The sequence below is a fragment of the Populus nigra genome, chromosome 7 (genome assembly GCF_951802175.1).
Source record: "Populus nigra chromosome 7, ddPopNigr1.1, whole genome shotgun sequence".
NCBI lineage: Eukaryota > Viridiplantae > Streptophyta > Magnoliopsida > Malpighiales > Salicaceae > Populus > Populus nigra.
The window spans coordinates 13,591,320-13,661,613 of NC_084858.1; the positions used below are offsets into that span (position 1 = coordinate 13,591,320).

Genomic DNA, 70,294 nt, shown 5'->3' on the forward strand with positions numbered 1-70,294 from the left:
GTCATTTCCAGCTTCCAAGCTCATCAATAGTGTGTCATAGCAAATTTAATAGACATGGCTTTGATTTCCATTACAGTTATTGCTGGTAAATACGATTAGGGCACGTTTATTAGACAAACAAACTAGTAATGAAGTCTGTACAGGCAATATTATCAGTATCATGATGCTAACATTTTTAGGTACAAAGAAGGCAGCTGGAAAAATATAATATGAAAACTAATATGACAGAGAAACGTAGTGCTCAATTATGATGACGATGGTTAACCAAAATAAAGGGCATTTACATCATGATTGTGATTTAATACTCAAACTTCACCTGTATTAAGGTTGGTAATGACAGAATTGATTGGAAAACGAAAAGGTTAGGAATTTCCAAAGCTACTATTCAATGTAGATAATGATGCTTCACCAAAGACAAAAGGTGTATTAACTTTGAACCAGCAAGAACTCTCAAACCTCAGCTCTAACAGCTGTTAAAACTAATAATTGGTCAACGTTCGATACATGTCCAGAAACATTATAAAAACAATTGCTGCTATATAGTATGCACGAAATGCGAAGTAACTTGTTTCACTTCACCATGAATTTTAATGACAATGAGTTTTCCAGAGGAAAGAACTCTCAGCACGGCACCTCCAAAAAGTTGCTCCTGCTAGCCTTCAGTCTAGTTTTCCTCACTATAATCCCTCTCTACCTGTTTTCAACTTCACATTCTCCACTTTCATCTCCTAAGATTGATGTCAGTGATTTGAGAAACATAGGAATGGTGAAGGAATGTGACATCTTTAGTGGAAAATGGATTCCTTATCCTAAAGGGCCTTACTACACTGATGCAACTTGTAGCCTAATCATCGACCAGCACAATTGCGTAAAGTCTGGGAGACCTGATACAGAGTTCATGAAATGGAGGTGGAGACCAGACGAATGTGAGCTACCGTTCTTTAATGCAAAGCTGTTCTTGGAACTTGTTAGAGGGAAGAAGATGGCCTTCGTCGGAGACTCCGTAGGTAGGAACCAAATGCAATCAATGCTGTGTCTCTTAGCCAGTGTAAGTGCTCAATCACTGCTCATAGCATATATCCATAGATAAGGATTGAATCACCAAGAAACTCGAGTTATAAACTCCATGTTGTAATAACTGACACCATTAAACTTAAATATCTTAAAATTAGACCAGAATTTGCTAGGATGTAGTTATTTTATTTACCAGACAATCAGTATCAAGAACTCTACAAGCCAAATTAGAGGCACAAAATTGAGCAGCTTTTCTAATATAAATTTGATTCTTATTCCTGATCTTCATCTTTCAGGTGACCCATCCCGAGGATATTTCTCATAGATATGCAGTAGACACGGCATATTTCAAACGCTGGTTCTACGCTGATTACAGGTTTACCCTGGCGACTCTTTGGTCTCCATTCCTGGTTAAGTCCCGTGATGCAGACCCCAGTGGTCATTCCCTCAACAGCCTGATGAGCCTTTACTTAGACCAAGCTGATGAGGCATGGGCAAGCGAGATTGAAAATTTCGACTATGTGATCATCTCAGCTGGACAATGGTTCTTCCGTCCTCTGATATACTACATGAATGGTCAGGTTGTGGGTTGTCATAACTGCTACATGGACAACATTACTGCTATTACAAAGTACTTCGGCTACAGAATGGCATTTCGAACTGCCTTTAAGACCCTTCAAAGCCTAAAGAACTACAAGGGCATTACATTCTTAAGGACGTTTTCTCCTTCACACTTCGAAAATGGAGCATGGAATGAAGGAGGGAATTGTATCAGGACAATGCCCTTTACAACCGAGGAAAAGAAGCTTGATGGTTATGAGTTGGAACTCTACCTGACACAAGTTGAAGAACTAAGGAAAGCACAGAAAAAAGGGAGGAAGAGGGGCTTGAAATTTGAGCTACTAGCTACAACAGAAGCAATGCTGCTGAGGCCAGATGGGCACCCAAACCATTATGGGCGCTCACCTCATAGCAATGTGACTGTAGCTGATTGTGTTCACTGGTGCTTGCCAGGCCCCATTGACACTTGGAATGAGTTCTTGCTTTATATGATGAGGAGGGAAGCTCGGGGGTCTTTCAATGAGAAGCTACAGAATAATATTTCACGAAAAATATGAATACAATGGTATATTATCAACACCATCCATTTATTATTCTTTGTAATCTTTGTTTCTGTAATTATTTATCATTTACAAGTAAATGAAGTGGTTAAGTTCCCTCACATTACTCAGAAGAATAGTCACACCTATCGGAAAAGCACCTGACCCTGTCAAATAACTGCATTTTGAGAAGCCATGGACCAGCATATTTTGCAAACAATTGAAAAACACAGGCTTCTAAACCTTTTGAGTTTGGTTTTTAACTTATACCCGCTTGTGCTTGTTTGCTGAAAAATAGTTTCATTTTAGAAAGTACATTATGAGAAAAGTGAATTTCTGAAAAGTATTTTTTGATATTTAGTAGTGTAATGGAAAATAAGTTGGAAAACATTTTCCATTGTTTGGTTATGTTATGAAAAATGAGTTGGAAAATAACTTATTAATGTTTTATTTTTTTCAAGTTTATTAAAATAATAAGGAACAAATCTTACAAATTAAAAAGTTGAATGGAAATAAAATTGAAAAAAAAATATAATTTTATAAATTATCTCAGATAAAATAAATAATAATCAAAATAATAGAGATCAAATAAAAAAAATTGAAAGATGAAGAAATTAAAATAATAATAATTAACATTTCATAAATTATTTCAAATAAAATAAATAATAATTAAAAGAATGGGGACCAAATTTGATAGATAAAAAATTTCAATAAAAAATGATAAGGAAAAAAAAATAGCAATTATAAAAATAAGGACCAAAGTTAATATAAAAATTAAATTTTAAGAGATGAATTAAAAAATAAATATTCAAAACAAAATATATATAGCAATCAAAAGTTTGAAGATCAAATTTGATATAATCAGCAAATAATAACATTTCTAAATTTTTCATAACTTCCGGAAAGTGTCTTCTGCCCAAATTTTCTAGGAAAACACTTTCTTGAAAACCAAACCAAATTTTTCTTTGACTGGAAAGTGTTTTCCGTTGATTAACTTTTCTAATGGCAAACAAATACATGAAAGTTTAGAAAGTGATTTCTCGAAAACCACTTTCTGGAAAACAAACACAGCCAAAAGAAAAAACACTTTCCTGAAAACTAAGTCAAATTTTTCTTTGACCGAAAAGTATTTTCTGTTGACTATTTTTTTAAATAACAAATAAATATAAAAGAATTTAAAAAATAATTTCCCATTCAGAAACAAAGATAATCTTAAGAACAGAGTACAAATGAGAAACTAATTTTGCTAGAATCAAGATCTTTATTCCTTGACCCGGACCCCGTTAATCTTCTTCTTCATGTTTTATCCACTGTACTTCACTGATTATGTCTCTACTTGAGATAATGATGAATGTTTTGGAATTGGATGACTGTCATGATTCATGAAGTTCACATCCAACAACGTTTTACATCTCGGAGGTCAATTTCAATTTGAGAACATCAAGAACTCTACGCATCGCAGCTATAATGTTGTTTCCTCCCTGTAATGCCATTATCTCATCCTTTTCCCTCAGTGTTCCACCCCCTGCTCATAACTTTCTTGTCTCTATCCAGGTGTGCTGTACCCTCTCTTTACTAGATAGTTTTATCTCTTGCCCTAACTTTTTTCAACAAGTATATTCCTTAGAGCCACTGACTTCAGCAATTAGCAGAATCATGAACTTGGGAAGTGGTAAACTTCATTGTGTCTATATATATATATATATTGAGTATTAGTCCATACAACCTACAGTATTATATTATTTGTTTCTTTACAAAATTATGATATATACAACGAAATTATCTCACGTTCACCAAAAAAGTTATTTTATGAAGACGACCAACAGTTTCTCTTGATGCTACTCAAAATGAAAGTTTGATTAAGACCACAATGTTCAAGAATAAGATGTACATAACAAAAGCTGACCGCAGAAGCATGAGTCTCTGTTGGTGCTCAGTTCGGCCACCAGTGGAATAAGGTAGCTTGTCAACCATATAGTCTGTAGAAGCAGAACCCTTCTCTGAGGTGCTTCTTCCAAACCGATTCCTGGCGGTATTACCCTCTACATTGCTACTCTCAATCTTCCTCCACAATCCTTTCAACCTTTCTAGCTCCATCTCTTTCAAATGAATTTCACCGACCAGGCCTTCTGCTTGTGCCTACAAACAAGACAGCATTTAGAAAAGTTGGTGTTTATGCGATGAGATATCCACTCCACATTGATCGAGAAGTCACAAGTAGCAGTCAATTTGTAATGAATTGTAAAATCCACCTGTTTTGCTGCTAGTTGCTCCATTAGACTATGAAGCTGTTTATCCAGTAACTTCTCTCTCTGAGCTGTGGCAAAATTACTTTCATGTCAAATTCCGTTGAGCAAGTGACTTCTTCAAGAGAGGGAATTTTTCAACTAAATACTGGTTATAAAGGTTTTCTTGTTACTGGTTACAACAAGGTATATGTTTAACCATTGAAAATTAACAAAACTCTGCTAGGAGAGTTATTGGAAGAAAGACCATTCAACAACCAACTCAAGAGCTCATCATGGAACATCTACTGTAGACAAATAATCTAACCCCACCAGCAGGGTGTAATCCTCCTTGCAGCCTCACATACATAACTCTTTCCCAAGTAACGTAATCCTATTCCAGTGAAAGCCTAGCCTTTAATATATGTTTTCAATGGCTGACACCTGAAAAACAAACTCAAGTTTGTCCCTTTGACAACCTTCCAGAAAGCAAGGAAAGAAATGTAAACTAAAATCTAATCTCAGTTCCCTCTTTACTTTGACCCACCCAAAAAACAAAAAGAAAAAGAAAAAAAATGAAGAAACTCAAACTTTATGAAGATTGATAATATTAGAAACCTGGAGTAGGCTGCTTCAGCTCATTCTCTTGAACTTGCACCCACCTTTTCTCTAAATCTTGAACAATTTCTTCCATTGAACTCTGAGAGAATTAGGCAGATTTTCAAGACCATATAATAAAAGGAGCCGGGTTGAGGAAGAAAGCTTGAAAGAGGCAAAGAAAAGCAAATCTACCAATTCTTTTTTCTTGTTATCCAACTTCTCTAATATAGCAGACTTCTCAGCTTCTGCATCTGGTCCAGCTTCAGCTGTCGTTTCAGATACAACAACTGATTCAACAGACTTTCCACTTTGCCTGGCATCCAATGCAGTTTCTGCATTTTCCAGCTCCTCCATCAAAGTTTGCTCAGTCTCATCCATTTCCTAACATTAATTCATAAAAACAAACATCAAATTGTACAGCGAATATAGGAAGAGATTATTGCTTACAGAAATATCCTAGGACTCCTATAAGATATGTGGTTATGACAGTGACTGAAGCAATGACAGGAAAAAAAAAACACGTTACTGATCAGAGTAGCATTAGATGTGGAAGTAAAGCCTGACCTGTAGCTTCTGAAGAAGTAAATCTGTTTCCTGCATTCGCTCCTGTAGTTTACTTTCACAATTTAATATAGCCTTTTCATATGCAGCATTTTCTTCCTGGAGGGTCACCTTTCTTAATTGGGCCTGTCACAAAAATAGATTTCAAGTACTGCTAGGTGAAAAGGAGATTCCAAGAACCAGTAGGTGAAAAGACAATCATCATATAATGTTAATTTAATAGAAATAAGATCAGCCTTCAGACCAGAACTCGTCCATGTTCCCAGAAATGAATTGGAAGTCACGGACTCACCATCACAAATTAACATTACACTAAAAAGGAAATTTCTTTTTTAAATTTTATATTGCTTCTACATAGATTGGTCTTGTCAAGTGGAAATCATAGAGGTAACAAATAGAATTGATAAAAGTTGCAAACTCTCTGTGTTTTTTTAGTCAAATCAAGTTTCGTCTAGGTAAATTTGATATGTTATGAGTTTACGCTAGTTGTTTAAAAAAAAACACTCCCAAGAATGATCCTGGCACCTCGAATCCATACCCGCATTGGAGAGCAGGAGAACAGAATTAGTGTGTCCCTATGTAGACTCCCCAACCCCCCAAACAAAGTACAAAGATCGATCACCTATTTCTTTACAAAGTAAATGTAACAAAATCTCTTTAAACTGTCGTATAAATCATAAATTCATATAATCCAAAACAACTATATCGAAAATCTTAGGCATATAAGATTCAAAACCTTCACTTGAAGAGATCGATAGCAATACATAAGCAAATATACAATAACCCCTAAGCATTGCAAATTGCAATACAATGAGAAACACCTGAGCATGATCATATTTGTACCACAAATTTCTATATCTATCAAAAGAACAATCCATAAAAACTAAAACCAATGTTAATATCCCAAATGAGAAAAACAAGTAAAAATCTAACCTAAGACGTAAAAGCAAGACAAAAACACCAACAGATAATTTTTGCAAACCATAATTCAAAAACCTCAGATATCAAAACCCATTGCTTCAACCATATCCAAAAACACAAAAGACCCAGATGCCAAAACCCAGAAACACAAACTAAAAACCACACAACTCAACAACAAACCCATCACAAACAACCAAAAAACAACAACAGCCCGGATACCAATAAACCCTAAATTACCCAAATGATTGCATCTTTACCTGCTCTTTAGTGGCAGAATGAGCATTCAACTGGAGAGCAAGAGCAGCATTGGAGGCAAGAGAATGAGCAAGAATGTGAGGTAGACGTTGAGAGATATCAGGTGAAGGCAATCTAAGCCGTAGACCCTGGATCGAACGGCTCAAAGATGAAGCCTTTGAATCTAATTCTTGAACATACTTTTGTTGATCTTCAGTTAACACAATTGGGATTCTATCTTCTGATAATTCATGGTTGTTTCCATGGGCTCCTACTACATCTGCTGCCCACGCCAGCAATCCCGCCATGTCTGTATTCCTGTATAAAAATCACTTAAAAACTGTAATGTCTCAGCAAAAAGAAAATACTGGAAATTGAAGAACAAGAAGGGAGGAGGAGATTGGCGTGGGCTGATTTTAGGTAGACAAAGCTAAATGGCTTATGAACCTAGATTTTCATTTTTTATGGGGATTTAGTAAAAACTGAGGAATAATTTGGCTCGACCCGATGATTTCATCCATCCATAATTAAGCTGAGCTTCAAAAAAAAAAAAAATAAGTTTAAAATTATCAAAAACCCGAGTTAATGCATGTTTCAGTTAGCTTAAGAAAAAACTAGTCAAAACACATTTATCATTTTTCTTTTTCTTTTAAATAGTATCATATTGATTTTTTTATAAAATAAAATAATTTGGTTAGCTTAGATTAACTCGAGTCAACCTACTCGATCCATAACCTGATCATTGTCTCTAATTGACTCTTTAGTAGGGCTTATAAACAATTGAAAAAACCTAGAAGACCTGATCTCAATAATTAAAATGTTGATTGATAAAATAAAAATAAAATAAAGGATAAAAAAATAGTAATTAAGAGAATAAAAACCTCATTTAAAAATAAAAATTGAGATAACAAAAAAAAATCTTGAATTGAAGGATAAAATTAAAAAAAAATCAAATTAACAAATGAATTTAAAAAAAAATAAAGAATACCAATTTTCCATGAACTCAATGATTTTGGATGAAATTTTTAAAAAAAATAATGAAAGATAACTGAAACCAACCCGATTCAACCCTTAGAATTGTATAACATGTATCATGAGACCGAATCACAACATAAAAGTCTAATCTGAAAAAATAGCAATATAAAATTCATAATCAACCAAAATATTTAGGGATAAACTTGAAAAAATAAATTAAAAAAATAAAGTGATTTAAAAAATGTAAATTTAAAAAGAAAAAGAACTAAATTTGACACAAAAATAAAATCATATCAAATCGTAAGGGATGAAATTGAAAAATAATGTCAATCTAGAAAAGAATAAGAATAACTAAAAATAATAATCCAAAAAATAAGGATCATATTTGATATAAAAATAAAATGTCAATGGATGAAATTCAAAGACAAATCAATTCAATAAAGAATTCAAGACCAAATACATCACAATTAAAAAAAAATAAAGGTCAAATCTAATATAAAAACCAAGTGCAAAGGGATGATTTTGAAAAAAAATAATTTGATAAATAATTCAAGACCAGATACACTACAATTAAAAAAAAAACAAATACCAAATAAGACATAAAAATCAATTGTGAAGGAATTAAATTGAAAAAAAAATTCAATAAATGATTCAAAGCCAAATATATTACAATCAAAAGAATGAGGATCTAATCTAACTTAACAAACAAAGAACCAGACTTTCTTTTCTTTTGCAACAGGCAGCATGATTTTTTAGAATGAGAGAGGGAGGGAAAACCCACTAGCCGGAGCTCCTCCGCATGCTGCCTAGGCACATGTGCCTCGCCACCATGCTTAGGGTGGCAAGTCGCTTCGAACGCTGCCCCGGAAGCGATGTTCGGTGTTATTTTGGCACCACACACGCCATCTCATTGATGCGGGTGACGCCCATTTGTTGGTTGTACCTAGCACACGCCAACCATTTTTTAATTTAAATAATAATTTATATACATAAAAATATTTAATTACCCTGATCCCACATAACATCTACAACAAAACCATGTTAAGATGATGAAAATACCTTTACATGTAGCCTTATTTTTTTCAAAATCCAAGGTTAATCTCGTATTTTCACTGTTTTATATATATATAAAAAAAAAGGATGGAGAAGCCTCTCAATACATGTATAGTTTTTTCTCTTCTAAAGACATGGTTGTAACTTCACTATTTAATTTTTTTTTTTAAAGACAAATCTCTCACCCAAAAGCTAAAAACTTTTACCCTGAAGGGCAAATTCGTATTTATATTGTAGCAAAAAAAAAATAAACAAACTATTTTGTTCTCAATCATTCTTTCAATGGCAAATATATTCCATGAAAAAGATAATTATACACCCAATTGCATGCTATGCTAGTTTTTTTAGCAAGGACAATTTAATCTTTACACTGTTTTAATCCACGATGATCTATGTCTTAGTAAATAGTGAAAGATAGAGTTGATTTAGTTTGTTTTTGTAATCTCTTCCTATATTTTATCAAAATTACTCTTTATTTTTCTTTTTTGCATCTCCATGCATAATAAGAAGTTTACATGAAATCTTCACGCTTACAATTAAATGATTCAACATCTTGTAATAGTGTCTACACATTATATTAGTTTAAAATAATTCAGAATTAGAATCAACAAATGTGTTAAAAAACAGCATACTACTATATTGTAATCAACACACGTGATAGCATGTTTAAATCCAGGAAAGAAGTTGTGTCAACAACACAGTATGATTCAGGAGCAGTTTTAACTAGAAAAAAAATCATGGTTTTGATGATTTTGTTAACCAGCCATTCCATGCTTTGATTGGCATTATGATCATTGAAACATGTTGATAAGTGTGTTGATTATAGGGTAAATTAATCCAATAAATCTTGGAAAATTCAACCAACTCCTGATTTAAGGTCCTAGCCTATTTAAACTGTGCCATCTTATGTGACACGACCAAAAAGGGTTCGAAGGCATACGAGCCATCAACGAATGCAGGCAGGGGTAGACCCGCAGATAGTACCCTCAAACCTAGAAATCCTAGTTTCGACCCTGCGTGCAGGTGTTAACTAACCTTATTCATGTTGGTGTAGTTTGTAAATGAATAAAGAAAAGATGTTTATCCCACATTGGAAAGAAACACTCCCCCCTAATGTTTCTAAGTGTGGGTTTCTATTGTGTAGTAAATTAAGTCATGGTGGACAAACTCTCCTATTTGGCTTCCTAATGTTATTATATGGATATTTATAATATCAAAAGATAGCATTTGGAACATGGAACTTGGAACTTAATATGAACAGTTATATTGTTTCATGAATAGTCATATTATTTGATGAACAATCATATTATTTCATCAACAATCATATTCTTTGAAGAACAACCATAGTGTTTCATCAATAGTCATATTGTTTGATGAACAGTCATACTGTTTCATCGTTATGTTTGAAGTCTATAAAAGCATGTTACTATACAGAAAAGAAATAACAACAAAAAGACATATTCTTTTCTTGGTCTTATCTTCTCATTCTTTTAGAAGTTTAGAGGGCTTAGTTGTATCCTGGAGGTGTTGTCTCTATGTGGGACAAATAAACACCTTAAAGATAGTGTTTTCACGCCTCTAAGCCAACTTCATATTTGTTTCCATCCTAAATTTTCCTAACAATTTTAAGGTGTTTACTTTGATGGAGACAAATATGAATTATAGCGTCAAAGTTGCTAAGGATGTCAAAATTCAACTAGATCGGTTTGATGGTATGAATTACATAAGATGGATGGACAAGATGATATTTATGCTTACTTTATTAAAGATTTACTACATTCTTGATCCGAATCTATCTACACTACCTGAACTACAAGAAGATGAATCTGCCATTATTAAGACTGCAAAAGTAAAACGTGAAGAAGATGAAGTGCTTTGTCGAGGGCATATACCGAATACTTTGGCCAGTCATCTTTATGACATCTTCTCCAAATTAAAGTCGCCAAAAGAAATTTGGGCTGCCTTGGAGACACACTACAAGCAGGAAAAATCATATTCTGATTGTTTTCTTACTTTAAAATTTTTTGAGTATGAGATTACTGATAATAAGCCAATCATGGATCAAGTCCATGAAATTCAAATGCTGATTTCAAAACTTAGTGATTTGGATATCAAAGTTTCTGATTCACTTCAAGTGGAGGTTGTTTTATCAAAACTTCCTCCATCCTAGAATGAATATAGGAAGAAGATGTTGCATTCTACAAACAATTATACCTTTGAACAGTTTCAAACACACTTGTAAATTGAGGTTCAATCTCGTATGCGTGAATTGCAAACAACAAATTCTAAAGTGAATTTGGTTACTGAAACTGGTTTGACAATGACTCAAAACAATCTGAAACAAATTCAAGAAGAAACAATATGCTAATAAGAAGCATAGAGTTTGTTTCCATTATGGAAATAAATTGCATTATATAAAAGAGTGTAGATTCAAGAATTTCAACAAGAAAGGTGGTTCTTTCAATGTGAATATGGTTGAAAAAGATGAATTCAAGGAGTTAGTTGCCATGGTTTCAAACATTCAAATTAGAATGATTACTGAATTAAATATGACAACTAATGTTGTAAAGACTTCAGATTAGTGGTTGAATTCTGGTGCAACAGTTCATGTTTGTAACAACAAAGCATGGTTCAAGACTTATGAAGAATTCAAAAACCTGAAGAGGTCTTAATGGGCAACCATAATTCTGCTAAAGTCTTGGGGAAATGAACTATTGAGTTGTACTTTACTTTTGGACAAAAATTGTCTTTACTCAATATGTTTCATGTTCCTGAAATTAGGAAAAACCTTGTATCTGCTAGTCTCTTGAGCAAGAAAGGGTTCAAGATTGTTTTGGAGTTTGATAAGGTTATTGTAACTAAGAGTGGGATGTTTGTGGGAAAGGGTTATTCCTGTGATGGCATGTTTAAGTTCAATCTTAATGAAATCAATGTTATTTCTGCTTGTATAGTTGAATATACTTCTCCTCTTTGGCATGCAAGATTATGACATCTAAATTATAGATATTTGAAATATATGTGTAAGCATGGTTATATTTCATATCAACACAATAATAAAAACAAATGTGAAGAATGTATTCAAGCAAAGATAACAAAAAAGCCTTTTCCTACAGTAAAAAGGAATTCTTAATTACTTAAGTTGGTCAATTTTGATATATGTGAAATAAATGGTATGTTAACAAGGGGTGAGAAAAGATATTTCATAACTTTCATTGATGATTATTCTCGTTTTACCTATGTTTACTTGTTAAAAACTAAAGATGAAGCCTTTGGAAAATTCAAGGAATTCAAGAAAATGGTAGAAAATCAAAAGGAAATGCAAATTAAAGTTCTTAGAAGTGATAGAGGTGGAGAATACTTTTCTAAGGAGTTTTCTACATTTTGTGAGAAAAATAGAATAATCCATCAAATGACAGCACCCTATACACCACAACATAATGGACTTGTTGAAAGGAAAAATAGGACCTTAGTGGATATGGTCAATGCCATGCTTTTGAATGTTAAATCTCCAAATAATTGATGGCTTACTTACTGCATGTCACATTCATAATAGAGTACCATCTAAAATATCAAATGTTTCTCCCTATGAAGCATGGAACGGTAGAAAACCAAATCTAAATTATTTTAAAGTGTGAAAGTGTGTAGCTTTTTATAAAAGTTTCGATCCTCAAAGAGCAAAATTAGAACCTAGAGGTCTTAAGAGTGTTTTTGTTTGTTATGCACAAAATTCAAAAGTTTATAGACTTTTGGATTTAGAAACTAATGTGATTGTTGAATCTATACATGTTGAATTTATCGAATATAAATTCATAAGTGATTCAAAGGTGCAAGAACCAAATCTAAAAGTAATGACTCCTAGCTCAACGTTAAGTGAAAAACATAAAAACTTAGAAGTAATAAGTTCTAGTGAACCTAGAAGAAATCAAAGAGTTAAAAAGGAAAAACATATAGATACAGATTTTATTTCTACTTATTCAATTGTATTTTTAGTGGAAAGTGATAGAAATACAATATTAAAAAAGACACCTATGATCCTAAATATAGAAGATGATCCAAAGACATCCGGTCAAGTTATGTCTTCTAGGAATGTTGCTTTTTGGAAAGAAGAGGTAAATGATGAAATGGATTTAATATTGTCTAACAATACTTGGGTCCTAGTAGATTTACCTTCAGGTTCTAAGCCAATAGGATGTAAGTGGGTGTTTAGAAGAAAATACAATACCGATAGTTCCATACAAACCTTTAAGGCAAGATTGGTTGCCAAAGGTTTTACTTAAAAGGAGGGGGTTGATTATTTTGATACTTATTCTCCAGTGGCAAGAATTACATCAATTAGAGTGTTATTTGCATTAGCATTAATTTATAAATTGTATGTTCATCAAATGGATGTAAAGACAACTTTTTTAAATGGAAATTTAAAAGAAAAGGTGTATATGGAGCAACCTGAGAGTCCGTAAATTAGTAAATTCCTTTTATGGTTTAAAACAAGCTTTGTAACAATGGCATGAAAAGTTTAACAAAGCAATTTTGTTGAATGGTTTTCATCACAATGGTGATGATAAGTGTATGTATTCCAAATTTACAAAAAATTTTGGTGTGATTATTTGTCTCTATGTAGATGACATGTTAATATTTAGCACCAATATTATTCAAATAGTTGAAACTAAAAGGTATCTCACTTCTATCTTTAAAATGAAAGATCTTGGTGAAGTAGATATATTTTAGGTATCAAAGTTAAGAAACATAGTAATGGCTATGCACTTAATTAGTCACATTATATTGAGAAAATACTTGATAAGTTTAAGCATCTCAATATAAAGGAGACTAATACTCTATTTGACTCTAACATGAAGTTAAATGATTAGTGTGATAAAGCGGTAGCATAACTAGAATATGCTAGTGCCATTGGAAGTCTTATGTATGCTATGCATTGTACAGGACCATATATAACTTTTTTATATATATAAGTTATCAAGATATACAAGTAAGCCAAATACAGATCATTGGAAGGTTATTGCAAGAGTCTTTGGTTACCTAAAAAGAACGATCGATTTAGGCTTGTTTTATTCTGATTTTCCAGCTGTGATGAAAGGATATAGCAATGTAAGTTGGATGACTAGTTCAAGTGATAATAAGTCCATATCAGGATGGATTTTCTCATTTGAAAGAGGTGAAATATCTTGGGCATTTAAGAATCAAACATGCATATCTCATTCTACCATGGAATCATATTTATTGTTATAGCTGCCACAGGTAAAAAAGCAGAATGGCCAAGAAATATGTTGTTTGATATTAAGTTGTGGCCACAACCTATGTCAGCTATTTCTTTATATTGCGATAGTGAAGCAACTATGTCTCGAGCTTATAGTAATATTTACAATGGTAAGTCAAGACATATAAGCATTCGACATGGATATATTCGAGAGTTGATTAAAAATGGTGTAATTACAATTGTCTATGTGAAGTGAATAATTTAGCGGGTCCGCTCACAAAAAGACTATCTAGAGACATGGTACAAAAAACAACTAATGGAATAGGAACCCAACTTCAGATTAGCAAGAAGTTTATCTCTTAGTTTAATGGATAATAACAAGTTACTATTTTGTATCTGTTTGACACTGATAATTAATTTCAGTCCCTATTCTGATAGTATTCAGTGTGTTTTATTACGAAAAGTAGGATGAGCGTGGGCTCTGTTAGTACTTAAAAGTGTATTTTTATCAAGGTTTTATATCATCATTTTGCACTTGAAGTATCAATAACTTCTTAACTAGAGCATGTTTTATAATAACAAGTCTGATAATATAAGATAGCTTTAATTTATGGTAAATGCTCATTTTAAATGCAGGCATATCTCACAATTCAAAGGACTGATTGATGTGATTAACTATTGAAAGTGAAAGGACAAAGAAAATGCGAAGCTTAGAAAGGAGATACCGATTCAATTCAAATTGAAACACTGTTAAGTTATTGGGTCATATCTGGAGCTGTAGATCTTGGATTTCAGTTTAATTTATATCGATAGAAAGATAAGAAATAGGCCTACAATGTTCATGAATAGTGGAAGACCCAAATCTGTCGTTTTCAAATCCAAAGTTTGGCCACAAAAGAGAAGTCAGAATCTATCTTGCAATCCAGCCCAAACACTGCTCAGAATTTTACCCATATCTGGAGTTCTAGAAAGCCAATGACGTGAAATTTGGTGGTGGAAAGATAAGATGATTGCTAACAACTTTCATGAGGAACACTTTGTCAAATTCTGATTGCATCAATGTCAATTTATCCAGCCAAAATGTTTGAGTGTTGTTGTCCACCAAGTCCACTAAATCAATAGTTGGCCACTACATCAATAATCAATTACCAAATGAATAGTTCTGAATTTTAGCTTATAAAAGGAGGCATTTGCCATTCATTTAGGAATCTTAGTTCTTCATATCAAGATCATGTTTTTACTCTCTCTTTATATTTTTGTAATACTTAAGTTTTGCTTTCATTAATCTCTTATTCATGCTTTTCATTTCCTTTACTATACTTAGTTAACTTATATCATGTTTATGTTCTTATATTATTTATTTATGTTTTTCTTCTTTATAATGTCTAGCTAAGTTAATTATGTCAAGGTGAAAAGATTTCACTAATGGTGTTAGGATAAGTATAATATAGATAAGTATAATATAAACTCAACATGGACTTTAATGTTTATATCCAAGAAAGTTTGCTATTAACATGTCTTATCATTTTTATCTTATTAATTCTTAATATCTTACTTGTTAAATGGTTAATCTAGATTTGTGTTGTATAACACTTGGTACATCCCTTGATCCTTCATAGTCTTCGACCGACATCGTTATTATGAGAGGAATTTGATTTGTTGTCAACATAAGTTAGCATCATGAATACCTAATAAAATTTATAAGTATGATGTTACGTAAATAAGATGATTAGTATGATTATGTTGATAATTTATAAAGAGTTCATACTTTACTTATCTCTAATACTATTAGTGGATCCTCTAACCTTGACATTTGTTTTTATCATTGTTTAATCTTCACATTTATTTTACATCTCAAAGTTATCTTTAACTCATCATCACCATCATTGTTGTTATTGTTGTTGTTATTTATAATTTATATAGTTTACCTCCCTGTAGTTCAACCCCGGTCTTGCTGGGTTATTTATTACTTTGACACTCCTGCACTTGGGATAAGACATCAACTCTTTGATCGTGTCAGGCTCTTCATGAAATTTAAAGTTCGTGTCTAATGTAATAGAGACATGTATAATTCCACCTATATGATTATAAAAATGGTGCCACTTTTGACAAGAGTTAGGGTTTTCTCTTGTAAATATTCCTGAAAAAAAATTATGATTTTAACGCATGGCCATAATAGTGCTAAATAGTTGTAAACCTCTTTGAGAGTTTGGATAGTATTATGTGTGTAGTATCTTTTATTCTACAATAAAAGTTTTGGTTTAATCTGCGGACACCAATACCTTTAGTAGGATTTAAGTTTTAACACTAATTGAAGGTTTAAATTGCAAAATACTTTCTTGTAAGCATAATTCTATCAAGTGAAAAGACCTTCATTACAAACTAGTGGGGGATTGTTGGTGTAGTTTATAAATAAATAAAGAAAAGATGTTTATCCCACATTGAAAAGAAACACCCCCCTAATGTTTCTAAGTGTGGGTTTCTATTATGTAGTAAATTAAGTCATGGTGGACAAACTCTCCTATTTGGCTTCCTAATGTTATTATATGGATATTTATAATATCAAAAGATAGCATTTAGAACTTGGAACTTAATATGAACAGTTATACTGTTTCATGAATAGTCATATTATTTGATGAACAATCATATTATTTCATCAACAATCATATTATTTGATGAACAACCATAGTGATTCATCAATAGTCATATTGTTTGATGAACAGTCATATTATTTCATTGTTATGTTTGAAGTCTATAAAAGCATGTTACTATACAGAAAAGAAATAACAACAAAAAAACATATTCTTTTCTTGGTCTTATCTTCTCATTCTTTTAGAGGTTTAGAGGGCTTAGTTGTATCCTAAAGGTGTTGTCTCTGTGTGGGAGAAATAAACACCTTAAAGATAGTATTTTCACGCCTCTAAGCCAACTCCATATTTGTTTCCATCCTAAATTTTCCTAACAGTTCAACCATCATATTCATGTTGCTCATCTCTATCCAAGCTGACATGAACTATCTTTGCTTTTCAAGAAAAAAAAAAAGAAGAAGAAAACCCTATCCTGAACTGCTATCTGACAGTAACAGAGACCCCAACTTGGCCATACAGCAGCTTCAAACGAAGTGTAATTAACATGGAGGGGTATTTCCATTGCGATTAAAATCTGGTGGTTGAACATTACTTATGTCTCATAATTGATTAACATTTGTTGTGGTTTTCCTCATCAAATATTTGTTTGTCTTTGTTCGTGATGTCTTAGTTTTGACCAACCTGGTTTTTGCTATTTACTTTGTTATTGTTATGTTATGTTATAAACATGTTCTTATTAAATTGATGGATTTTTTTATTCATGTGGGGTGTCCGGACCAGCTTGCGCATACCTCGACTAATCCCTATGGGCCCTGAAGTTAACGACTAAGTAAGCCTCAAGTGACAATCAACTACCTTACTTGCTTGTGCATTATATCAAATCATCACAACCAGAAAAATTATTTATACCGATTGAAGATCTTGTCGCTGTGAATGATGTGTTTCTATCTATACAAAAGGAATGTGTAATATTATAATGCGTCGTCCTAATGCAGTCCCAATATAGACTGTGGTGCTTGTTTCTTGGAATTGTCAGCTAAAGCTTTTTGGTATTTGAGAGACATAACAAGCTAGCTACAATGGGTTTAAAGTAGAATGAGGACCTAGTAACATGGGTTACTAACAGCTATCAAAGGCAGCCGCGGTTCTGCGGATGCAACTGGTTTATTGTCGTTATTGGCTGCTAGTTTTATGGCCATTATAGTGATTTCTTTCTTAGTTGAAGCATTTAGGCTGGGTTTCTTGGTCGCAATTAGCTCTAGCAGCATAGAATCTGACTGAAAATTAAAGTTTGTAAACTAGAATTGCAATAGTACTCTCGGTCCCCCCTGAATCTGATCGAAAAAGTTTAATGCGGCATACTAAATTGTGTCTCAATCATGTTCATAAAGGATTTCACAATTTAAGAGACATCTGGCTTAGCACACATAACATATATCCATGTATATCTAATGAAAAGGATGAAGTATTGATAACCCATGCGAGATACTACAAGCGATGGACCTCAAACATCTCCATGTACCGAGTCAAAAGATGAAGTATAAATTGTGAAACTTTCAAGAAAGCACAGCTTTGACAATTCATGTATGTTGATGGAAAAGAGATTTTGTTTAATGGAAAAAATAAATTTTAACATCAAACATGATCTATGATTAGGATACGGGTGACTGAGACGACGACACCACAAATCCCAAGTTTCACTAGAAACTAAAAGGGCAATCAAACTAGATGCATGCATGGACAAGGCAAATACTCAACAATATTGTCAATAACATCCATGTCTAGTGTCTACACCCCTTCTCGATCACCTTCCTAGCTAGTGCGTTGTTGATCTTGAATCATGTATCCAGCTTGTGAAAATTAAACTAAACATTAATGGTGAAGAAGCTTAGAAACAATCACCGCATGTAGATCAAGTATTGCTTGACAATTTATAATGTTGACACGGATCGATCTGGGCTTGATTTCACCAAGAACTGCATTACTCGAGTCTCGACTCTTCTTATGTTCTTGCATGGCATGTTCAAATGCTGCTCTATTAACAGATTATGACATAATCAAATTTTGTTTAGACATTGCATGTTTGTTTATGTTTTTTAAAAGTGCTTTAAATTTTTTTTATTTTTTTCTTTATTTCAAATTAATATTTTTTGATATTTTTAGATCATTTTGATGTGCTAATGCTAAAAATAATTTTTAAAAATAAAAAATATATATTATTTTGATACATTTATAAATAAAAAATATTTTAAAAAATAACCGAAATTATACTCTCAAACAAATTAAAATCTAAATAATAGGCTAACGTAAACCTTTAATCATTATATAAACACGGTTAAAGGTATATACATAATAATATTGACTCTTTAAGTAAAAAGTCATCTCCTTCGTAATAATAAAAAATAAAATTGTACACGAGGCTTGCAGCTCAGTGGCCATGGCAGGCTTCGCCCTGCCTATGCGTCCTGAGTTCGAGTCCTCGAGTGTACCCGCACTTGAGGGTTTAGCTGCTGTGGTCAATTCGTGTGACTTGTTCCGCCCCCGTCCCGGGTTCGACCCTCTATGTGTACGCCTGTCACCCCCGCGGTGCCTTACATGCTCCTGGGCTTGCAGGATGTCCAGCGGGCCGTGGGGAATAGTCGTGGTGCGCGTAAGCTGGCCCGGACACCCCACGTAAATCAAAAAAAAAAAAAAAAAAATTGTATCTTCTTCATTAAGCTTTGTAAGACACACAACAGTCTTCTAAACTCTTTTCCTGCCTTATCATTGTTAACTTAAACATCAAATTTCCCCTATAAAATGGTCTTGTTTTGCAGGTCTTTCCATTGCCATGCCCATTCTATACATGTAGTCCATCCTTTAATTATGGTAAGGCTTTAATTTTTGTGTCAGGTCTCTACTCCATGGAATTGCCAAGCCCATTCTATACATGTACTCTTGTTAATTAAAAAGAAATTACGATAATTTTTTCAATGTACATATAATATGATACAATTTTTCTAACTAAATAGATTAATATTGCATAAATTGTTTGTATACAACTGGAAAATGATGAAGTAACCTCCCTGTAATTAACAGGAAGAAAAGAAAAGAAAAGAAAAGAAAGAGAATATGAAATACCAAAATAATTACAGAAACTAGACGCAAATATTAAATTGTATAAACTGAAGGAAAGATAAAATATCAAATTTTTCAGAAATTGAAGATAAAATATCACTCAAAAAATTTATATTTGGAATTAAGTTTTATTTTATAAAATCAGCTATGATACCATGTTAAATTAATTCAGATTAACATAAACTAAACACAAATATAAAAGAGGAGGAGGCTGGAATTCTTATTAATCTGTTTATTCTAAAGTGCTTAACTTAATTTATATATAAATAGATTATATATAGATTAAAATGAAATTATTATTCTATTCTTAATAAATAAAATAAAATAAAATATCTTATTTAAGAATAACATGGCTGCTTAACCCTGTGAATCAAGAAACAGCTGTGAGCTTATATGCTGCAAAAAGGCTTTTGATTCTTGAAGAAGATCTATTCTCAATCCAGCCAAGCGAGAGCATTTCAAGTGGAACATGGAATTCTTCAATAGAGCCAGCTTGAGAAAGACATGGAATTTTTCAAGATGTTGCGTGTCGGCATACTATGTATGAGAAGGTCGACATGCCCTTCAACAATTTTAGAAAATCAATTTAGTCCTTATTTTCAAGTCTGTTTTTGCATCAATCCCTTAAAAATTATTACAAGGCCTCCCAAAGTTTTCAAAATATTTCCATAGTATCCCCTAAACCCCGTAATATTTCTAACTTGACCCCCCAATGTTGTCTTTGCTCTCTACAAAATGGACATTAAAGTAACCATCTAGGTGGTGGCCTAGTGGTAAGAGTTTGGGATCAAGAGGTTTGTTTTCTCTGTGGTCTGAGGTTCGAGCTCTATGATTGCTCATATGATGGCCACTGGAGGCTTACATGGTCGTTAACTTCAGGGCCCATGAGATTAGTTGAGGTGCGTGTAAATTAGCCCGAACATCCATATTAAAATAAAAAAAAAAAAATGGACATTAAAGTTGATGCACATGCCTGCCTACAACACAGGAAAACTAGCAATTTTTCTATTCATGAGTTGGATTTGGATTTCTACAGCAAGAAGATAAATGCTACCTCTCCAATTTTGGGTATAATTCGCAAACAATACTGTCATTTCCTGAGCTTGGCTGCAACCTTCGTTGTCATTTCCTGGCAATCTCGTCTTTTCCAAATTCCATGGATGTTATTTCCATTACAAGGAAGCATATTGCATCTCCAGCTACTTTTGACATCTATTTACTTCACTTTTATCTCCAGCATATTCACTTTTACAAGGAAGCATATTTACTTCACATGGCCTAAAGTTGCCCGTGAAGATTCTTCACGCCGACAATTAATCTAGTCAGATAGTGTTATTATCATGGAAAAATAATTCTAATTGTTTTTAAAAATATTTTTTATTTAAAAATATATTAAAATAATATTTTTTTTATTTTAAAAAAAATTATTTTTAACATCAACACATCAAAATAATAGAAAAACATTAAAAAAATATTAATTTAAAATAAAAAAAATAAAAAAATTTAATTCTTTTTAAAAACATTTTTAAAACATAAAAACAAAACTGAACTTATATATAATAACCCTTTTATCATTGAGAATTAATTTACTGTTACAATCATGTTTCATACTATTAAAATAAATTATTGGTTGCATATAATTACATCCATATCAAATAATATTGCTAAAAAAATCTTGAATCTTTTTTTTTTTTGTTTTCAAACTAGTTTTTTGATATTATTGTTTTAATATACTAATATTAAAAATATTTTTTAAATAAAAAATAATATTTAGTTATTAACTGACTTATCATCATCCCCATTTTGCAAGCTTATGAATTAGGATTTCTTTCCTCGACGAAGCTACCTGCTAGTTTATAGGCTATAGCCTCACCAAACACTATTATTTACGTGTATTTAATATTGCAGTAGCTGTTATGGTTATAGTTTGAAAAAAAGCTGTTTTATAAAAAATATTTTTAATTAAAATTAGTTTGAAAAAAATATATATTTGGTTAAAATTATGATTGAAATTGAGATTGAACAAAAAATAGTTTAATGTGTTTGATTAAGAATGCCTTTGAAATTAAGGTTATAAAATAATTTTAAAATATATATATATATATATATATATATATATATATATATTAATATTTATGGTTTTTACTTTAAATATTGTGAATTTAACTATTGCTATTACATCATGAAATAAATCATACTTTATATATATAAAAAATTTTATTGTTCAATTAAACTATCTACAATTCCATTACATACAAAATTCATCCGACAAGAACTATAATTTTCATAATTTTTTGAGCGTGCAATAAAATTAGATAAAATACTATCAGGAATAAAATTGAGATTACAATACGATTTAATTTAAATCACCTTAAACTAATTTTTTTAAAAAACAAAAAAAATATTATTCACGTTCACGTGAACAGTGCGAGTGAAATCAATTAACTGCACTGGTTTTTTGAAAAAAAAAACTCTATTCACGTGAACAGTCCGAGTGAATTAAGCGCGCAATAACATCAGGTAAAATATAATCAGGAACAAAATTGGGATTGCGATCAAATTCTGCAAATGCTACGTCATCAAGCGATTTCTGTCTAATTTATGTAGTGTCATTGAATAATGTTAAACATTAATTTTTCGAATAAAACACAATTAAAAATTAAAAAATAATTTTTATTTTTTATTTTATTTGTTCGGATCCGGTTCAAAGCATTTTGAGCTTTGAACCGGAACAGTTGAGCTGGCTACACTATTCATGCTAATTAATTAGCATGAATAGTGTGCAGGAAGCAGCATTTTGTTGCTTTTCTTTCTCCAACATTTCAAACGTAAAAAGACTGTGGGGCCCATAAACAGTAAACTTTTTTTTTATTAAACATGTTGCATCTGCGTTTTGTTTAAAATACAAACGCAATCTCATTACCAAACAACCTCTTATAACCACTTGTATAATCACCGCAGACAATAAGTTTAAAGGTGAATAAGGTTTGCTTTTATATTTACATATTTATTTTTAATTCAAATATTAAATTTAGTATTATAAAGAATTTATTTTCTTAAATTTATTATTGATGTGAAAAAGTGTTCTTGAAATCATTTATGGTATGTTTGGTAACAAAGTTGAAATTATATTTTAAAAAAAATTTAATTTTTTAATTTAAAATTGATTTTTTATGTTTTCGATGTTTTTTAATGTGTTAATATTAAAAATAATTTTTTAAAAATAAAAAATATTACATTAATATATTTTTAAATAAAAAATACTTTAAAAATTAATTTTTTTTTACTATTTAGAAGGTTTGATTTCTTAGTTTGGATTTTATTAAAAATAATAATGAAGATGATACTGCCTTTGAGAAATCATCATTGTTGTACTTGGAATTCGGTGATTAATAAGGGGAAACTTGGAAGCCACATAATTTCCACTAAAGGAAACTTCCTCCTTGCAATTGGGAAATTAAAAAACCTCAATGATAACTTCAATTTAGAGTTTAGAATTGCGTTCATTACATTAATCCAAAACTCCCTATTCATGTGACTTCCTCTCTTCTTAAGCTTTCCAAAGCCCCAAATTCCTTATCCCTTCCTTTACTCTTTCAATTTCACCCCGAGAAGTTTGACGTTTGTTGTTTTTTTGTGTTTTAAAAATATTTTAAAAAAATTTAATTTGTTTTATTTTTTTGTATTTTAAATTTAATTTTTTATGTGTATTTATATTGATTTGCTGATGTTAAAAATATATTTTTTTAAAAAAATAAAATATTATTTTAATATATCTTCAAACATAAAACACTTTAAAAAACAACCGTTAACGTATATCTTTCAATGCCTTGCAATCCTTGCATACCTTGACCCCTCCAACTTCACTTCCAATTCATCCTCCTCCTCCTCCTCCTCCTCCTCCTCCTCCTCCTCCTCCTCTATAAAACCTCTCATATGTCCCACGCCAGCGTACAATGCACCTATGTTAAGGCAAAACTCTCATAACTAAAAGACAAACAACCGAAGTCAATCCCCCTTTTGTCTGTCTTATCAAATCCCAACTAATTAAATCAAATCTATCCATCCATCCATCTCCTCTGGGCAACTTCGATAAATTGCCAAAGGCCCCACTTCCAAGAAGATGTTGAAAAAACTGAAGAGGCGAGTCCTCACCTCAATACGCAAGTCCTTCAGAAAACCTCGCAAGCGAATGCCTTATAAACCTCCTACCCCAAGTCCATCTCCACCTCCACAATCTCCTTCTCCTCCGCAAACTCCAACCATGCCTCAGCATTCTCAGCACAAGCCACCAAATTTTCCATTTCTCTTCCCTAAAGCTCAATCCACGGTCCTCCCTGATCCATCCCTTTTCCTCTCTCCTTCTCTCCTCTCCTCTCCATTGCCCACCAACTCTTTCTTTCAAAACTTTACTCTTAAAAATGGTGATCAACCTGAATATATCCATCCATATCTCATAAAATCCTCTCTTTCTTCCCTTTCTGTTTCCTACCCATCTCAGTCTCACAACTCTTCTTTCATTTACCAGGTTTTTGTCGTTGATTTAACCATCTCCGCAACAAATAAAACTGACCCGAATCCAGGAAAAAGCCATGTTATCTCGTCTTATAGTGATCTTAGCGTCACTTTGGATATGCCCTCTTCGAATTTTCGGTTTTTTCTTGTTAGAGGAAGCCCTTTCTTGACTTGTTTGATCACTGGCAATACTGAAATTACCATTTCAACGATCCACGCCATTCTCTCATTCTCTTCAAGTAATTCGCTCACCAAGTACACTGTCAAGCTCAACAACAACCAAACATGGCTCATATATTCATCTTCTCCTATAAATTTGAGTCACGATCTTTCTTCTATCACTTCTGAAGGGTTTTCAGGGATTATAAGGATTGCTGTATTGCCGGATTCTGATCCTAAATATGAAGCAATTCTTGATAGGTTCAGTTCTTGCTATCCCATATCAGGTGATGCATCTTTCACTAAACCATTTTGTTTAGAGTATAGATGGGAAAAGAAAGGTTGGGGTGATTTGCTTATGCTTGCACATCCTTTGCATTTAAGGCTTTTATCTAGTAAGGATTCTGATGTTACTGTTTTAGATGATTTCAAGTATAATAGTATTGATGGTGAACTTGTTGGTGTTGTTGGGGATTCTTGGGTGTTGAAAACTGATCCTGTTTCAGTAACTTGGCACTCAATTAAGGGTATCAAAGAGGAATCTTATGGTGAAATTGTTGATGCACTTGTTAAGGATGTTGAGGGCTTAGATTCATCAGCTATAACAACAACATCATCTTATTTTTATGGTAAACTGATTGCAAGAGCAGCAAGGTTGGCTTTGATAGCTGAGGAGGTGAATTTTCTTGATGTGATTCCAACTATAAGAAAGTTCTTGAAGGAAACAATTGATCCATGGTTGGAAGGGACTTTTGGTGGGAATGGTTTCTTACATGATGATAAATGGGGTGGGATTGTCACCAAACAAGGGCTAACAGATTCGGGTGCTGATTTTGGGTTTGGGATTTATAATGACCATCACTATCATTTGGGGTACTTTCTGTATGGCATTGCTGTTCTTGCAAAAGTTGATCCAGCATGGGGTAGGAAGTACAGGTCACAAGCTTATTCACTTATGGCTGATTTTATGAACTTGGGAAGGCGATCAAATTCAAATTATACGCGCTTGAGGTGCTTTGATTTGTATAAATTGCATTCTTGGGCTGGAGGGCTAACTGAATTTGCCGATGGGCGGAACCAAGAGAGTACAAGTGAGGCAGTGAATGCATACTATTCAGCGGCTTTAATGGGTTTAGCATATGGAGACACTCATCTTGTTGCCACGGGATCAATGCTTGCTGCGTTGGAGATTCACGCAGCACAAACATGGTGGCATGTAAAAGAGGGCGATAAGCTGTACACGGAAGATTTCACTGGAGAGAACAGGTTGGTGGGTGTTTTGTGGGCTAGCAAGAGGGATAGCGGGCTCTGGTTTGCTCCTCCTGCATGGAAAGAGTGTAGGCTCGGCATTCAGTTGCTGCCCTTGTTGCCTATTAGCGAAGTTTTATTCTCTGATGTTGGATTTGTAAGAAAGCTAGTGAATTGGACATTACCAGCTTTGGGGAGAGAAGGAGTTGGAGAAGGATGGAAAGGATTTGTTTATGCCTTGGAAGGCATTTATGACAAAGAAATTGCTTTGGAGAAGATTAAGAACTTGAAAGATCATGACGATGGCAACACACTTACTAATCTGTTATGGTGGATTCACAGCAGAGGTGATGAAGAGGAAGGGGGGTGGGAAGGAGGTGGGAAATTCAGCTGGTTTGGTTACTATTGTCACTGAATTTGTTTCCTTATACCTGTTGTGCGGATATGAAGGGAAGATTGGAGTCAACAATGAGAGTATCTGAGGTGATTTCCTTATAGGGCCAATCTTGTTTATGATTGCTTTCTGTGTTTTTTTTATTAATCTATACAAATACAAAGGTTGAAATAGATGATACATTTCTTTCAATCTGATAATATTGAGCTTCTTGTTAGCAGATCTCCTGCTTCCAAAGACTTTCATGTGATCTTCTTGTCTGATATCATGGAGTCCATGGTTTAATATTTGTTATATCATTCAAATGCTATATGAGTTGATGACTTTAATTAACTTAATTATACTCAACACTTTTTTCTTCTACTGAAATTTTTAGAGAACTAGAACGACTGAAGAATTTTGAGGCCATTGAATGTTTTGCCATGACCGAAGTTATTTTAACTGCACTTGTTAATGGCAGGCCGTGGCATACTTATTTTTCTTTTTTTTTCTGCTTTCCTTTTTTCAGGTGAGAGTGTAACCATTTGCATGCTTTGGCATTGCACTTGTTCTTTCATATTTGCTTGTCAGAATCGTGTCCAAGATATAACCTAGATGCTACTAGTTGATGATTACTATACTAGTTTTTGTTTCAGTGATTTAAGCATTTCATTAAGCTTTTTTGCCAGTATATCAATCAGTTACATGTGATGAACAATCATTTTAAGTAACGCAATTGGTCTCCTTTAGCTTCCTTATTCCTTTGTTCTGCCAAATCATGCAAACTTGCACCCATTCCACTGCCATTTTTAGCTTGATCTTGATACACGGAGTTGTTGGCTTTGGAAACTTCTTAATCACTGTCCTGATCTACCAAGTGATATATAACCTTTAGGCTTGTCCAGGCATGCTTATACTCGAACTTTTATTTTCTACTATTCAGATTGCTAAAAATACTCGAATCCACTGCAGTATCTACAATGCAGTCTTCATCTTTTATCTCTTATCTTCTTTTTTTCGGACACTTTACCTGTTTGCTTGTTGTCATCTGGAATCTTTTATTCCCCGCAAAGTTGTGAACAAGTTTCTGGATTAAACTGGGAAGATGGTTGCACAAACACACACGCATGCATAACTGTGCAGGAAGTAATGCATGTCCTGGTCCATGTTCACGCAAATGTTAGCTTGCAGGGTTGCCTTTGAAACAAGATATTGCAGGAGTGATGAGCTGGGATCACCTTGAATCCACATGTTTGTAGAAACCAAGTTACTTTCTCAAAATCCAAATTGAAATTGACATTTTCAAAAATTCCATTGCCGTGTTATTTGGTATATTAATCTCTTAAAACCGTGTTCAAGTTCTATTCATTGAAGGGATCGTGTCCTTCTCCTAGTGTCAGCAAGGGGAAGGAAGAGTGGGAACCTGGCTTCGCAATTAGCACAAACAAGGAAGCGAAATTGTTGAAAAAAAACTAAGTTTACATCAATTTTCTTGTTTTACAATTGAATTTGTCATTGACTTCGTGGGTTGATGACATATATCGGATATCTTCTGGCTTGCCTTCGTGGGTTGATGACATATATCGGATATCTTCTGGCTTGAGGATGTCTGATATTTTTGAACTCAAACAAGGTTTGGCAAAAAGTTTTCATGTTTAGTGGATTGAACCAAATGTGATATATTCTTGTTCACTTTCCTAGCAGTGTGCTTTTTGTATAATTCAGTATTTAGTAACATTTTAAAAAGAATTATTTTTAAAAAGTTTATTATAAATTGACTTTCAACTTTCGGCTGGTTTTTATTTTGTGACTAGCATAGATGTTGTCGTAGATAAATTTATAAAATATGTTTAATTTTAATTAATTTTAAAACTTTAAGTTAAATAAATCAACATTAATTGTGAAATTTTTTTAATTGAATATATGTTTTTCTAAATATTTAATGATTAAACCCATGACTATTAATTAAAAACACTCATTACTCTCAATTTGATTTTTAATTTGTGTTATTATTATTTTGCATCAACATAATTCTAAATAATAAAAAAAACATAGAAGAATCATTATTATTCTTTGAAGAAAGTCATGCTTTTAGCAATTAATTACTATTTTTTATGAGTTTGCAAGAAGAATCATTATTTTTTACCTCAACTATTATTTTTCATTCTAATTTTGAAAAAAAAAGAGTCAAAATCATGAAAAAAATAATCATTTTGTGTGAGGGTGTATGAAAAATAAATTAATTATTTGTGAAAAACATGAAAAAAAGAAAAGAAAAATGGTGTTGATTTCTGAAATGTCCATGTAGCGACCCAATAAATTAATTAGTTATTACGTTTACAGATCAAAAACCAAAACCAAATTGAATGTAAAATAAATAATATCCTGATTGTAAGGAAATTTTTAGTATTTTCATAAAACAGTCCAACAAATTAAATTTTAATAACTTTGACTTATTAAAATTAACACAAATAACTTAAACAAAAATCAAAGGATAAAACAATAAAATAAAATAAAATGGTTTAACTTTTAAAAAATCAATATGAGATCCTTTTAAAACATTTATATCTTAGATCAACTTCGATAACCTCAAGTTAACTATCAAACTCGTTATCCAGATTATGAAATCAATTGGGTTTAATAACATTTTTCTCTTTAATTATTTGATAAAAAAATATGAAAATCAATTCAAAATCAATCAAATATCAAATAATAAAATTAAAAAAAAAACCAACAACAAATCAATATAAAAAAAAAGGTCAGACCAAGCGCGAGTCTCAGGTATCCTAACATGTCTAGGCCTTAAGAAAAAACCTAGGAGTGTGGACTTAAAGCAGACCCACTTGTATGAGCATTTTTTATTATTTTTAAGGGACATCCCTTATTAAATAAATAAATAAGCAGTGCATTGTCCACTTGTGAACAATCCAAAATCTGACCACCATTATGATGGCTGTAAAATTAAGTTTTGTTTTTTGTGTTGGAAATCTATTTTTCAATTTATTTTCATATACTATAAAAACAATATAAACTACCTAACAACCCAAAATATCTCAATAAAATAAAAATCAATTGAATTCTAAAAATTAAAATCGAACCAAATTTACCTATTTCACCATGTTTAGAGAAAAAAGTCACAATCATCAAACTGAATGGAATTCTTTGATGCTAAACTTGGCTATGGACTCAAAATAAACATAGCAAACTTTTGTATCAAAATGAATATTTTGTGATTTTTGAGTTAGTGATATATTTTCTTTGTATTTTATTTTTTAGTCTTTTAATATATAATTTGGCAACTTTACTATTATTGTAAACCTAATTTTATCTAATTAGGTTAGATAAAAATATAATTGAAAGAGAAAAATAGTTACGAAACTAGAAAAGAAAAAAAATCTATAAAAAATGTAATTGAAAAGAAAAAAAGTTAATTTTTTTTTAAATAGCTTCACAGTTCATATACAAACATAAAACCCTATGAAGTTTCTCATTATTTTAGTACAATAGGATAATCTAAAATGTCCTTGTAGCCAGCAGCAAATGGGGTTGATTTCCATGTTCATTGATTGGGTTTTAGATGCCTAACAACCATTCAAGCAAAGATCGAGAATTATTGCTAGTTTATCAAATTCAAATATTAAATTATCCTATAAATTAAATGAAATATTGTTCTATTACACTATATACTATTCCTCATTTAATAAGGGAAAAAACCCAATTGTTTTGTTTGAGAATTGAGAAGTTTGACATGGATCTTAGATGAATCTCAGTCGACACTACTAAACCCCAATGACAATCTCCCACATCTCTTGTAATTTTTGTTTGGGTGGATTTTGACTTGGTGTATCAAGCGGTGACTACCATAGTATTAGCAAGGGTGTCAATGAACATAATGTTGAGTTTATTGAAATATATAAATGTAGTGAATATAGTAAATTTAAATTTTTTTAGGAGTTTTAAGGATTTTGTTAGATAAATTTAGAGTTATTTAAGGTTTATATGAAGATTACCTAAAGATCATATGTTATTTTTTGCTTTAAAAACTTGTTTTAAAATTAGGTTGCCGCAAACCATAAATCATTTAAGTATCTAATTTCTAATAGTAATTCATACGAATTATCAGTGAAAAATCTTTCAAAAACCTTTTAGGAGAGAATGATTGTTATACCTTAGAATAATAGCTTTTTTCTTTTTGTGTTTTAGATGTTTTTGTATTATACTCTTCTCACTTTCTCATGAGAAATAAAAGGCATACCATTTTATTTATAAGAAAATCTAAATATCATATAAATGGTTAAATATCAATTTGCCCTTAAATAATATAACAAATATTCTTTTAGGTTAATTTTAAAAATTTATTCTATCAAATCCTTACTTGATTATTTCTAGATCTAGAATTGCAATCTCCTATATAGTTATGTTCTAGTCCTTAATTTTTAAAATTTATTCACAATCAAGTCTCATTTGAATAATCATTCTGTTTATAAAATAAGATTAAATAAATTCAATAATTATCAATTCAATAATTGATTAATTTATATTTGAATATCAAATATAATGTCTAATAACCTGTCATGATCCTTCAAATATTAAAAAAGTCATATGTGATTTGACTTAACCTTTTAGTGACCAGTTTTTCATTATAATTATTATTCCCTCATCAAGAGTGTTTTGATTTAAATATTATAACATGGTGTATGTTTCATTTGTTAAATCATTATAGTTTTCAACAGTGTAGTCATTGATTATTTGAATATGATTTTAAAATTCTTTTCAAAATTCATTCTATATTAGCTAAAAATTTCACAATCAATACATTATTATGATGAATGTTGTTTATGTTATACTCAATATACTGACTTGAATATAGGTAGGAAGGCTTAGTGGAGCTAATCCCTTTTCTTAGTTTAGAGAGGCTCTACTAATTTGTTACTCTTGATTTAGAACAATGTATTAGGATCAAAACTTAACACTTCCTATATAAGATAATTTGGTGATATAAAGTTTAATGGTCACTTACACAACTATTACATGAGTCTTTCCATGAATATAAATGATTTCTCTATAAGGAATTCTCTTACAGGTCAGTTCAATGTATATGTCATTTAACAAGCACCTGTATATTAGTTTCATATGTCTTTTATGCCTCAATTTATGAGAAAAACTGTTTTTTTTTCATAAAAAAATGAACATAATATACATTCGTCTCAAGAGTTCTAATTAATATTTAATCTTAATAGATCATTGATCAGGAGCATTAAGTTTTTTTTTTAAATATCTAGTTTTAATATCTAGTCGTTTCCTCTTCTTCTTTGTTTTTTTTTTAAAATTTGATTTTTTCATTGATACTTTTTTTATATGTATTTTTTTTGAAATATTTTTTTTATTTATATTTAAATTAATACCTCTTTTTTATATATATATAGCCTCTTTTATGTGGTGGTTATTTTTTGGTTATTTTGTATGATTTAATTTTTAAAAAGATTTTTCTAATACATCTATAATTTTTTTTATGTTTTATATAAATTAAAAAATATCTATTTTTGGATAATATTTCTAATAAATATAATTTTACATAATATTTTTTCTTTTTATTTTATTCAATTAATTATATGTGTGTCTATTTCTGTTATTTTTTAATTAAATAAAAAATAATTTTAATAAATAAAGTCATTTAACACAATTGGGTCAAAGACTCGCAAAGTCAAATATCTTGATCTACATATGACTTTTAATTTCTTTTTATTTTCATCTTTATTTATAATCAATGACTTTATTTTTTTTGACAAATAATTCTTGATATATTTGATTATATATATTTATTTATATTTATATTTTTTATGAGAATACGTTAGAAATACATGTATATATAATTTGTTTTTCCGCATCCAATGGAGTACAGGGGCTCAAAAACACGCGCGCACGCCAAGGCACAGGCACGCGATAAGGCATAGATCAAAGTGGAGAGAGCAAAAAAAAACGCTCAGTGTAAAACAGTGTAACTTGGATGTCCAAATATGTAAAATTACATTGCAGGTCAGATTAAAATTATTTTAAATATAAGAAAATAATATAATATTGTGGGGAATTTTAAATTTTAAAAATTCTTAACTTAACTTCACAAAAAAAAAATTAAAATTGAATGATAACAAAAAAAATATGATTTATTTTTTTTTAAAATCTAATGTAAGATATTTTAAAATATCATTGATTTTTTAGTGTTTTGTTATATAATAAATTTTATTATTATTCGAGGATATGTCATAATCATACTAATAAATTGATGAAAAAATTGATTTAAATTACTATAAACTTTGTATAAAACAAAGAAATTAAATTCTTGATTTTCCCTTATAAAGTTGATATTTTCTAATTTTAACTTTTACGTGCTCTTGAGTCATTTTTGCAAATAAATATCAGGCTTTTTCAAGTAAAGTGTTAAATAGATATTTTACATTTAAATTAATTATTTACAGGAAAATTCTTTTTTTAAACATTTTTAAAATTCAAATCTTATACAGTAATATGAAAAACAAATCTATTTTCAAGTAAAGTGATGTTTTGTTCACATATATTTACATTTTTTTAAATACCACAAAAAAAAAAAAACCCAAACACACACACACACACTCCAATTTTACAAATTTTCTTTGCTGAGGTGGGGAACATGAGCCTGGCCTATCTTGGCTTGAAACTCCAAGCAAGAACAAAAAATAAAATAAATCCAGAAGGCAAAGCTTTTATTATTAGCTCACCAACTTACAAATCTTAGTTTTGAAGACACCACCATAAGCAAACATCAAAAGACAAAAACTACCAAGATCAAGATAATCACACACTTTATCTAGCTAGCAAAGTTATTAAATTTGGTTTTTTCATTAAGAAGTTGGTTTTTGTGTTTTAAAAATATTTATTTTTGAAATATATATTTTTTACTTACTTTAAAATAATATTTTTATTGTTTTTAGATTGTTTTAATGTGTTGATGTCAAAAATGATTTTTAAAAAATAATAAAATATTATTTTAATGTATTTTCAAGAAAAAAAACTTTAAAAAATAATCACTATCACATTCCTAAACACCCCTCATGACTCGACTCAAGGCTAAACAGTAACTCAAGTCAACTTGTTTCAACTTCTTTTATATATATATATATATATATCATTTAAATTCTTTTTAAAATCTAACCGGGTTTTAAGGGGTTAATCAAGTCAATTTCAAATTGATTTGTTTTAAAATTTGGTTAATGCCAAGGGTCGGGTCGGCAAATCCCGGTTCAATCCGAGGAGCCATCTTGGATTTTATAACTATAATAATTGCAAGAGTTGTTTATATGATTCTGGATTAGAAAAACCCACATTCATACAACTTGGCAAGCTAGGTTGTTGAATTCTGACAGGGAGAAAGAGATCTGGCAAGAATTGAAAGATCAAAAGAACTAGAAACAAACCGTTCTGTGCATGTTATTAAGATATGGCGTTGAGGGCTGACTTGTTTTTTAAATTACTCCATTGGTATCTATGTTCTGAATGCTACCTTCTACTTGTAATATTTTTTATTTTGTTTTAGTTTTCAAAGCCAACTGTAACCACTTCTATGTTCTTGTGCATTATTTTGGACATGCACACGAGGATCAATTATTACAATTCACATTGCTGTAATAATTGAATAATTGCTTAATTATATCTGCCTTATTTGCTTGTCCAATTATATTAATTTCTTTTTTCTTTCCTTATAAATCACACTGGCTATATTTATTTATTTATTTTTGTTTATCACCGCCATTACTATGAACAGCTAAGATGGTAACTGGTCCAGGTTTCAGAACACGCTGTGGTTGATTTACCTAAGCGAAAAAATCGTCTCTTTGAAAAAAAATTAACTCTTGTTTTTAATTTTTGAATTTTTTTTAGCTTTAAATTCAAAAAGAAAATGAAAACTATTCTATCTATCCATCCTTCATTCCTTCGGACTGCATGTGAAGCGAAGAAAGACGACTGCTCTTCTAGAGTTGCCCCCACGTTCTATGCATAATTTGTGGGCAGACACACCTCCATTTACAAGAAAAGAAGAGAGAGAGAGAGAGAGAGAGAGAGAGAGAGCACTGCCCTGAAAAAAACACCACTAGAATTCAAAGTTTGCAACTTGGAAGAAACAAAAGTGCCATAGAAAATCTTGCTTTTGAAAGAGATAGGTAAGACATTCTTTAGCTTTTCTCTTCTGCGTCTTCTTTCTTGTCGTTTGGGTGACCTGGGTAATGCTGCATTTGCCCATTAAAACAGGAAGAAAATAATAGTTTTGGAGCCTAACTGGCCTAGTTGATCTCATTTTCTGTTCAAGACTTGTAGTTTTTTTATATCTGGGGTTTGCTCATTGAGGACCTTTGAGAACTGGGTTTTGCTTGCTTTTTGCAAATTTATTAGGTTCTTTGAGTTGTGTCTGGGATTTAGAGGATCTGGGTGTTCCCAGTGAAGAAGACTTTTGCTTGAATTTTTGTATCCGGTTTTGTGTATTTTTGTCATTTGCTGAAGAGTCTGGGCATTTGGCAGTGGAAGAGTTGACAAAGCTCGAGTCTTTTGTATATTTTGGAGTATTGTATCTAACAGTTGATGTTTGTGTGATGAGCAGTCTGAGATATAGGTTTCAGTTATTAGAAATGGATTTGTAAGAGAGATTTAGGCATATTGTTAGATACAAACATGGCTTCCCTAACACCTTCACCGGACTCCCCCCCCTCTCCAATACCAATCTCCACTTCACCACCGTCTCCACCATCAACACCGGATTCCACCACCAATTCACCCCCTCCCTCAACATCTCAGCCTGATCAGACCACTGACCCTCCATTGCCTTCAACACCATCTAACCCTGCAACCCCACCTCCTCAATCCCCACCACCAGCACCACCCGCTGCTTCCCCTCCAGCTCCACCACCACCATCACCAATAATTCCCTCAACACCTCCACCATCTGCCCCACCACCATCACCCCCGGCATCTCCACCACCAGCCCCTCCAGCTTTAACCCCTCCATCACCACCTACTGCGCCTCCCCCAGCTTCTACCACTGCACCACCCCCTCCACCACCGATAAGCACCTCCCCTCCTCCACCTGCCTCTCCAACGACTCCTGTAACCTCCCCACCTCCCCCTCAAGCTGTCTCTCCTTCTCCACCTCCTCCTGCAAATGACCCTATACCCCCTGCCACTAATTCGCCTCCTCCTCCAACAGAAAAGCCGCCTGAAAGCCCCCCTGCACTTCCAACAGTTCCTCCTCCACCACCTAGTTCTCAATCTGATAGTCCTCCACCTACAACAAATTCTCCTCCTCCTCCAATATCCACATTGCAATCGCCGCCCCCATCAATTCCCTCGACCTCATCAACACCTCCTGCAATATCTCCTCCTGCTCCTCCAGTCAATTCATCAGTGACGGGAAGTCCTACCCCACCCTTTCCTGCTATTCCAACAGAGAAACCAACTGCAAGAGCAACCAATGGAACTGATGTCTCGACAAATACCTCATCCACTGGTCCAGGGGGATTAAACAATGGAGGTGCAGTCACAATAGGCATTGTGGCTGGGTTTGTAGCACTCAGTCTTCTAGTTGTGGCTGTATGGTTTGCACACAAGCGAAAGAGAAGACGAGGAGAAAATGTTGGTTACACTATCCCTTCGCCATTTGCCTCCTCGCAAAATTCAGGTAATTTATTGAATATTGCTCTATTGTAATCGGTCTCGCAGTACTGACTCTCTGAATTTTTCATTGCTGAAGCAGCTATGGTGTTGTTTCTAAAAGCCCTTGGAGTTAGTAATTGTTTTACAAATGAGAATATGGATCATGGTTACTGGATGCAGAATCTGGATCTTAAAATGAAGTAAAATCTTTTTTGTTGGAGTGGTAAAGCCTTGTGATAGGATATATGTCAATCAGTGTAAAAAGTTGATACTTCTCTGTTAACACAATCCCTTTGGAAGGCATTTTAGAAATCTACTGTCATAGGTACCCCTGTTTAGAGATATGAATTGATATTAGATACTTAATTGGTGATTGATAGCACTTCTAATGCGTTGATCAATGCTGTTGACATCAAGCAATTTAACAACTCAAGTAAACTTTATATGGCCTACACAAAGTACTTTGGGGCCGTAAAATAAGTCCTGGAGGCTGGATCGTATCCAAGCCATCTGGATTAGCTTCACAATTGCTTTTCTTCTGATCATTTAGACAGCGTCATATTTGAACCATAGTCACTCATGGTCTTGGTTTCTTCTCATGTATTTATTTTTTCTGATGACTGGCTTGTCATTTTGGAGCGCGTTCACTTGCTCCAGAATAATCTACTAGTTCATTTTCTGGTTTCCCTATCCTATTGATGATTTAGTTTACAGATTGGAGCATAATATGTCATTTCGTTTTTTTTTATCTTCTGTTTTCCAATGAGTGTCTGTCAAATATCCTTTTCAACTTTATTTTCTTCAAATTTTTGAATTATCGAATTTTCTTTTCTCATTGAATGACATTCCGAGGCTATGCTCTTAAGCTGTCCAGCAGGAATATTTAAATGCTTATTGAGACATGACTGGAATTAATGAAAGTTTTGCTTTACAGATTCAGTATTTCTAAAACCTTATCCTCCAGCTCCCCTGGTTGGCAGTCCTTCTGGCAGTGATTTCATGTATTCACCATCGGAGGCAGGTGTAGTAAATAATTCAAGGCAATGGTTCACATATGAAGAACTAGTCCAAGCCACAAATGGGTTTTCGGCACAGAATCGTCTAGGTGAAGGTGGGTTTGGTTGTGTATACAAAGGTGTCCTTGTAGATGGAAGAGATGTTGCTGTAAAACAATTAAAGATTGGTGGTTCTCAGGGGGAGCGTGAATTCAGAGCAGAGGTTGAGATTATTAGTAGAGTGCATCATCGACATTTGGTTTCATTGGTGGGTTACTGTATATCTGAGCATCAAAGACTGCTTGTCTATGACTACCTTCCCAATGATACTCTTTATTACCATTTGCACGGTAAGTTTGTAGTTTAGAATATGAGAAATTCACTTTTGCTAGTGTCCTCCATGAATGCTTTATCTTCACGCATATGACATGACACGACACGTATTTCTTCTAATTTATCCATTCATGTTGGACTTTTTAACTGCAAATCTTTTAAAATATGTCCTATGCCTTCAAAGTTTTTTTTTAATCAGCTGCTGAATTATGATTCTGGTGGTGATCAAAGTATAATAGCTGTAAATAGGTTTTACAGAAACGGTTATGTGAGATATTGCTGTTTTGGTTGCAACAGGCTAGTATAATTACTGTGCTTTATCATTTAAATTAAGATATGGACAAGAAGTTGGTTTTATATGTTTTTTGCTGGCTTGGACTATTACCAATCTATTGATATTTGCCAATTTGTTTCTCTTTATCATAGTCCATCAATGATAGTACAAGTTTCATTTTAATTATTTCTGGCTTTTCCTTTTCTGTTCTTGCAACATCACCATTCTTCATGTTTGAAGTTACACTGCAAATAGCTCCCTTGTAAAATTGGCAATGTCTTGTATTTCCTGAATTCTTATAGATCCTTGCAGGTGAAGGCAGACCATTTATGGATTGGGCAACAAGGGTCAGGGTTGCTGCTGGTGCAGCTCGTGGCATAGCTTATCTGCATGAAGATTGTAATTTTCCTGTTTTTCTTGGACTTTACAATTTATACTTCCAAACCTTTTTTAGCACATTGCATTGAAAACTGACTTAAATGATTTGAGTCCTGGAACTGGAGGCTGTCTTTCCTTTTCAAATTTTGACATATAAGTGCCAGTTATAAGTTCTTCCCTGTTAGTTAATCAAGTGTAAATCCAAGATGCATTCTAGAACAATTTGATAATATGCTAACAACCTTATTGAGTAATTTGAATAAGAAGCAGAATTAACATATTGACAACATCCATGCTTCAACCAGGAAATATTATAGCATGTACTGTCTTCATCACACAAGTTACATATCACTCATACTTGCATAAATGTGCCACTCCTTCACTCTGTTATCCTCGCTATCTCACATCTGTTTCTATTTGCATGTTTGCAACATAAATTGAAACATTTTAATCTCATTTCTTTTGTGGTGTGTATCAGGCCATCCACGCATTATTCACAGGGATATCAAGTCATCTAACATCCTTCTTGATGAAAATTTTGAAGCTCGGGTATGTCTGTTTCTGTAAATCCTAATATCACTAAGAACCGTGTTTTACTCTAGGGAAAGTAACCCTATGGCCAATTACTTATGCCATCACAATGCTTATGGAATATTTTATTCCTTTGTCAAGTAAACAATCTTCTTCGCATTATTGTACTTGTAATATGTTCCATTTCTTTGCACTTGTAACATGTTTTTGTTTCTTCTGTTTCTATGATAGATTCTTCAAATTTCAATCTCTTTATCAAGCAGTTTTTTTCTATCAGGTTTCAGATTTTGGGCTTGCTAAGATAGCGCTTGAACTGGATTCAAATACTCATGTATCCACACGTGTGATGGGAACCTTTGGGTAGGTGCCCCAAGTACTTATTTCTTTAACAGTTATTGTGATGCTTATTTATAATGGTAAAGCTAGTGTCATGGAAAGCAATTTGGTAAGAAAAGAGAGCTAAATATAATGTTTTTTCTTTTGAGTGAAAGGAAGCTAACTTTACTTAAATGGTGAGTAGCGTTATTTTCTCTTACCTTTATGATTTCATTTGTAGCAAAGGGTGGTTGTAAGCTGTGCATGCTTGGAGTTTAGATGACAATTTTGTAACGACATATTTTGTTAGTGGCATAGCACATGTGAAATTTGTAATGTTGATGTCTTGTTAATGTGTGCCCCAACTTTCTTATTTTAATTACTCTTTTGAATGGAACATTGTTTTTCCAGGTACATGGCTCCAGAGTATGCAACAAGTGGAAAGTTGACTGAAAAATCTGATGTTTATTCCTATGGGGTTGTGCTGTTGGAGCTAATTACAGGCCGTAAGCCTGTGGATGCCTCTCAGCCACTGGGTGATGAAAGTCTCGTTGAATGGGTAAGTTCCATAACCATTCCAACTCATTATCTACTTGATACTCTATGTTCGAGGTGTACAGATATTTTATGGTTTCTTTTGGTTGGTAAAATGTTGGGGACGTTCAATTCTTTCTCTAGAACTTTCTTTCGTAGTTGAAATTTCTTGGAACGTCATATTTCATCTTTTAATTAGTAAAGCATTGTACAACCTCATAATTTCTGCAGTGGCACAAGATCAAAATTTCATATACTCAACCATGTTTGCAATTTTGCTGTGTCTAATTTCAAAGTATTGATGTGAACTTTAACTGCCTGTGAGCTGTAATCTGGCTTCAAAGTTTTTCAAACTCATCATGCTTCAAAAATTTAACTTCCAGCTTCGAGAATGTATTTTAGGGCACATAATTTCTGTTAATCCAGCAGTGTTAGAACCGTGCAAAATATTGACAACTTATAGCATAAGTTAATCATGCACGTCAGCTACTACAAGTCTGCAGGTTGTGTTCATAGGTGCTTTGTTTCAGCTTGGCAGGGTTTTGTCATCTATGAGACATGGAAACCTTTGACCTGTTGAATAGTGTCATTTGTAACATTAACTACCTGGTAAACTTTTATTTGAATAATCCAAATTCAAACTTGTTTTCAGGCTCGACCATTGCTTACCGATGCAATTGAAAATGAAGACTTTGAAGCATTGGCCGATTCAGGGCTGGAGAAGAACTATGTTCCAAGTGAAATGTTTCGGATGATTGAGGCAGCTGCAGCTTGTGTGCGTCATTCAGCTGTAAAAAGGCCGCGCATGAGTCAGGTAATCATGTATTTGTGCTCTATATTTTCCTTTTTCCTTCACCATATTGGACAAGCCTAGTTAAAAGTGTTGCTGTTTGTGTTTGCCATTTTAGGTGGTGAGAGCCTTAGACTTGTTAGATGAGTCATCGGATCTATCTAATGGAATGAAACCTGGTCAAAGTGAAATATTTGATTCAAGACAACACTCTGCGCAAATCAGAATGTTTCAGAGGTTGGCATTTGGTAGCCAAGAGTATAGTTCAGAATTTTTTGATCGCACTCAGAGTAGCTGGAGGAGTAGAGATCATGGGGATTCTGTTTAATCCTCAAATTCTTTGCCGTGCGGAAACTCATGTCAATCCTACATTTCCATTCTATAACATGGAATTTGGTAACAGCTGATTTGGAAAGAGAGACAGCACTCGGTCTTGGATTTTGAGACCCTTGATTGAGATCTCATTCAATTTTAGCTAGAGTTGCTACTGCCTATTCATGTACAATATCTTCCATTTAATAGTATTGTTTTCCTTGTTAACAAACACGATTTAGCCTGTATGGCTGCCTCATTCTGTATTCTTTATGGTTTAAATTCATTTATAGAGTCCATATTGGTATTTATATATATTAGAGCAGTGAAAATCCCCTTTCCACTCCAGCTGAGTCATGCAGGCACGCAACCTGTTTCCCTTGTGTGTTCCTCTACTTTTGTTTATTGACAGGAACTTTTGTTCACAGTTTGGGACCTACAGCAGTTTGCTCGAAACATAATGACTAGGGCATGTTTGTTTCCAAAAAGTATTTTTTAAAAAATCACTTTTCAATTTTTTTTGTATTTATTTGTTATTAAAAAACTTTCCGATCAATAAAAAATATTTTTTAATCATAGAAAAATTTGGTTTACTTTCCAGGAAAGTATTTTTTTTTTTGGATGTGTTTATTTTCTAGAAAGTGGTTTCTAGAAAATTACTTTTTAAACTTTTATGTGTTTGTTTGCAATTAGAAAAGTTAGTTAACGAAAAACACTTTCAGTCAAAGAAAAATTTGGCTTGGTTTTCAGGAAAGTGTTTTCCTAGAAAATGAAGTTGTGAAAAATTTAGAAATGTTACTATTTGTTGATTATATCAAATTTGATCCTCAAACTTTTGATTGCTATATATATTTTGTTTTGAATATTTATTTTTTAATTTCATCTCTTAAAATTTAATTTTTATATTAACTTTGGTCATTATTTTTATAATTGCTATTTGTTTTTTTTTTATTATTTTTAATTGAAATTTTTTATCTATCAAATTCGGTCCTCATTCTTTTGATTGTTATTTATTTTACTTGAAATAATTTATGAAATGTTGATTATTATTATTTTAATTTCTTTATTTTTTATTTTTTTTTAAATTTAATCTCTATTATTTTGATTATTATTTATTTTATTTAAGATAATTTATGAAATTATATTTTTTTTCAATTTCATTCTTATTCAACTTTTAATTTGTAAGATTTGTTCCTTATTATTTTAATAAATTTGAGAAAAATAAAATATTAATAAGTTATTTTTCAGCTTATTTTTTATGACATAACCAAACACTATAAAATATTTTTTAATTTTTTTTATTACATTACTAAATATCAAAAAATAATTTATTTTTTTTAATTTTTTTTTAAAAAATTATTTTCTAACAAGCAAACAAAATTTAAATGGTGTGAAGGGAAGTTCACGCTTCACTGGCATTTAATAGGATATAAATTCCTGTTAGAAAAGTCGTTCCCCTAGTATGCGGTCATTATTTGAACAATGAAGCCATTTTCAACCCTCCATAATTACACTTCCTGTATAATTTTCTTCCATGATAATTCATGAATGAGCTTGGAGCTTGGCAGTATCTGGCTTTTTGGCCTATTGGATGTTGCCATATGTAGTTTTCGGTTCATAGAATAACATAAAAAGTGGTCTGCTTTGAGACAGAAAGACTATCCTATCTACCCTCGTGGCTCGTGTATTGCCATCTACCCCGTCCAAGCATTTTCATAACCAGCTACCAGCCCTCTTGCTGAGATGCCATGCACACGGAAGATATCTAGAGAGAAAGGGAGGGAGGGAGGGAGGAGGATGGAAGAAATGTTGTTGTCAAAACCTTCACTGGTGCCAGCCTTCTGCTGGGAGGAAGGAAAACCTTGTAATGGGAAAAAAATCATCTCTAGCTTGAAAGCAGGAGAGAATAAACTGGTTTGTGTGACAGATGGGAATTCATTCCTGGGTTCTCATATGGTCAAAGAGCTCATTTCTCGTGGCCACCTTGTTCGAGTCACCGTTCATAACCAAGGTCAGTACTAAGTACACAGTTTCTAGGGCAAATGTAACTGCACTTGTACAGAAATGGATTGTAGAAGAGCATTTTCTTCTTTTTATGTCACAGCTGAAACGAATTCAGTTGGATCAGCAGCCTGGCTTGTAGTTTTCCACTAACTAGTACTAACTGTGTATGTTTTAACCATGGTTGGTTTTTTTATTAGCAGTGGATTTTGAGGACTTGAAAGGGCTGATCAAAGAAGAAGACATGAATAAACTAGAGAGTGTTGTTGTAGCAAAGATGAAAGACCTGGACAGTCTTTGTGATGCTTTTAGTGGTTGTCATGCAGTTTTCCACACCTCCTCCTTCATTGATCCACATGGGATCTCAGGTTACTCAGTAGGTTACTGCAGTAACACGGAAACAAGTTTTAATGTCAATCTTGCCTGAAATTTGAAGATTTTGCATGTGATTTATGAACTTTGAAGGAAAAATAAATGTTGAACTCCAAAAGCTTTTCAGACACAGTAAAATTAGAATAATTTCCGACTCCAAATGCTAGTCATTATTTCTTACAATTGTTTACTTTTTGCACACTACTTTGTAGGAACAAATGGCGTTTCTTGAAACTGAGGGTGCAAGGAATGTTATTGAAGCATGTGGTAGGGCAGCATACAGAAGAAGATGTATCTTCACTTCTTCTCTTCTTGCTTCCATTTGGACTTCTTCCAATTTAGACAGGGTTATTGATGAGAGTTGTTGGAGCAGTGAGGAATTTTGCAGAGAAAACAAGGTACTCAAATTCATTGCATACAAAAGTTTCCTGTTCTGCTATTGTTCATGACAATATATCAGAAAGTTCCTTGGTAAGACCATTGATGTTACTTGATCAAAAAGTTAGTTACTCGATCTCTATGGATTTTCAAAATGGAAAACAGCTTTGGCTTGCATTAGGTAAGATGAGAGCGGAAAAGATTGCTTGGAGGAAGTCAAAAGAAATGAAAGTGAAACTAGTAACTGTTTGCCCTGGCCTTCTCATAGATTCATCGTTCCCCCATGATCACAAAGAAACCTCTTTTCCATATCTTAAAGGTAAGAACAACATTTAATTCTTAATTTTATGTTCCACTGAGCTTAAGTTTGAAACCAAGATTCTAAAAAGAAGGAACATCGAGCATTAATAGCTCTTGCTCTTCATAGTATTTAATTGGATTTTGTTCACTATACCAAACTTAATTAACGTATAAAACTCATGGATAGGTGGTTCGATCATGCTCCGACAAGGTCTACTAGCTTTAGCAGATGTAGGGAAGGTGGCAGAAGCACATGTCCGTGTTTATGAAGCTATGGATAATGGAGCTTACGGACGATATCTTTGCTTTGAAAGAGTGGTACAAAGGTTGGATGAAGCCATTCAACTTGAAAATGACTTGAAGATACAAGGTTTATTGTCAGAAGGAACAAGTAGAATCATATCAGAAGAAATACAAAGCAATCTTAGCAATTCAAAGCTTAACAGATTGTTATTTGCAGCCCCTCACATGTCTTGCAATCAATGAAACACCAATCCACCATTTTCTATTTACATGTTGTGGAATCCAAGTGCCGAAGCAATAAAAAATGAACATGAAATTACTTTTCCACCAGTACAGGAATTTAATGGCTGGCTGTTCTTAGATGTTAAATCTCAAGTATGGTCTTGTCTCCCAGTGAGACCTCATGGCAAAATCCATCGCTTCCCACAGAAAATGAGGAGTCACTTAAACAATCACTTGCATGATCGATGAACCATTCTTTGTTGATCTAAAGGGAAAAGACCAGTTGGTTTTAAAGCCCAGAAAGTAACAGGGAAGGCAGCTCAGGAAGCTGATCTAAGCTTATATTTCCCGAAACGCAGTTCTTAGAGCATTTTTCACACCCAGGAAATTCAACTTTTTTTTTTTTTTATCCTGGCAGTGGCAGACATTGACAGGCTAACAATATACCCAGCAATGAGAGGTCTCCAACTCCTACTCCTAGCGTACTTTCTCGCTGTCCAACGCTACCTAACCGTCATGTCTACAAGTCAACGGCGTCAACCGAGAGATGGAAAAATTTCATCATTATCTAGTGATTGCCTGTAGAGGTTCTAATAATCTCCAGGGATATAATATTATAATCACAAATATTCTAATTCAAATTAGAATTAAAATTAAAAAAAATTAGATGGCTTATTAATTAAAACACTGTGTCTTTTGGAAAAAAAATTGATCTGGATTTGCACATTGATACTTTTTTTTTTCCTTTGTTTATGGTCATATAATTATTATTTTTTCATTAATTTAAAGTTGAGTTTCATTATTTTTTTATGCTTCTTTCTTTCAAGTTTTTATTGTCTTAAAACATCTTCTCCACATCGAGTTGGTTCTTATTTTGTAAGGAATAATTTGGTTTGATTGTCTGCGAAGAGTTATCAACGAGGGGATCAAAATTGAAAGTTAAGGTTAAATGAAAGTCCTTTTATTTAAGAAGATGATATTTTATTTTTTGGCCTTGTTTTTTTAGTTTGACACTCAAGTTTTTTTTTTTCAAATTCATTCTTTCACGTTGCACTAATTGGTGATTCGATTTTATAATTTTGGTTTGTATTGCTTTTTTTTTCAGGCTATCACAATCTAAAAAAAAATCTTGGCATTGGGTTATTTCTTGAATTTGCAAAAAATAAAAAAAGATTCAATTTTGTTGTTTGAGATAAATAAAAAATAAGAGGACTAAAATTTAAAGTTAGGTGAAATGGTAACCTTTTTTAAGAATATTGTGGCAATGTTTGTCCAAATGCGCTTTATATCCTTTTAGTTTGAAAATTATACGATTTGATCTAAGATTTTATTTTATTCACATTTCAGTCCTTGAATTCGAGAAAAAAAAAAGAGTCATCGAATTATAGTGGAGGAAAGATAAAGTTATTATTGCCCATGTTTCAACGACCGAAAAAGTCATTATTGATGCTAATAGGTTTCATTTCATAAAAAAATATATCATTGAGGTCTTTTTACCCTTTAATATGTATGTTGGGAAAGGTAGATTGACCTTCAAGAATTTTTTTTTTAAATAAGGACAAATTGTATTTTATTTACTAATTAAACATTGTTTTAAGATTTCAAGGTTAGAGTTGGATCCATTAATGTTTATGGGTTGTTTCCCATGTGTGTTTTTAGATGAAAAAATAAAGTTTATTTGATATGAAATTAGATAATTAAATGCATATTATATATATATATATATATTATTAATTTCTTAAATTAATTCAAAATATATTTCAGGTATTATTTTTAAAAATGCCATTAAAATTTAAGTTTGTTTTGGATAAGATTACAACTGTCTTTTTTTTTTAAAAAAAAAAACAATCTAACAAGTGTTTTTTTTTTACAAACCATCATATTTTTTTAAGAAAAATATTTGGTTGCTTTTCTATAAACAACTATATTTATTATCATATAATTAAATAAAATATAGTTAAACCAAAACTGATATTTAAGAGAAATTCAGGTTTATGATTGAAATGTGAAGCATGAAAATATTAGAGACCAAATAATAGAAAAACCAAAACTTCAGGGAGCAAAATAAAGTTTTTCACATTAATACCCATATGGTTTTTTGTTTTTTTGTTTTTTTTTTCTTAAAGATTTAGTATTTTTTTTTTAATTTCTTTTTAACTACAACAAAATTGTTATTTAACTCATCATCAAAATATTCACCGACATTGTATATATGTAAGAGAATGCCAATTAAACGGAATATCATGTAAAATCATATTAATACAACTTGAAATGATAAAATTGTAAATAAAATGTTTTTTATGACCAAAATAAAAAATTCATCATCAAAATATCCCTCAACATTTCATATATGCAAGAAAATGTAAAAAATAAAGAAAGTATGAATTGTAATGTAATATAAATAATAAAAGAGTTAGAAAAGGAATGTAATATTATAAATTTATATACTTGAAGCAATAACGTTTACTATCTTGAGGGACTAAAATGATAGGAACTTTCATTCCATCAATCCTAATTTATACAAATATAAAATTCTTTTTTTTATTAAATACAAAAAATAAGATCTGAAAAATAACATATTTTATTACATATTTTTGTCTTTTGTATGTATACATTTGCTAGAAAAGAGAACTAAGTTCACGTAAAATTGGAATTTTATGATAGAAGGGCACTAAGGGTAATATTCTCATAAAATAAAACTAAGTTCGCCAAAAAAATGCATGCACCGGACGAGTAAATGGATGAATCAATTTAGGGGTGTGTTAAATCGAGAAAATAAAAAAAAATAATTGAAAAAACTGAATTGTAAAAAGAATTAATTAAATTGATTAGAATTTTAAAAAATTAACTGGTTTGGTTGGTTTGGTTGGTTTGGTTTTATAATCTTAAAATTAAAAAAACTAAACTGAACCCAAATCGAAAAAACCAGAAAAAACCCGAGCTAAATTGAAAAAACTGAGCCAAACCAGTTTGAACCGTTTTTTGTTCTAAAAAACCAAACCGAACTGAAACTGGTCGATTTGAACCGATTTCGATTTTTTTCTATATAAAAAAATTCAATTTAATTATTTTTTTTTGATAAAAATCGAATAAAAAATACTCATCCCTAGATCAATTATACAACACTTACGCATTTGACCTCCACTCATATATTAATAAATTTCTATCGATAAAATAATTATTATGCTAATCAGTCATATTAACACAATGATAATCACTTTATTAAAATTGTCAACATAAAAAATATTTCTTAAATCCCACCTGATAAGTAAACTTAAAATTAGACCGATTTAAAATCTAAATTAAGTCAGTTTAAGAAAAAATAAAAAAAAAGTAAAAACTAGATTAATTCTGTCAAAAACTCAAGTTGATTTAATAAAACTTGATAAAAAATTTAGATGCAATTCATGAATTATTTTTTTTAACAAAAACAATGTTATTTTATTTTTTTAAAAATAAAAAATAAGATTGAAGTGAGAATAATCCAATAATCCAATAAAAACATGTGATCCAAGCACTAGTCAAATTTAAAAATCATGCATAAAATGCTTATACATAACAAAAAATAAAATAAAAAGAAGAATAAAATATAACTCATAATAATAATAATAAAATAATTTTAAGAAATAACTTAACTGGTTAGATTTTAAATTTTTTTTTAATAATTATAAATTTAAAACTCTTTAAAATTATTAGAGATTTATATAATTTTTAATTTTAGTATCAGAATAATTAATTAAGATATATTGACTTAGATATTTATATTTAAAAAATAAAAAAGATTAAAAAAAAGAAAAAGAAAGTAAAAGAAAAAGTAAAACGAGAAGCGTAGTCAAATGTAATATTTTTGTAGACAGTGGAAACTAGAAACTCTTATTCAAACCAACTTTACGCTTCCAGATAGTACTAGCAAAAGATCAGCTACAATGGGACAAGAAACAGAGGATTCACAGAAGCTTAGGAGAATAGCGGCTGCTGCTTATGATTACGACAACGACCCTAGATGGGCTGATTACTGGTCCAATATCCTCATCCCTCCCCACTTGTCTTCTCGCTCTGATGTTCTTGATCACTTCAAGCGCAAGTTCTACCAACGCTACATCGTCCGTACACCCCTCTTTCTTTATTCTTTTCCTTCTCACTTTTATTGGTTCTGGCTCTTGATTCTTGGGTTTTTGGGATTTGGAATAGTGGGTTTCAAATGGGTCTTGTTTGTTTTTGGGTTTGGTTCTGTTATTGGTAGTACCATTTTCTTGATTCTTGGTTTTGCGTATAAGCCAAATATCAAAGTTTGGATCTTGGTTGAAAGTGTTAATGGGTTTGGTATCTTTTGTTGCTCTGTTTGAAATTTTGGCTTTTAATTCTTGAGAATCTTAGGATGTGTGGGTTTGATTGAATAATGCATATTTTTTTACAAATGAGATTTTGTGATACGATGGATAGAGTATTGCTATGCCATTTGATGACATTTGCAATGTTACTTTTAAGATTTTGTAGTATGTTCGTATTACTGACTAATTGCATATACATGCCTGTTATGCACCCTGTTGAAGAAAGAAGAGCCAGGAAGAAGAGTGGATTAGTTAATAAAAAATTAGCAGGAGTTGTACTGTTAGGAGGCACAGTACCCTATATGGAACATAAATTCTGCTAGGAATAACAAGAAGAGAATTATGATGAATTAAGTTTCTTCTCTACCTTTCTTCTATTTTTTTTTTGCTTGTCATTGCTACCATTGATTAGCAGGACTTTCCTTGCTGATCTCTGCACTAATAATCCCTGGATACTATCCAAGTAGGAGCTGTGGAAATCTAGCTCACTAGAAGTGGTATCGAAGCTCATTGTCTTCACATCAGTGGAATGGCTCTTGACACCCGATCTCAAGACTTGAAATGACTGGAGGATTCTCTCGAATCTGACAAAGATCAAGCCCAAAAATATGAACACATGGTGAAGATATTGGATTCTTACAATAAAAAACTAGAGAATACTACATCCAACCATGAAGTTCGATTGGATGAACTGAAGGACCTCATTAGCTATCCTATCAACAAATATCTATATTGCAGACTCTACAATAGACTGTTGGTGAAACCAGCTCTGCTAGGGAGAAGCTGAACCCTTACACAGAAGATTCTGCAACCAAAACTTGCAAGTCTTGTGAAGAAAGGCAGCACTACTACAGATTGCACAAGCCAAAACAAGATTTCCACCTTTTTGATGGAGAGGATGTACACAAATGGTTGTTCAAATGCAATCAATATTTTGATATGGAAGAAGCTGAAGTTAGCTTCTTACCATCTAAATGGTAAAGCCTTGTATTGGCATCAAAATTATATCAGGAGTTCGGGAGGTCAGGGTATACTATGGGAAGAGTATGTGGAGGCTTTATGTGCCACGTTTTGGGGGTCAGAAGGACCTATTGGAAGAGCTGATGGACCTGAGGCAGACTAGAAATCTTGAAACCTACATACAGGATTTTGATGTCTTGTGTAGATACCAATACCAAATTTATGTAACAAAAATTCTGTTGGGAATAACAACAAGAGAACTATGATGAATTAAGTTTCTTCTCGTTCCTTCTTCTTCTCTTCTCTTCTTTTTGCTCTTGTCATTGCTAGCATTGATTAGTAGGACTTTCCTTGCTGATCCTTGCACTAACAATCCCTGGATACTATCCAAGTAGGAGCTGTGCAAATCTAGCTCAGTGCAATGCCAAATGATGATGTGTTTCTAGTTTACTCTTTCTGCTGTTTTTGCTAATTAGAGTTTTGCTGCGCATTTTCATGTAATATTTAAGAGGTGCTGCATATGCGTTTGCTGTAGGTGATAATTGTTGTACATGTTTAATTGGCAGGACCCTGATCTAGTGGTGGAGGTGATGTCTACAAATGGTTCGTCTCAGTCAACAAACCCATCTGCATCATCCTCTTCATCATCACCCCCTTCAGATGGCCAACCTCAAATACACAATACAGGTTGGAAAATCTGTTCCAGTTTTTAATTTGATTGAAATAAAGAGAATCACATGAATTTTTTTTCTTCTACATATATACAAAAGTCAAGTTCACTATCTTGTTATTGGTCTGTCATTTTGCTTCTTTTATATGATTGAGTCTTTGGACCAAAATTGTTATGCTGTAGGGTCAACTGCTAGAGCCTCTGGACCATCAGCAACTGCAGGTCAAAATCCAACCTCTGTCCACTTGTATCGACAAACCATACAATTTTCTGTCAATGCTTGGGTAGAGTATTCTTTTCCCTCCATATGCTTGCATGTGTAATACTTGAAGGATAGATTTTGTCAAATGTGCTACACATTTCTATTTGTTTATGGACTATAATTTTCTTTCTTTTCATTTTTATTGCTTGCTGTCTTCATTCGCAAGGAACGGAAAATTACAAAACTTCATATGCACTCTATGCCTTTTGTTTTGGGTGTTATATTGTATGCTTTGTTCACTACATGTAAGATAGAGGATCAGCAATTGACCAGAGATTATCTAGTATATCAATTATATAGAAATCCTTAGAGGTGAGAGGGGATTATTCTCCCTGAAAGTGATCTATTTTTTACTCCTTCAGCAAGTTCAAAAAAACTTACTTGAGAAACTGCCCATAATGAGTTTTCCTGTATTGATTATACACCAATTGAAGGTAATCAGCTGGACTACCCAAGTAAAGCTCACAGCTCCATTCACAACCTTCTGAAATTCTCTAGCCTGTTAGGTATGTAAAACTAGATGATTAACGGATTCAGCTGAATATTTGTGCATAAGCCATTCTTCTTTTACTTGATTAAACTTTACAAATATCCAAATCCATCTTTTGAATTCCTAAGAACCGTGTGTTTTGTTCTTGTTTAGGTAGTTACTTGAACTCCTTGAATTAGTAGTAAAGTTTTGATCAGACAGGACCTCAATTTTGGTTAGACACACATTTTTATGGAGCAACTTTCATCTGATGGAATTATTTCACTTATTTCAGATTCGCTAAAAGCTGGTTCTGACTATAAGAGCTCTTCATTATAAATGATTAGCTACCTCCTTCTCCACCCACCCTCCTTTTGCCTCTTCCCACCTCCTAGGTAACATTTCAGGGTTGATGGAATAAAAAATTAGATTGAGTTGGTTTCCTGAGAGAATTAAGAAAAGAGCAGAAACTTCTGATTTTTCCATCTGCAAGCCTCAGGCATTGCAGCCATGGTCCTGTCAGCTTTGCTCATAGGTTAGAGTCGCTAATTTTCTAAAACTGCGTAACTATTCCCGATTTTGGATTGAAGCGTTACCGGGATGCATTTTATAATTATCGATTAATCTTAACTCTTCAGCCTGTATGAACTTTGGTCAAAACCCCAAAAAATATGAATACATTCAATTTATAAGCCTCTGATAAACTTTCATCCCATACCTACAATCCTGGAAACTCAACAGTTCCCTTGGCTTGTAAAATTAATTAAACCCAATTTATGTGAATCAAGTCTTCTGTAGTCTTATTGGAAATAATCAGAAAGCCTTGACTTCTGAAGGGCTCCATGTGGCTGTCCTGAATAAATTTCTAGCAAAAATTTGTGATGTCTTGATTTTAATTTTGGCTTATTTCTGAGCCTTGTTTCCCTTGAAGCTCTGGGAATAATATGTTAGTCATTTTTTTTAGTGTATATACTGTCATAGAAAACACTGAAATCCTGAATCAAGTGTGGTAAGAATGTTAGGTTCTTCCAGAAAATAAGAATGAGATAAGAGGACAGAGGGGAGGGTTCTGGTTCTTGTATTCCATCCAAAGAAGGGTTGGGAGTAACATGTTATTCTTCTTTTTATTATTTTTTTCTTGAGGATAGGTTTTAAGTTTCTGGTATAAACTACCTGTTAATTGGTGGTAGAGAACTAAAGATTTTTACCCACAGGTTTTGATGTATCTCCTTGTAATCTGGGCTATCTTCTACCCTTATTGTACGTTCAATTCAGTATATATTTCTCATAATATGCTTCTGTCCTTGCCTGCAGGTTTTTGTTGTGGCTGTGCTTGCAATCATTCCCCTTGCACCTAAAAATCTTTCAAGTAGGGCATATCGACTGTCGTTTATGGGCACTGCATGCTCGTCTCTGTATTCCTTGTACACATTATATGGGGTAACCTGAAATACATATGCTTTTCAGTTTCTTTTTCTATCCTATAAGTCATATTTTTCAGTGTTGTCTTCCTTTCATTACAGTTATTCTTCACTAACCAGGTTTGTGTCTTTTGTAGAGACCCAGAGCATGGAACTTGCAGGGTATTCAAGTTTACTTGCAGTCAATAATTGCAACCAAAGATTTTATCTACTTCATCTACTGCCTTACATTTGTCACTTCACATCTTTGCCTCAAAGGTGAGCATTAATTGGCTTCTAATTTCTTATTCTGACTTTACGTTTTTTTAGTCAATAGTTTTCTGATTCCAATTTTCCATTAATTGGCCCATTTCTGTAGCTCAGTGTTTATGTTGAGTATTGATGTTGACCATTTTTGCAGTTGCTTTAATTCCCATTTTGTGCCGATCACTGGAGCATGTTGCCAAATTCTTGAGGCGTAATTTCAGCCGTTCCACCTTGTACAGGTAGAAGAGATTTGTGTTTTCACATCAATGAATGCACGGATAGTTAGTTTCAGTAGTTTGACTGGCACAAGTTTCTATGGTTATTCCTTATACCGGTCAAGTGGTCATGGACCTTCAAATGATTAGCATTTGACTGGAGTTGATTTGTTGTTACTGTTGTTTCATTTTTATATTAGTTTCTTAACTTATGAAGTTGTGGCATCTATCTTGTAATTCATCGTTTTTCTTTTCTTCTTGAAAAGTTTGTGTTTGGTTCCACAGGAAGTACCTTGAATACCCTTGTGTATGGGTGGAGTCCAACACAACTACCCTCGGCATTCTGTCCTCTCATACTGAAATTGGGCTTGGCTTCCTGTTAATTGTCTCCTTGTTCTCGTAAGTTGTTAAACCTATTCCCTTCCTTTTGATCTGACCTTTTTTTCTTTTTGGAATAATAATCATGGTTTGATGAATGCAGGTGGCAACGCAACATAATACAAACATTCATGTACTGGCAGGTAAATTACTTTCTGATCATGCAATATTGTGATGAATGAATTTCAATGTTGAAAATGTAAACAAATTCCCCTTTTCCTCTTTTTTTTTGGTGGGGTGGATCCAAATAGATATTTGTTTGATCAATACGGACATGCATGTTGACCCATTCCTGTTGGGAAAGCAGGGAAACAATCACTCATGCATTTGAACTGAATTAAAGTTTTGATGAAAATTGATCTTTTCAAAAGTGGAGTGCTTATATAAGCACCTTATTATAGTGGTGCAATTTAAGAAATGAAGGCAAGAAGTAGATTAGAGAATATCTATGCATGCACTTAGGCAAATGTGTTCCTCCTATTTAATCCACGGAAATTTCCTGGGATTGTGAAGGTGTAAAATTATGAAATTGAACGAGTCCACCAAAGAATTTGGAGCCAGATTGAAAAGCGTTGGTCCTGCAAAAATCAAAATGCTTGAAGCAAACTATGAGAATTTGATGTTATGAATCTGTTGTCTTGAGCTGATCAAACGAAGACGTGCTACTATTTTTAGGTTCTGCTCCTAAGTATGTTTTAATGGTGATTGGTAGGGGGGTTTCAAAATGTTCTTTGATTTTCACGGGACACTAAAATTTGCTCTGTTGTGTTTGGTGGATGAGATACGCTTACTTGCAGCTAAGAAAATAGAATGAGTTTTCCCTTTCGGTACAATATTTCACTATAGATTTTTAGGAACATTTTCAGTTAAGAAATGGTGGCATTCCAGTGATCTTAGAACTAAGCCTTTCTTTCGTGTTTTTCAAATTTTTTCTTAACAGCTATTGAAGCTCATGTATCATGCCCCTGTGACTGCTGGTCACCATCAGAGCGTGTGGGCTCAGATCGGAAGGGCCATCAATCCTCTTGTCCACCGCCACTGCCCATTCTTGAACACTCCACTTTCTGCTGTTCAAAGATGGTGGCTTAGGTAAATGTGTGGCCAGCGAGAAAGGAAGAAAGAATCATCTGAGATGGGAGTTTCATTATTCGGAAGTAAAAACCAAAGCTAGATGTGCGGCCAACGAGCCAGCTTGGTCCTGGATGGATAAATCTTTACTGTTAATCTCAAATTGCCCCATTCCATTCCCTCTCCTGTCCGATTAGACGATCAGAAAGTTTTCATTTTAATACATTAGATATTTCTCTATTTTACAGATTATATAGATAGAAAGGAGAATGTATTAGAATTTTACTTGGCCTTCTTAAATTATGACTTGCATCCACGCTCTTGGTAGCCAAACTCATCCTTAGCTGTAATGGCTAGTGTGTGTGAAAAAATAGCAGAGCATTGTTGCACCTACTTGGCTAGCTATTCTAGTCAAATAAACAGTACTTGTCAGAGGTAAAAAAAAAATCAAAAAAACAAAAAAACCGAATTATAAAAGAGACTGAATAAATCAATTAAAAAGCTTAAGAAAAAAATTGGTTTGGTTTCAGTTTTTGAAATTTTGAACTGGTTTAATCTAAATCCATTATAAAAAAACTCTAAATCTAAACTTCACAATCCCTGAGTCTATCCCAATTGTCTTTCAAGTCGCCCCTTTCTTTCTCTCTCCCCGCTCTCCTTCTCGAATTATTTCATTTTCATTGTTCTTTAATTTTTTAGATAAAAAATCAAGCTTTTAAAACAATTATCATCAAAACTTTCAACACCAGTATCACCCTAAATTTTCAATCTTTTTCTCTTTTATACTATATTTGTCTTGACACGCAAATACTTCATCATTAGTATTTTAAAACAATAGATGAAGAGATAGAAAACTTTCTTTTCCATAAAAGAGATGAGCCTTTTTTCTACATGTTTTTGCATAAAAGGGATCGGCACTTCTTTTAGCTATCTTGGTTTCATGAAGTTCACAAGAGATGTGCCTCATTCCTGGGTTTTTGTTTTAAGTGGAGATTTTAGACTATTGTTCAAATTACCATATGTTCTTACGGCTGTGGAGATGGTTTTATGCATAGTAAAGCTCCTGTACAAGTAATTCTATGTCAGCTTGCCAAGAGCCTGTGGGATAACTGGACAGGATTCTTGCGATGCTTTCTGCATTAGCTTAGGAATATAATATCAGAATCTGATTCTAAAATGATCATGGACAATATTCTTGGACAAAACTCTCATGGCAACCCAGGTAAGAACCCTAACGAAGAATGCAAGGCTTTGAAACCTTATTGGAATTTAACAAGGCTTAAATACTTCTGGAAAGAGATTCAAACTTAAAGTACACTTTTATAATAATAATTATGATAATATAAAATATATTTAATTTACGGTAAATGTTGGTTTTAAATACATATTATAAAATAAATATATTTCACAATTTAGAAGATTGATTGATGTATTTAATTATTAAAATTAAAGTTTATGTTAAGAGACACAAAGAGGACTAGGTTTAGAGAAGAAATCCTAGTTGGGCTAGTTCTATTTAAACTGGAATACTATTTGGTTTTTAGATTATAACTGGAGTTATCGACCTCGAATTCAGGTGTGATTTAGCTTAATGGAGAGTTAATACGTGGAAATAAAACATTCATGAAGATCTCAAGGCTAAATACTGTTGTTTTAAAGTTCAAATCTTAGCAACAAAATAAAAATTTAAATCTGTTTTATAGCCTATACACTGTTTGGTGTTTAGATTATATCTAGAGTTTTAGATATCTAAATAAGCCCGTTACTTTTGGGTTGGAAAGATGAAACAATGATTTACAACTTTTATGAAGATCACCTGTTTATATTATAATGTTATAAATGATATTTTGTCCAGTCACCAAATTAATAGTTAGCCACAATATAAATAGTTTTAAATTTTAATAAATAAAGGGAGATGTTTTTCATACATTAAGACATCTTGATTTTCAGATCAAGATTCATGCTCTAGCTTTCTTTATTTGATTTTTTATAACATTCAAGTTTTATTTCATGTTATATTCTCATTAATCTCTTATTTATGCTTATCATTTTCTTTATTATACTAAGTTAATTTATATCATAGCTATATTCTTTTCTTGTTTATTTATGTTTTTCTTCTTAATTATGTTTAGTTAAGTTTATTTTTGTCAAGGTGAAAATGTTACATTAATGGTGTAAATAGTACAAACTTAACATGGACTTTGATGTTTAAATTCAAGAAAGTTTGTTATTAATATGTGTTATAATTGTAATCTTAATCAATCTTAATACCCTTCATATTAAGTGGCAAGTCTTGATTTGTGATGTAAAATCATTGATACAACAAATACTTAATTCTTTCACAGCCTACCACAAGGAGAACCGACACCTATCTTTTGACAGGATTCTGATTTGTTGTTGACATAAGTTAACACCATGAATTATTAACAACATTTACAAGTGTTGACTTTACTCAAATAAGGTAGTTAAAGATAATTAATAAGATCATGTTAACAACTTAAAATGAGCCATTAATAATAAATCACTTGATTGAAATCTTTTTTTTGTGTGTGGTTTCTAGTTGAACAATAAAAAGAGTTTAATTATTTTTATTTAAAGTACCATTAGTGGATCCTTTAACCTTGACAATTGTTTTATCTTTGTTAAATCTTTACGTTAATTTTGTTGACCTTTAAGTCATATATTAATATTTATATATTTTGATGATAAATATTAAATGAAAATGTACTAATGATATGTTTGCTTGAGATTAAATTTAAACAAGTTTATACAAACATCATCAATATGCATGAAAAATTAACCTCTATATAACTCAGCCTCGATATCCTCAGTTATTTATTATTTTGATATTCCTGCATTTAGAAAGAAAACATGAATTCCTCATCATGTCTGTAAAGCATCTATAATATCTGCATCCAAGCTTTACTAGGACAGCCCATAAATGGGGAAATCCTATTGCTTGCGGAGATGATGCGTGATCAATTTTCCTTGCCACACGTACGATTTGATCCAAAAAGAAGAAGAAGAAGAAGAAGCAGAGTGTCCTATGCATGAGTCACCGGTCATGCTCAGTAGTGGCAGAACAACGCTTCGGTGCCAGATTTCTTTCTATCTTTGCAGGCAGTAACATGCTCCACATGCATCGATTCATGTCGTGTTACTTCATCATTCTCACAGTGACCAAATACATTGCATGCCGGTTTGGCGTGGATTCGTTCTTTTACATATAAAAACACCCCACTTTATTAGTTAAATATTCGCCATTCAGAAAGGAATAAAACATACATCACCGACATAGAAGATTTATTGATGTGAAAAAAAAAATAGTTATGAAATAAATGTTAAATTCATAATCCATAAAAAAAAAATCTTGATATAAAATTTCAGTGTTATTGAAGTGTACAATTTAAGATAAAAATAGTTGCTTTAATGCATGTATTCAAGTGAAGGAAACTGCTTGAGATCTAGAGTAATGATCCAAAATGTGATACTCATGTAACAAATCAAATACTACTCGTTTATAATTATAAAATGCATCTTTATAAATATCTTATTTTTCCATGCATCTTATTATAATACATAGGTTTCATGACATCTTAACCAGTCATAATCATTATTTTTATCCTGACGAGTTATGGCTTGCAAAGCATCACTTGTATCGATGCCGGCTGGAATGTGTTGTCTATAGTTGAATCAATGCATTACTCGATCTAAGCAATGCAGCTTGACCATCTAAAAAAATATTAACAGGACCAGTGATGTTTATATATCCATCGTGATAGTGCAAATAGCCGGAGCAACCGCCAACACATGGCTCAAAAAATACTCGAATAGCATGTTGTTTAATTAGCTCGCTCTGATAAAATATCAACACATGTATTGAATTATTTTCAAATACTTTACTAGCATACCATCTAGAATTAAAAATATGTTAGTTTAATTATATTTTTAAAAAATTCACAATTAGACAATATAAATATATAAAATTACAAAATAACTTTACAATACAGTTGGAGTTGGACCCTCATAGTCTGCATAGCAGTAAGCAGCAATTTAAATATTTGATGCTAGCATTGTGAAAGCAAGCTATTTTATCAAAATTACATCTAATAAAAGTCACACTTTAGAAACATAACAATATGCAGGTGTGCTATTTTATATATATAAAAAATTCAAAATATTATTTTATCAAAACTTTTAATATACTTTGATAAATGTTTTTTAAAAAACTTAGCTTTAATGGCGTGGCATCTCCTTCCCACACAAGATCTGGTTTTGTGCCGAGGCAATACCAGGTGTGGTGGTGCCCATAACCAATTAAAAGCTTGTTTACAGTGTGGTTGCGGGTGTTTTTTAAATAACTTTTCGTGACAAAATACATGTTAATAATGTTTTTTTATTTTTTAAAAATTATTTTTGACATCAGCACATCAAAACGATCAAAAACATATAAATCATATTAAATTTTAACAAAAAAAAATCAAAATTTTTAAAAACACGGATTAAACCGCATTCCCAAACATTATCTTGAAATCTAATCGCAAATTCAGACGCCACATGGCAGTGTAACCTTCCTTGTAATTGATATGATTCTCTGCAAGAGTCGAGGGTGTTCCAAAACTTGGTAGCACAATTACAGAGGTGCGGCTAACCGAGTTAGATCTGAGCTCAGCTGAGCTGGGCAGGGCACGACTCTCCTACCACATCTGCAGGATATGGCCGGCACGGTAGCATGGAGGATTTTGACTTAAAATTTGACAAAAAAGAAAAACTTAATTTAGTACGTCACTTGTTTGTTCGCTATTTCAACATCAAAATCATCATCTTAGAGATAGACGATTTTCAATGTAAAAATCACTTTTCTCGCAAACTTTCTTATTGCTCTATTTTAATTCTTCGTCCATTGCCGACGGCATGCAAAGAAACTCATCATTTCATTCTTTATATATATATAAATACTAATTCAAATAATAAATTTTACAAATTAAATCAAAAAAATTTAATCAATTTAATATATCATTATCTTAAAATTAAAAAAAATTCATATTAATTTTTTTAAAAAACTAAATTATATATATTTATACTCGTTTGAGTTATCTTAAGAATCGTCAAGATTATACCAATATAACTTTTACATAGTTTTATTTTAAATTCAAATTAAATAAAATGTCGGGTTAAGAGCTTTTAAAATTAACTTATTGGACCGAGTTTAATAGTAATACTAAATAATCTTCTTTGATATTTTTTTTCATGTTAATATATTTCACCATTATGTAAACTAGTGATGAAGTACTATGTTTAAATTGATTTTTTTTTATTATTATTATGACAACACAATTCTACTAAGTAAAAGATTTAAATTGGATTTTTTTATTATTATAATAACACAATTCTACTTTGTAAATTATTATTATTTTAAATGATTATTTATTTGTGAAATTGGGGCACCCGAGCGCAGATTATTTATAGAGACATGGAATGCTGGGAGTCCATTTTTATTCGTTTCTTTTTCCAACGGCTTCCAACTCTATCGTAATTACTCCACCATCAATAACAAGAACACACGCTCTTTAATAAATCATTCTCGAATCCGAATCCAAATCTAGCGGCCACGATGACCTCATCACCGCCGGCTACTCTTTCTTCAAATCGCAACCGTTCATTTGGAACTGAAACTACAATAATGAGTTGTGACAACGATCAAACGGACGCCAAACCGCTGCTTTCTCAGGGTTCTAGTGTTAGTAGCGGTAGCTTTAATCAAATGCAGCGGCGACGAGTTTCCGGTAAGCTCGGTAAGCTGGGTAAGCTGGGGAGGCAACAGTCGTTTAGTCGAGATATCGGTCACGCCGCCGCCGAGACCTACTTGCTCACTCGGCTTACCATCACTCTGCTCCGATATCTAGGGTAAAATATCTTCTCTGATTATCATGGTATAGTAATCGTAACTGTGTAGAAATACCTGTGTAAGTATTTGTATGATACATAAACAGTTTTTTCCCGACGTTCCTTTAAACAGAAATGCCTTTAAATTTTATTATTATTTTTCCGACGTTCCTTTAGACAGTTTTTTTTTTAAAAAAAAATTATATTCCCTTAACTGTGTAGCTTTGATAATTAAATTTTGTTTATATATATATATATATATTAAGCATTTATGTTATGAATTTTGAGAGCTGTAATTACTGATGTTATACATGTTAGAGCAATAACGGCCTGGTGGTCCAGGCTTGTTGTTATTTAGCTGCTGCAATGATTGCTTTGGTTAAAATTGTTAGTATTTCAAGGAGCAGATGGTGGAGAAAGAAGATTTATTTATTTATTTATTAATGTTATTTCTTTTCATTTGCATTATGTCATTTTTAAACATATATTTTCATTCAGGGTAGGCTACCGGTGGATCACAAGATTAGCTGCTCTTGGCATTTATGCTGCTCTACTTATGCCGGGTTTTCTTCAAGGTGTGTATTTTTGTTGCATGAGTATTAGTTAATGATTATGAGCTTGTGGTTATGAAATGTAAGTAAATTGTTTTCTGTTGTTTTAATTCAAATGTAATGCAAGTAAATTTAGAGAACTGAGAATTCTGTATGGAAGAAGAAATTGTTTTCTGTTGTTTTAATATAAATGAGTTAAACCAGTTCAGTTCATGCACTGTAAATGGCAACTACCCAGCTTTTCATATCTAGCTCTATTTTTCGATCTTTTTCACTTGGAAACCCTATTATTTAACTAAAAATTGTATTTATCTTGACCTTCACATTTCTTTCAATAATATTGCCAACATGTATCTGACCATAAGTTGGAGATCATGCATTCAATGGGCGGGGAAATCTTAAATATTGTGTTTTTCAAGAAATTGCAGGAAAAGTAGACTTTCAGATTCAGTGAAATCATTAGATTGATGGAAAATAACTTGCCTTTTGATCTCTGCAGTTGCATATTATTATTTCTTCTCAAGTCAGGTTCAACGAAGTATTGTTTATGGTGATCAACCCAGAAACAGGTACTTGACCCTGTGATTTATTATTTTTTTCATATCTGTGAACTTGAGCTTGTCACATATCACAGACTCAAAGCTATATTTTTCCTAATGCAATGGTGATTTTTCAGGCTGGATCTGTATTTTCCAAAAAATTTAGATGGACCAAAGCCAGTCGTGGCATTTGTCACAGGAGGTGCCTGGATTATTGGGTGAGCCATTTAAAGTTGCTGGTAGACTTTCCTTTAGAGTTCATGATGAATTTGCATATTTTGAATTCTTCATCGTTTGTTGTGGATTTTGTGATGATTTCAGTTTATTCATTTGTAAGTTGCCAAGTGACAGTTTGTAAATGCCATATATGAATCATTTTACTATGAGTATAGCTACCTGGTACAAAACAGCCTCAAGCAAGCAGGATTTGAGCCAGAGAATATGATACGACCATATATTTTCTTGCATTTCATCTCACATTACATTGCTGTGCGTTAATGCTGATCTAGGTATAAAGCATGGGGAAGTCTTCTAGGACAACAGTTGGCAGAAAGAGACATCATAGTGGCATGTATTGATTACAGGTATGTGGTTTCAATTTAAGCAGAACATATTTTAGTTAATGGTTTTTGTTCTCATAAGCCCATTATCGTGGGATGGAAAATACATTTCAAGTGACGTATTTATCTATGACAGCTTGAAGAACGTGAGTCTTTTATATTTTTGAAATATTACTTATCCTGAACTTACAGTTACTTGCTTACATATTGCTCACTTGTCGTCTACCTCCATCAACAATACTTGTTCGGCATGCTTATGCAGAAATTTTCCCCAGGGAACCATTGGTGATATGGTAACAGATGCTTCTGAGGGGATCTCATTTATTTGCAACAACATTGCTGAATATGGAGGTGACCCTAACAGGTGATATAATAGTTTCTTTTGTTCTTCCATGTTCCTTCTTATCTTAAAACTATTTCCTTGATTTCTTCTTGCTTATTATTGAGTAGGATCTATCTAATGGGACAATCAGCTGGTGCACACATTTCTGCTTGTGCCCTCTTGGACCAAGCGATCAGAGAAGCTAAGGGAGAGGAGAGCATCTCCTGGAGTGTCTCCCAGATAAAAGCATATTTTGGTTTATCTGGAGGGTAAGCTTTCTTCTCTATCTATTTCATGAATCTCGTGGAAGTTTACTAAAATCAAGGAAAGCATTATTTACCATTTACAAGTAGAATGTTTTATTGAGAATGAGTAAAGAGTCATTGATCTAATCTCTGTTTCTTTCAACCAAATGTACTATCTACTGGTTGGTTTTCTTATAATGAGAAAAAAATATTTGTTTATGATATTACCAGATTGTGGGAATCAGTGATGGTGTTTAAACACCTTCTCAGCTCTATCAGCTATTTTTGGAACTTCTTTGGCTCTGTAGATATTTCAACATTCTCATGATGATGAGCGTAGTTATTAGCTCTGCCAGTTCCAATAGTTATTAAGCATCTGTGCGCTGCTCTGGACAATAATGTACATAAACCAGCATGAGGATATCAATCTACCAAATTTCCTTTGCGGACTTTGTTATCTGCTGTGTTATCATCTTGTTTCCTTCTTCTTTTTGAACTTTGGTGATCTTATTTTATATACTATTAATCAAAATAAGATGGGAAATAAAGTGGTATGTCTTAGAGAAAACATCATCTAGTTTTGTACAAATTACTCACGTATAGTTTGCAGTTTCGATGATTGAAGAGGATTTTATGATTTGACAGTTATAATTTGTTTTTTTCAGCACCCTTTTTTTTTTATCTGCTTGTAATGGGCATTATGGTGTATAATCCACACATAGATCAATTGGAAACATTGAACAGGTACAATTTATGCAAATTAGTCGATCATTTCAACAACCGAGGCCTTTACCGTTCTCTTTTTCTAAGGTACCCTCAGAATATTAGCTCACTGGATGCTGATCACTATTTACTCATGAATTATACTAGTATGCATTTATTGCCTAAAGTTCATTATCCAGAATAAGTTTTTTCTGACTTGTGGTTACAGCATAATGGAAGGTGAAGAATCCCTTAAACGTTTTTCTCCTGGAGTTAGAATAGAGGACCCAAGCAATAGAAATGCTGTTTCTCTTCTGCCTCCTGTTATTCTCTTTCACGGAACAGCAGATTATTCAATACCATCATTTGCCAGGTTAGAATATCCTGTTTTTGACATCAATGATGTGCTTCATATTAAAAAGATATATAAATGGTTTAGTCTAGTGCTTTGGAATCTCAGTACATAACGTATATCAAGTTCGATACAATTCGTCCCAATCAAAGTTCCTTGATGTGTCAGATATTCATACAATTTCAATTTTGAAAATTATGAAGAAATGAAATTAGAGTTGAAATTAGCTCATAGTCCGTTTGGATTTAAATAATCTAGTGAGAAACTTTGCATGAATCTCAAGTTCTTGGACAATTCAACGCATTGTATTTACATATACGCTTCTTTTTTTCAGTAAAGATTTTGCAGCTGCTCTTCAAAGGTTAGGAGCACAAACTGAGCTGATTTTGTTTGATGGGAAAACCCATTCAGACTTGTTTCTTCAAGTAAGTGCTGAGTTGGATGTCTTGTTTTATAGTTGTTATGATTGGTTTACTTATTGCCAGCCAAATTGTGAATTTGTTTTAGTCAATCAAAATCCCACTACCACATCAGTAGATGAACAGATACTCTGTTTTTGTTTTTTAATCACCCTCACTAAGAAGCTGGCCAGTCAGAGTAAGGATTAAACTGAATTTCATACAAATTGGCTTAATTTATTTAGAACTGGCCGTCAGAACTCATTTTTAGACACCAAGAATGCAACACACCCTAATGATTGGGTCGTCACCTTATTCAGGATCCTCTAAGAGGTGGTAAAGATGACATGTTTGACCATCTGGTCGCTGGGATACATGCTGGTGATGAGGAAGCTCTTGCCAAGGATGCTATGGCACCTCCAAGAAGGCGCCTAGTTCCTGAGGTTTTGTTAAGAATGGCCAGCTATATCAGCCCATTCTAAGTCTGAACTTCTATGCTCTCAACACCACTAGGTTTTTTTTTTCCCTCTTATATCAGAAACGGCCATTTCTGTTGGTGCACATCCTCTTATTTATTATCGTCATTGGGGGTGTATATATATGCATTCTTCGCAGGGCCTCTCACTGTATTTATTTCTGGGGTGCTCGTATACTCCCTTCAACTGCCTGTAATTTATTATTTTTAATTAGGACACTTGAATATTTTTAATTATATGTTTGAGAGGAATCATGGACGAACTATGGCATCCAGAGACTTTCTTGTAACAGTTATTTCACCGTATTGCATACATACGGTGTAGCAGCAGGGAATCACATCAACTTAGGATGATTACACGAAGATTCAATGTCGATACCATTCTCTTATTGACCAGGAGTCAACAAGCATAGACAAGCCAGTTGAGGAAGGATCCAACAAGAAGTGCAAAAGAAAATAGAAAAGGAAAAAAACTTTGAATTACAAGGTCTGCTACGTGTCCAGAACAGGAAACGCTAGCCTTTAATGTTGCTGGTAATTCCTATTATTTTATTTTTTATGATTGAATAGTTGTTCAAACCTATTTAATAAAAAATAAAATCACCCGTATCCTATCCACAAAATAATGTTATTTTTACTATATGTTTTTTTGTTAAATTTATTATACACATGCTACTAATTATTTAAAATATTTTCTAAATTTATTCAGAAACTATTTATTGTTGGCCAATACTTGTAGAGTTAGTGTTAAACTTTAAATTAGAAGTCTCACAATTTAATAATTTTTTTTTGTTTATTTATTTATAAATATCTCTTTATCATTGTTATTTGTTTATTGTTTTACCACGCTTGTCCCATGATGGTCCAACTTTGAGAAGACTTGTGAATTTATTATTAACCTTATTTTTTTATTATTTTAATATGTCACATTAGATGTACGTTAATTTCTAAAACTAGATGATATGATGACCTAATTGTTAAAATTAAAATCAAAACTTGATGCTAACTTGATGAAAATATTTCAATTCATTATTGAACTCATTTTAAGGTTAAAAAAAGTTGTGTTAGGCCTACTGTTACTAGAAGATATGTCAACCTATTTATTAAAACTCAAGCTTAAACAAAAACATGACACTAACTTGGCAATAACTTAACAAAAACTTGTTAATGTTGTTTTTATTATTTTTCAAAAATAAATATTTACATGCACATACATATGTAAAAAAACAAAAATATAGTTTTATAAAATGAAAATAACATAAACATGAAGGCAAAAAAAAAAAAATACATGGGTGAATAGTAGCCTACTTTCAAAAATAAATTTTTACATATACATGTCCGCACGAAAGGCGAGAATGCTTTTTATTTTATAAAATGAAGCTAACGTGAATGCGTAGTTATAAAAATAAAATAACAATGATTGAATGAATAATGTTCATGCATGAATAACAACATGTTAATTATTTCTATATTTGAATAGGAACTTATTACAAAGCCTACTGTAAAAGAAGAAAAAGAAGAAAAAGAAGAAGAAAGAAGGATCTGGTTTATATTAGAGTTGGTTTCAGAGGAGGGCAGAGTTGTTGTGTCAGAGATAATAGTGTATTTGAATAGTAACTCATTACGAAACCTTCTTTTGATGTGTTTATTTATAAAATCCCTCTTCTCTTAAAAAAGATTCAACCTCAAATTATTACTGGAGAAAGATTAGAAACATTAAATGTAGCAACAACATTATACTTTCCTGAAAGTTTCAACTTATATGCATTATCAGTAATTCATTCAATGACTTCGAAAAGATCATCCCTTCTATGTTGTAGCTTAGATCATATATGGGCTATAAATATTTATTTTCCTATTCATACTCAAACTCAATTACCAGGTTCAAAGATAACATGTCTACGGTCTTTGTTAGCTTTAGATACATATTGTTCATTTTTCTTTTTTATTTGCCTCTCATAAAGTTTCTTCACCATTTCAATACCTTTTTCACTAACAACATAACCAAGAAAAACAATTTTAACCATGCAAAAAGTACACTTCTTTAACTTGGCATACAATTTTTCATTCTTCAAAACATAAAGCACACAACACAAATGATTCATATGCTCCTCTAAGCTTTTATTGTACACCAAGATATCATTAAAATAGATTATACTAAATGCTCCTATAAATACATGCAATACATGATTCATCATTCTAATAAATAAGTTCAATGCATTAGTAAGATCAAATGGCATCCAACCATTCATATAGCTCAAATTTAGTCTTAAAGGTATTTTTTCATTCATCTCCTTCTTTCATCATAATTTGACGATATCCACTTTTTAAATCAACTTTTGTAAAGATACATGATCCATGTAACTCATCCAACATGTCATCTAGCCTAGAAATTAGATGTCTATACTTTTACCATAATATTGCTGATAGCTCTACAATTAACACATCCTCCAAGACCTATTATTCTTAGACACAAGTGGTATTGGAAGTGCACATAAATTCATGCTCTCCCTCAAGAACCCCTTATCCATCAGCTCCTCAAATTGCATTTGAAGCTCCTTTTTCTCCTCGAGAATTTTTCTATAGGTTGGTTTGTTGAAAATTATGACTCAAATTTTCACTCATTAACTAAGATAATTTTCCATATCCTAAAAGTAAAATTATTAATCAAAATAATATACAATAATATAATGCTTTCAAATACTATGTGATCAGTGTTGTGGATGCAAAATACCTTGTCGAAGTTTATATCATCTTATTTGTCATTTATTTTCTTAAAGATGCAAAAATAAAATATCTAAGTCTTTTCATCAATAATTATAGAAGACTTGTTCAAAGGGGATATAGTTTCTAAGGCCTTTTGAATTCTTGCTGAACTTTCTATAATAAACTCACTTTGTTATCTTATTTAACGTATCATATAAAATATCACTAAAATGCCCCCATAGTAACTAAGTTTTGCGAGTTTAAAAAAAAATTGATTTTTTAACATTAAATTAAAAAAAACATAAAATGCCTTCAGCTTTCACTGTATACCATGAAAAAAAGTATTGTGGAATTGCACAATACTTTTTTTTATCCTTTAATTTATTTTAGTTACTTAATTTTTTTCTTATTTTGATTCTTTCACGTTGAGTTGATCTAAAATTAAAATTTATTATTTGTTTTTATTAACTTAATATGGGATTCTTGAGAAGTTGGAAAAACTTTATGATATTGAGTTAATGATCGATTTGACAAAATAAAATTCAATTTTATTTATTACAAATAATTGAAACTTTAGAGATTGAATTTGTTAATAAACAAAAATGAAGTCTCGTTTTCTTCTCTTATTTTTCATTGCACATGAGGTGTCTTTTTAAGTATTTTTGTCTCTCATGTTTTTTGTTTTTGTAATTTTGTCTTTAGTCTTTTTTTTCTCGAGAATTTTACATTTTAATCCAAAATTTTATTTTCTTCAAGTTCTAGTCCCTGAGTTTAAGAAATGAAAGACAAAGTAAATGAAAAACAAGGGAGGAGAGAGAAAGGGTGGTTGGTTGGCCAATCTAGTCTGGTTTAATTTTTGAACCAATCTAGTAGTATTTTGTATTCATAAATTGGTTTATTGATATATTAGATCAACTCCCACATGGGTTTTTTAAAAACTAAGAATAGTCCAATAGCCATGTCAACAGATTACCATATTGACACATGAAACTTGGCTAAGTTTAATAACATTATATATAAAAAAATCTTTATAGTAACATGCGAGCAACTTACTATAGTAAATATTTGGTAGAAAAGATAAGCTTTATTCATAAAACAAATTGCTCAAAAACCTAAAAAAAAAAAGGATCACACACACACACACACATACACTAATAAAAAGCTAACTGGGGAGGGATTTTTATTGTAGCTTATGAGTGAACTCGTTGTTCATTAAATAGTGATTTCACGGTTTTGCCCCTCCACAAAAAAAAAACTTAACTTTGGCTTCTTAGGGCATTTTAGTTTTCATCAATGTCCATTAGTTATTACCAAATTCATCGAAGACAAATAAGTCTTTTTCCATTTCAAATATGCATTGAAAAGACCAAAATACTATTGGAAGCAAAAAAAATTAAGACTAAAGTTAATGGGCAATTTTGTATTTATAATTTTTTTTTTGTAATTATCAATTCAGCTGAGGGGTGCTTTGGTATTTGACCAAATATAAAAATAAAACAAAAACAAAAGTATAATGAAACGAACAAAATTCCTTTAAAACAAAAAATTTTAAAATTGATGTAAAAGGGCATTTTAATCTTTTCACAATGGTTTTCCATTAGTCAACTTAGAGGCAATTTGGTATTAGACCAAATAAAAAAAACAAAAAAGTTGGGGTGCCTATGGCACACTCTTGTCGTGTTATTAGAAGTATCGCAATGTCCTCTAGATGGTGGTGCGACACGTCAGCGCTGGTTGTCTAGTTTATCGACAATGGGCCTTACTTTTTTTCTTTTTTCTATTCTCTCTCCACCACTAAAAATTACAACTTAGCCCCCTTTGTTGTTGGTATTTTAACTTTAGTCCTTATTCTTTTGATAACTCTCTATTTTTGGCTCTTCTAGCTTTTTATATACTAATAAAAAAACTAAAAAACAATAAAAGAGTTCTAATCTAACTTGAAAAAAAAAATTCTAAATCAACTAGGTAAATAAAGAAAGTTCTGAACAATAACTTTTTTACCTTATCTTAAAACTTTGCAATCAAAGACTATGGAATTTAAACCCTACAGGTAACAACAAGGACTTAAAAATCTTATGTCAAAATTTCAGTTTCATCTAACAATTAGATCAAAAGTTATGCTTATTTTACTAGACTACATAATGAACTCTTCAAAACACCTTAAAACCTAAAAAATCTTAACAACTAAGGAAACAATACAAAAAAAAAATAATTATACAAAAAAAAATAAAAATTAAAGTTCCCCATATTGGTCTCTTCTACTTGTGAAAAACTCGCCTTCAAGTTAATTGTTAGAAATTGAACTCGATTATGCAAGAGGAATATATACTTTGAATGTAGCATTGTTATCAATTTATCCACAAAGCAGCTTGCTTCAAATATTTGAAATTTAATTTCAACAAAGATATATTCATGTAGAATTTCACAACCTAAAAAAAACTTCTTGAGACTTAAAAAGTCAAGTCCATATGATACCATCTTTTGAGATAATGAAAACTTCATTTGATATTTCTGATCATCCCTAACAACAAAGTCATAACCACCAATTCAATTGATAATTTTAAAAGATTGATCCAATATAGATATGTTTGGTTTGGACAACATATCCACACTTAAGTCATCTTTGATATCAATTTTATTCTCTTGAGTAATTCCAACAACTTGTTATGACTTTTCTTTATTTAATTTAATCTCAACTTATTCACTCATTTTATATTGTCCTTTGAATTCCACATATACTTCATATACTTCATGTTCTTTTAACTTTTTTTTTTGTCATTTCTCTCTTCTTCCCTAAAAATTACATACTAGCCCTCTTTATTGTTGATATTTCAATTTCAAACTTTATTTTTTTAATTTTTGTTCTGTCTTTTTGTAGAAGTTTTATATTTTTTCAATTTCATCATTCAATCTTAATTTATTATATATTGTGTTTTTCAAATATGTCCTTATTTTGATTATTCTTTAGGTATTTTGTTGAATTGATTTTTCTTTTCAATTTCACCCTTCAATCAAAAAATTATTTTTATTTTTATTTGAATTTTGAACCTCATTATTTTTATTTTTTTTGGTCCTTTTATTCAATTAATTTTTTTTCCAATTTCACCTTTCAATAAAAAAAAAAATTTATTTTGTATTTCAATTTTGATCCCTATTTTTTTAATTGTCATTTTTTTTATCATTTTATGTAACTGATATTTTTTTTTTCAAGTGAATCCTTCAATATTTAATTGGTTGGAAATTGGGCATCATGGTTTTTCTAGATAGGGAGCTTTTGGTTTAAAGCCCCGGATCACATATGGATTGACATCGTTTTTTTTTTTAAATCTTTTTTCAACTTATTTTCTTTTTAGCTTTGTGATTTTTTACGTTTTCTTTTCTATCAGGTTATCTCGATCTCATGTTCTAGGCTGTGGATTTGATGGGTTAACCCGAGTCAGCTTGCCCCTTATTCTTTGAGTTACAGGTTTGTCATGCTAACTCGGCTTGATCCGAACTAGTTTTTTTGTCCTTTTTATTACCCTATTTATTCGTTTTGTATTTAATGGGTTAAGAATTAAGCTACTTATAAATCTTTTTTTACAGTTTTTTTTATCAAGTTATTGTTATCAATTTTGTTTTATTAATTTGATGCATTTACTTTCATTATATTAATTATTTTTTTATTATCTGATTAAAATAAATTCAATTTATTTGACCAAATCGAGTTAATAACTCTAATCACATATTTTTTCCAACTTGGAAACAAGTTTATGCTACATGAACATTTTTAAGGCTAAAAAAAGAAGAAAAAAGAACTCGCATCTTAGAGAGGGTGTGTGTATATATATATATATATTAGCCTGTCTTCTATGTTTGAAATCTCTTCAAAATTTTCTTCCTGGCATAATCAAATTATATTACCTTGTGCTTGGAAATTTATGTTTGAAATCTTAGAGAGGGTAAGCGGCTAATATATATTAGCCTGTCTTTTATATTTGAAATCTC

At 32.1% G+C, this 70,294-nt stretch overlaps 7 protein-coding genes across 8 annotated transcripts; 6 read left to right on the forward strand and 1 right to left on the reverse strand.

Moving 5' to 3' along the window:
• Positions 1 to 497: 497 nt before the first annotated feature.
• On the forward strand, positions 498 to 2,236 carry LOC133698793 (protein trichome birefringence-like 19). The gene is made up of 2 exons (XM_062121860.1): positions 498 to 1,048; positions 1,311 to 2,236. The coding sequence occupies exons 1-2, from the start codon at positions 545 to 547 to the stop codon at positions 2,130 to 2,132; spliced, it is 1,326 nt and encodes a 441-aa protein (XP_061977844.1). The 5' UTR covers positions 498 to 544; the 3' UTR covers positions 2,133 to 2,236.
• A 1,590-nt stretch (positions 2,237 to 3,826) lies between these two features.
• On the reverse strand, positions 3,827 to 7,205 carry LOC133698644 (uncharacterized). Its single transcript, XM_062121637.1, has 6 exons — positions 6,679 to 7,205; positions 5,504 to 5,626; positions 5,132 to 5,320; positions 4,958 to 5,039; positions 4,367 to 4,431; positions 3,827 to 4,253 (listed from the first exon to the last, which is right to left on the reverse strand). The coding sequence occupies exons 1-6, from the start codon at positions 6,961 to 6,963 to the stop codon at positions 3,957 to 3,959; spliced, it is 1,041 nt and encodes a 346-aa protein (XP_061977621.1). The 5' UTR covers positions 6,964 to 7,205; the 3' UTR covers positions 3,827 to 3,956.
• A 16,345-nt stretch (positions 7,206 to 23,550) lies between these two features.
• LOC133699513 (glucan endo-1,3-beta-D-glucosidase 1) lies at positions 23,551 to 26,653 on the forward strand. Its single transcript, XM_062122784.1, has 2 exons — positions 23,551 to 26,005; positions 26,425 to 26,653. Exon 1 carries the CDS (start codon positions 23,724 to 23,726, stop codon positions 25,935 to 25,937), a length of 2,214 nt encoding a protein of 737 aa, XP_061978768.1. The 5' UTR covers positions 23,551 to 23,723; the 3' UTR covers positions 25,938 to 26,005; positions 26,425 to 26,653.
• Positions 26,654 to 33,824: 7,171 nt separating this feature from the next.
• On the forward strand, positions 33,825 to 40,350 carry LOC133699635 (proline-rich receptor-like protein kinase PERK8). Its single transcript, XM_062122973.1, has 8 exons — positions 33,825 to 35,598; positions 36,508 to 36,918; positions 37,488 to 37,574; positions 38,032 to 38,102; positions 38,362 to 38,444; positions 38,811 to 38,958; positions 39,586 to 39,747; positions 39,842 to 40,350. Exons 1-8 carry the CDS (start codon positions 34,596 to 34,598, stop codon positions 40,049 to 40,051), a joined length of 2,175 nt encoding a protein of 724 aa, XP_061978957.1. The 5' UTR covers positions 33,825 to 34,595; the 3' UTR covers positions 40,052 to 40,350.
• Positions 40,351 to 41,709: 1,359 nt separating this feature from the next.
• Positions 41,710 to 43,659, forward strand: LOC133698650 (cinnamoyl-CoA reductase-like SNL6). 2 transcript variants are annotated; one of them, XM_062121652.1, is made up of 5 exons: positions 41,710 to 42,046; positions 42,237 to 42,412; positions 42,621 to 42,806; positions 42,952 to 43,105; positions 43,274 to 43,659. In XM_062121652.1, exons 1-5 carry the CDS (start codon positions 41,779 to 41,781, stop codon positions 43,570 to 43,572), a joined length of 1,083 nt encoding a protein of 360 aa, XP_061977636.1. In that variant the 5' UTR covers positions 41,710 to 41,778; the 3' UTR covers positions 43,573 to 43,659. The 2 variants fall into 2 exon arrangements, with proteins under 2 accessions (XP_061977636.1, XP_061977637.1); XM_062121653.1 differs by having other exon boundaries at positions 41,718 to 42,046; positions 42,240 to 42,412.
• A 3,759-nt stretch (positions 43,660 to 47,418) lies between these two features.
• Positions 47,419 to 53,887, forward strand: LOC133698329 (uncharacterized). Its single transcript, XM_062121212.1, has 9 exons — positions 47,419 to 47,654; positions 49,409 to 49,529; positions 49,696 to 49,796; positions 51,558 to 51,683; positions 51,802 to 51,922; positions 52,065 to 52,149; positions 52,411 to 52,524; positions 52,607 to 52,646; positions 53,444 to 53,887. The coding sequence occupies exons 1-9, from the start codon at positions 47,478 to 47,480 to the stop codon at positions 53,594 to 53,596; spliced, it is 1,038 nt and encodes a 345-aa protein (XP_061977196.1). The 5' UTR covers positions 47,419 to 47,477; the 3' UTR covers positions 53,597 to 53,887.
• A 5,167-nt stretch (positions 53,888 to 59,054) lies between these two features.
• LOC133698480 (isoprenylcysteine alpha-carbonyl methylesterase ICME-like) lies at positions 59,055 to 63,864 on the forward strand. The gene is made up of 11 exons (XM_062121418.1): positions 59,055 to 59,478; positions 59,956 to 60,032; positions 60,508 to 60,577; positions 60,685 to 60,765; positions 61,057 to 61,131; positions 61,370 to 61,471; positions 61,558 to 61,698; positions 62,419 to 62,484; positions 62,606 to 62,749; positions 63,063 to 63,153; positions 63,447 to 63,864. The coding sequence occupies exons 1-11, from the start codon at positions 59,186 to 59,188 to the stop codon at positions 63,606 to 63,608; spliced, it is 1,302 nt and encodes a 433-aa protein (XP_061977402.1). The 5' UTR covers positions 59,055 to 59,185; the 3' UTR covers positions 63,609 to 63,864.
• Positions 63,865 to 70,294: the final 6,430 nt, after the last annotated feature.

What these genes read in the sequence shown, in the direction of transcription:
- LOC133698793 (XM_062121860.1), top strand. Translation starts at nt 545, where the DNA reads ATGCACGAAATGCGAAGTAACTTGTTTCACTTCACCATGAATTTTAAT. An exon ending in TGCTGTGTCTCTTAGCCAGT is followed by an intron (nt 1,049 to 1,310) that starts GTAAGTGCTCAA and finishes TTCATCTTTCAG; the next exon opens with GTGACCCATCCCGAGGATAT.
- LOC133698644 (XM_062121637.1), bottom strand. Translation starts at nt 6,963, where the DNA reads ATGGCGGGATTGCTGGCGTGGGCAGCAGATGTAGTAGGAGCCCATGGA. An exon ending in TACTTCTTCAGAAGCTACAG is followed by an intron (nt 5,321 to 5,503) that starts GTCAGGCTTTAC and finishes AATTAATGTTAG; the next exon opens with GAAATGGATGAGACTGAGCA. An exon ending in GCTGAAGCAGCCTACTCCAG is followed by an intron (nt 4,432 to 4,957) that starts GTTTCTAATATT and finishes ATTTTGCCACAG; the next exon opens with CTCAGAGAGAGAAGTTACTG.
- LOC133699513 (XM_062122784.1), top strand. Translation starts at nt 23,724, where the DNA reads ATGTTGAAAAAACTGAAGAGGCGAGTCCTCACCTCAATACGCAAGTCC.
- LOC133699635 (XM_062122973.1), top strand. Translation starts at nt 34,596, where the DNA reads ATGGCTTCCCTAACACCTTCACCGGACTCCCCCCCCTCTCCAATACCA. An exon ending in ATGAAAATTTTGAAGCTCGG is followed by an intron (nt 38,103 to 38,361) that starts GTATGTCTGTTT and finishes TTTTTCTATCAG; the next exon opens with GTTTCAGATTTTGGGCTTGC. An exon ending in AAAGGCCGCGCATGAGTCAG is followed by an intron (nt 39,748 to 39,841) that starts GTAATCATGTAT and finishes TTGCCATTTTAG; the next exon opens with GTGGTGAGAGCCTTAGACTT.
- LOC133698650 (XM_062121652.1), top strand. Translation starts at nt 41,779, where the DNA reads ATGCCATGCACACGGAAGATATCTAGAGAGAAAGGGAGGGAGGGAGGG. An exon ending in AGTCACCGTTCATAACCAAG is followed by an intron (nt 42,047 to 42,236) that starts GTCAGTACTAAG and finishes TTTTTTTATTAG; the next exon opens with CAGTGGATTTTGAGGACTTG. An exon ending in ATGGGATCTCAGGTTACTCA is followed by an intron (nt 42,413 to 42,620) that starts GTAGGTTACTGC and finishes ACTACTTTGTAG; the next exon opens with GAACAAATGGCGTTTCTTGA.
- LOC133698329 (XM_062121212.1), top strand. Translation starts at nt 47,478, where the DNA reads ATGGGACAAGAAACAGAGGATTCACAGAAGCTTAGGAGAATAGCGGCT. An exon ending in AGTTCTACCAACGCTACATC is followed by an intron (nt 47,655 to 49,408) that starts GTCCGTACACCC and finishes TTTAATTGGCAG; the next exon opens with GACCCTGATCTAGTGGTGGA. An exon ending in TTAATTGTCTCCTTGTTCTC is followed by an intron (nt 52,525 to 52,606) that starts GTAAGTTGTTAA and finishes TGATGAATGCAG; the next exon opens with GTGGCAACGCAACATAATAC.
- LOC133698480 (XM_062121418.1), top strand. Translation starts at nt 59,186, where the DNA reads ATGACCTCATCACCGCCGGCTACTCTTTCTTCAAATCGCAACCGTTCA. An exon ending in ACTCTGCTCCGATATCTAGG is followed by an intron (nt 59,479 to 59,955) that starts GTAAAATATCTT and finishes ATTTTCATTCAG; the next exon opens with GGTAGGCTACCGGTGGATCA. An exon ending in ATTCAGACTTGTTTCTTCAA is followed by an intron (nt 63,154 to 63,446) that starts GTAAGTGCTGAG and finishes CACCTTATTCAG; the next exon opens with GATCCTCTAAGAGGTGGTAA.